At 22.8% G+C, this 72089-nt stretch overlaps 7 protein-coding genes and 1 long non-coding RNA gene across 11 annotated transcripts in view; 4 read left to right on the top strand and 4 right to left on the bottom strand.

Annotated features, from left to right (window-relative positions):
* The window catches only part of twin (CCR4-NOT transcription complex subunit 6-like twin), a 465857-nt gene extending 454254 nt beyond the window's left edge, over window positions 1–11603 (top strand). For all 4 annotated transcript variants that reach the window (XM_011497751.1, XM_011497743.1, XM_011497759.1 and 1 more), the window contains exons 4-10: window positions 5480–5548; window positions 7401–7713; window positions 7952–8103; window positions 9837–10067; window positions 10249–10426; window positions 10654–10793; window positions 11084–11603. In XM_011497751.1, the coding sequence (XP_011496053.1) occupies window positions 5480–5548; window positions 7401–7713; window positions 7952–8103; window positions 9837–10067; window positions 10249–10426; window positions 10654–10793; window positions 11084–11160 (1160 nt within the window). In that variant the 3' untranslated portion in view covers window positions 11161–11603. The remainder of the gene's footprint in view (window positions 1–5479; window positions 5549–7400; window positions 7714–7951; window positions 8104–9836; window positions 10068–10248; window positions 10427–10653; window positions 10794–11083) is intronic.
* On the top strand, window positions 2958–3848 carry LOC105360695 (uncharacterized). Its single transcript, XR_912814.1, has 2 exons — window positions 2958–3080; window positions 3600–3848. It is a non-coding gene; the product is annotated as an uncharacterized LOC105360695 (long non-coding RNA).
* A 19191-nt stretch (window positions 11604–30794) lies between the features above and the next one.
* LOC105360787 (tubulin epsilon chain) lies at window positions 30795–33787 on the top strand. The gene is made up of 9 exons (XM_011497791.1): window positions 30795–31004; window positions 31135–31370; window positions 31578–31693; window positions 31769–31957; window positions 32454–32708; window positions 32790–32936; window positions 32998–33147; window positions 33353–33527; window positions 33618–33787. The coding sequence occupies exons 1-9, from the start codon at window positions 30980–30982 to the stop codon at window positions 33762–33764; spliced, it is 1440 nt and encodes a 479-aa protein (XP_011496093.1). The 5' UTR covers window positions 30795–30979; the 3' UTR covers window positions 33765–33787.
* An 824-nt stretch (window positions 33788–34611) lies between these two features.
* On the bottom strand, window positions 34612–36423 carry Vps60 (vacuolar protein sorting 60). The gene is made up of 4 exons (XM_011497802.1): window positions 36187–36423; window positions 35442–35759; window positions 34889–35116; window positions 34612–34736 (listed from the first exon to the last, which is right to left on the bottom strand). The coding sequence occupies exons 1-4, from the start codon at window positions 36253–36255 to the stop codon at window positions 34686–34688; spliced, it is 666 nt and encodes a 221-aa protein (XP_011496104.1). The 5' UTR covers window positions 36256–36423; the 3' UTR covers window positions 34612–34685.
* Window positions 36424–38229: 1806 nt separating this feature from the next.
* On the bottom strand, window positions 38230–40659 carry LOC105365318 (doublesex and mab-3 related transcription factor 1). The gene is made up of 4 exons (XM_011503457.1): window positions 40600–40659; window positions 39614–40048; window positions 38317–38490; window positions 38230–38234 (listed from the first exon to the last, which is right to left on the bottom strand). The coding sequence occupies exons 1-4, from the start codon at window positions 40643–40645 to the stop codon at window positions 38230–38232; spliced, it is 660 nt and encodes a 219-aa protein (XP_011501759.1). The 5' UTR covers window positions 40646–40659.
* A 15855-nt stretch (window positions 40660–56514) lies between these two features.
* Window positions 56515–62603, bottom strand: DNAlig4 (DNA ligase 4). The gene is made up of 10 exons (XM_011503468.1): window positions 62388–62603; window positions 61885–62208; window positions 61235–61544; window positions 60462–60591; window positions 59807–60064; window positions 59017–59205; window positions 58193–58510; window positions 57249–57491; window positions 56591–56932; window positions 56515–56520 (listed from the first exon to the last, which is right to left on the bottom strand). The coding sequence occupies exons 1-10, from the start codon at window positions 62599–62601 to the stop codon at window positions 56515–56517; spliced, it is 2334 nt and encodes a 777-aa protein (XP_011501770.1). The 5' UTR covers window positions 62602–62603.
* Window positions 62604–63873: 1270 nt separating this feature from the next.
* Window positions 63874–66881, bottom strand: LOC105360809 (general transcription factor 3C polypeptide 3). Its single transcript, XM_011497812.1, has 4 exons — window positions 66419–66881; window positions 66149–66352; window positions 64275–66079; window positions 63874–64154 (listed from the first exon to the last, which is right to left on the bottom strand). The coding sequence occupies exons 1-4, from the start codon at window positions 66838–66840 to the stop codon at window positions 63874–63876; spliced, it is 2712 nt and encodes a 903-aa protein (XP_011496114.1). The 5' UTR covers window positions 66841–66881.
* Window positions 66882–68972: 2091 nt separating this feature from the next.
* LOC105360818 (serine/threonine-protein phosphatase 6 regulatory ankyrin repeat subunit A-like) lies at window positions 68973–70519 on the top strand (the record flags this gene model as incomplete). Its single annotated transcript, XM_011497822.1, has 1 exon — window positions 68973–70519. A coding segment is annotated over exon 1 (1518 nt), but the record flags the coding sequence as incomplete, so codon positions are not given.
* Window positions 70520–72089: the final 1570 nt, after the last annotated feature.

Genomic DNA, 72089 nt, shown 5'->3' on the forward strand with positions numbered 1-72089 from the left:
TACTAATTTAGTATTCAATTTTTTTTTAATTTAAAAGTGTAAAAATAATTAGAAAATGTATTAATATTTATTAAAATAATTGAAAAATATAAAACTTTAAAAATAATTATAAATTGACTATACAATTTATAATTATGTATGTCTACGATTAGTATATAACTCTTTAACATAAAATATTAATTTTTTATTCGGAAACTTTTTTTTTTTTTTTGTACAAACTTAAATGTCTATATCACTATATGTTCCGCATAATATATTTATTAATATTAAAATAAATTTAATTATCAAGTATCCTCAATATTTATTATTAGTGCAAAAAGTGCTTGCAACAGTCATATAGTAATGTATCGTACAAGGAATTGAAACAAAAATTCCGAAAAGTTATTCGAACTTAAATATCACAGTAACTTATGTTCCAGTTTAAATTAATGAAACTGCTTATCTAATACTAATTAGTCAACGGTGTATGGTAATTTGTGTGCAAGATATCTTTAAATGAATTGAGACTTTTTATTATTCCTTAGCACAATGTGCAACTTTACACAGCAATTACAATATAAACTTATAAAAAAATAAGGTGTTTTTTTTCTTCAAGCGTATAAAAAGGAAAGAAAACTTTGTAACAGATTAAATAATAAATAAATAATTTTATTATAACTTATTATATCTTATTGCTGCACTTTTAGCTTCAAAAAGCTTTCAAGTCCGTTTTGAGAACTTAGCTTTGTCACACAGTCTATTTCTATACGTGTTTCCAATCCTTATAAGATCTTTCAATAATACATGGTTCACAGGTAGCCTTTCATTCATATATTCACTCGATAAATTTTAAAAACTTGCATTACACGCACGTAATACTTAATAAAAATGTAAAAGACGCAACAATACGTATTTAATGCTCTTTCCTTCATTGAATTTCTAAATATTTAGTCTAAAGACATATAATTTATATTGAATAATAATCTAATCAGTGTATTAATAATAATTATAAAACTTCAATAATGGTGTATGGGTTCAAGTATGATTGTTTAAAATATAAATAAAAGGATTTTTGGAATATAATTTTTCCCAAATTTTATTAAATTTTTGTTTTAGGTAGTTTTGTGCACTAAAAATTTTCGAAATAAATATTTAAAATTATTATAACAACTCAAATAAAATGTAAATACTGTGCTTTTATCAAATTTACATTTTTCGTCTACGAAGAAAAATTAATACGACAGTTAGTCATGCGAGAACCTTGTGAGGTTTGAAATTCCCGTTGTACCATGCATGCATTTACTTTATGGTTAAACGTTACTATCAAATTCCGCATTCATTTATGGTCGGAATTAGCATTCACGATGAACAAACTCACTGTGTAGGTACAACGGCGACAATAAGCCTTTGTATGCGTTCACAGCTACCTATATTGTCTCCTTCTAGAGTATATTCCACTCTTATAACTCGGATGTAATTTCAAATTCGAGACTTATTGTACAAAATACCAAAGCACCTGCCAATAAATATAATGTAACAAAACAAATTTTTACTGTTATAAGAATTAAATTTCATTGAGTTTCAAAATTTATATTTTTGAACAAATAAGTAATATGAAATTAAGTAATTTTAGCTTTTTATAATAAAGTCTTTGCGGTTGAAATCGCGTAAAAGATAATTTAATAAATATTATAATACAAGTTTCATAATTTATATAATCTAAAACGTTCATTTTTAAAATTTGAATTTACTTTTACGCATTTTATCCCCTTTTTAACCAATGTAATAATAAATTTTTAATAAAAATTCAACTAATTATACATTCGTCAATAAAATAGTAAATTTTCTATAAATGATATACATTATAAATAAATAACAATGGATTATACGATTGTCAAAACTTTTCATCAATTGTCATCTTAATAACCTTTATTTTTTCATCGTCGTAATCAATTCTGTAAAAGTTTTTACAACATCGATATTATTTTTATTCTATTTTATTTTATTTTATTGTTTAAATTAATACACGATATGATTATAAAAGAATAAAAGATTGAATATATTAACTTTATGCAGGACCTAGTTTTAATAACTCAATTAGAAAATCGTTAGTCTAATATTATTTTTCTTGGTATTCAAATGAATGAAAGAATATTTATATATTTTTAATTTATTACTATTAAGAACTAGTTAATTTTTCATAATAATATTCCATTTATTATACAATTTATCATACATTTCCTCATGTAGTTAAAAAATTAAATGTATTAAACAATGTTCTTTTATTATTAATAGTGAAAAACATATGATAATAAACTTTTAATTAGCTTAAGATATGAAAAAAGAAGTTTTAAGTTATGGAACTCTTGATACAATTAATCTTAATTATTTCTTTTATTATATCCGTATTATACTTTATACAGTATTTATAAAATAACTTTATTTTATATCTTTTTTTACTAATTTACTTAAGAGTTTCAAAAATAAAATAAAAGAATAAAAAAAGTAGTTCTAATTTAGAAATATTTAAATTATATTTATTTGACATAAACCTTCAGAAATTAGTACTGTAACAATTCTATACGATCAATTTTGATATAAAATATAATTTTCATGAAATATATTTTATAAATTATGTCCAACTTGTAAGTTGATGTTTGAATGTTGATAATACATTTTTATATGAAATGCTATAAACAGTAAAATTTAATTTATTGTAAAGAGTATAAAAGCATACATATTATTTATTCAGTTAACACAATATAATTAATGGGAAGTGGAGTAAATGTTCAATTTAAAAAGTGTTATCAGATACATTTACAAAAAAAATGATAAACATAGCAGTACAATAAAGTTTGCTCGACTGCTACAAGATTTTATATTTGAGGAAAGAATAATTACACGAGCGTTTGGTTTACGTAAAATAGTATAATTTAAATTAATAATAAATCCTATCAAGATAATGAGGGTATAAAAAGGAGAATCTCGAATTGTAATTGATTAAGAATCAAGAACTCGTTGAATTCATCATGCTTAATTACAGTTTGATCTTTTGTGTAATCTTCGGATTCATCGCTTTAGTTTATTCACAAGAAATTGTTGTACGTATATGAATTTGTTACAACCAATGGCTCTATATTATACGTTAATTTGTCATTTTTATAAATATTTAATATGCAATATTGTATTGCTTTGAAAATTGCTACTCTCAAACAATATATAAAAGTATGTCGTCTGTCAGTTTACAATTGCTAATTCATTTATAAGAATAAAATAGTTGATAATAAAACATATTTTTACAATAAAATGCTTAAACATTCAATGAATTTCGAAGTTCTATTTTATATTTATTATTACATTTTTACTCGTAAGATTTTTGTAACTATTGTATAGATTAATTTCAATTATTTTATAGATTCTTAAGTGTCTGTAATAAGGAAACGAGTGGTAACACATCAGTACCACATATATTTAGAATTTTAACACAAATTTGGATTTCGTCAAAAATTGATCGTTTATTTAAATTATTAACCAGTATTATCAGTTATTAATAGTTTAAACTCTTAATTTAACATAATTCGGGTAAAAATTCTGGTATAATTTATTTTTACAATCTCTAGATTCATGATCCAGTATGTATAGTTAAGGCTCACGCAAAATGTGATAAAAGACCACCTGACCCGGTTTTTAACGCCTGTATGGTATGCCATCTATAATTGAAGTAGTATTTTCAAGTTTCATATATGCTACCGAATTTAAATGTATATTATTATTTTCAGTCCAAATACTATTCAGACCACAAATGTCAATGAGCAAAAATGATTAAATTATTATCACTGAAATTAAAAAAAAAAAATTATTGATTTTAATATTGCAGTTATGTATAAACACATGAAATAAAATTATTTGTAATAAAATTTGAAATACGTATTTTTAAATTTAAACCTTCCTTAATTTAATTTACCTGTATGTTTTTATATAATTATGTTTTAATAGAGTATATTTTTTTAAGTAATAATTTTTATTTTAAACTTATTTGCATGATATATTTTTTTCTGGTATTCCATCTGCTGTATATGAAATAAAGTATATTTTGTTATAAAAATATTTATTTATATGTATATAACAAAATAAATATTAATAAATGTTTAGGATAATTAAAAGTCATTTTTTTAAATTAATTTAATGTCAATGTGATGAATTATTTTTCATAATAATTAACTTTTTTATATATTATGTTTATATACACAAAAATAAATTATTACATAATTTTAAGAACATCTTAAAACGCATTTATACATACGGCTATAGCTATACATATGCTGCATGATTTAGATAAAAATTAATACATAAATATATTATTGTAAACAAAATGAAAAAGTCTGAAGACTTTAATGAACAAATTATGACAAGTGTAAAACTTTGAATTGTACTTATAAGTTCTGTATTGGTTTAAACAAAAAATATATGTACAATTATAAATTAATGTGCCGATATTATTTTAGCTTTATAAGCCTTTAACAGAATTCTTCTTTAATAATGAACAATTTAAAATGTTAATAATTTTAATAATAGATATTTTACATATTTTAAGAAAATTGTAATATCTCTCTCTAAAAAAAATTTGTATAAAATTTTAAAAGTATATGTATTTTTATTTATATTTATTTATATTTATATATTTTATATTTATGTATAAATAGATTTATTGACATGGAAATAATTGTAACAAGACCATACGAATGAGTAGGCAGACATTCATGTTGTTAGAAATTATATTTCACAAAAGCCTCCGTGTCATGTATAAATTATATTCATAATTCATAATATACAAAATTATAATACAGCATTTTTATAATAAATTTTAAGAGCAAAGCAGATTAATCTAAAAGTATTGTAAAGTTATACAAAATAAAATCAACAATATTGTATAAAGTATTGAATCTATCTTGATTTGAAATCCTATTATTGGTTACAATTTAAATTCTGATCCAAAAATCGTATAATAAAATAGACTCTTAGCACTCTGCTTGGAAATTGCCAAGTTTGTCGAAGATATAACTTTTACATATTATTACAAATACGTTTAAAAGATAATTTTGGTTGGTTTAGGTGTAGGCAACATACGTTTAATACCGATCATAAATTAGATTTCAATATGTTTAATTAAATTTACAGCATATTTATTACTGTTATTGTAATTTTTTAAATATATAATTAATTAATACAACTATTTATAAATTAGTATATTATAATTATTAAACTATAATATACTAATTTAAATTTTATACCATAGAATATTATTGAATTTGACTCTTATAAAAATATGTGTGCACACTTGCATGTATACATGCAATGATATATAATTGATATTGAGTAAACTGAATTTGCATTACGCAATATGAATTTCTACACAATAACTCAGCTACATAATTAAAGTTTTTCATTCTATAGAATAACATTTAATATTTATGTAATTAATTTTGAATTATTATTTTAGTAACGGCAAATCATCCACCGCAAAGACCGTGGATTCCATTAACTAGGCCAAACAGATCGAGACCAACATGTAAGTAAAATATGAAAATAAAAATTTTTTGTGCTTAATTAAAAAATATATTTCTTAGCAAAAGCATTACATAACGAATACCGCCTTAAATATCAATATTTCATTGAAAACTTTCATATTTAAACATATGTAGATTCATATACACATTTGCATCTTTTTTTCCCTGCCCCTATAATATTGAATCTATCGTATATAAATTTGTATTTCTTATTATTGGCTACCAACCACTTTTATTAGAGAAAAGTAATCATACCAGTAATTTAAAAATAATAAATTTGTATCTTTTTCATTTCCTAATACTTGCATTTTATAAATTCTTCTATAATGAAGATGCTTTATTATTTTTTAATGAGAAGAAAGATTTCACAAATACACAATACTTACTATCAATTAAAATATCAATTAAAAGGTATATCTTTTATAATGCTAATTCCAAAGAATGTTTAAACAAGGAGAGCTTATATCAAATTATTGGTCGAAATCAAATTTTAAATTCCTACTGCAAGAAAATTTAAATCAATGAAACGTACATTTCTTATTATGGATTTTTCGAATTTTTGTTCAAATAGAAATATATAATTTACAATCTCTGAAATATTTTATGAACTATATAATCTAATAATTATTCCAAAATGTCTATAGCAATCTCTAAATATGTATTATGTTGTGTATAAAATGTATGAGCATCTATTACATTAGGCTAATTCTCTTTAGGTCCTCCTTAGTTTTTAAGGTACATGAATATCTACTTCTACTCTTATTTCTATCTACTTCTTGTACTTTTACTTTTAATTAAAACTCGTTACAATTACGAACAAATATAAAAACGATAAATGATAAATATATCAATAAATTAATATGTTTAAAATAATGTTAAATTGCACTTTCGACCTAATAATTTATATTTAGAATATGATAATACCAAATTGTATCCTTCAATCTAAGCTTAGGTCAATAAATGTTTTAAAATGAGTAGATTATTTTGAGGTAAGATGAGGGTAGTGTGCGGAACTGATAGATTTAATACAAAAATCACTATTCTATTTTCTATATTTTCAAAAAAGTTTTTCTCAATATTAAGAAATTATATATAAATTTCTTTTAGAATAATATTCAATTCTTTAAATAGACAATTAAAGCAAATTAAAGAAAATTAATCAAATTTTGAAAAATTTTTTAAAACTTTTTTTAATTATAATTTTTAATTATTTAAATTGAAAATATACAATCGCTACAAATTCTTTCTACATATCTCTCGTTCTAAATAATTATCATACTATGTATTAAAATACATACGATGTATTATATTATTTTTTAATCTGACATCGGTAATAAATCTAATCTTTCTATTTTTCTATATTTTTTTGTGAAAGATAATGTTTGATTGAATATTATTAATTGTAGTGAAATAACATTTGTACTATTCTATATTGATAACATTATTATTTATAACATCAACATTAAACATACTTAATGATGATCGAAAACTTATAAAACAAATTTCAGACTATAATAATAAGTTCTAAAAAAAAATTTAGAATTGTACTTTGCATAATAATTCATATATAATGATATTTGCTTTACATAAACGATTGATTTTATATCAAATTAGAAGACAGAATACATTTGAATTTTTATAGAATATTTTATTATTTCTTGTAAGTGTTGTGATAACATGTTTGGATTATTATTATATTTTAGATTGTGTTATTCCGTTTCAAAGTATTTTGTTATTGAATCAATTAAATTGTCCGATGATATATATATATATATATATATATATATATAGTGTGATAATTTATTATATCTTAAGATATATTACAAATGCATGTTTAATTTTTCTGATTAACAGGTATATTTACTGTGATGTGTTATAATGTGCTGAGTGACAAATACGCGACAAGACAGATGTATGGCTATTGCCCAAGTTGGGCCCTAGAGTGGGAATATCGTAAAAAGGGCATACTTGATGAAATCAGGCATTACGCGGCAGACATAATCAGTCTGCAAGAGGTTGAGACGGACCAATTTTACAATTTCTTCCTTCCAGAGCTCAAAATGGATGGTTATGATGGTATATTTTCACCAAAATCGCGAGCTAAAACAATGGCTGAAAATGATCGAAAATACGTTGATGGTTGTGCTATATTCTACAGAACTGCTAAGTGAGTTTATTTTCATTAAGTTTAAAATTAAATTACTAATGTTACTCGTTGAATTACAGTGTTAAGGTCTATCTAAATATTTTGCATTAATTGAAACTCATTAGAATTTTCTATTCATTATTTCATCTATTATATAAATATTATATATTTTATCAATTATATTCTAACTATTATAGCAATACATTCGTACATGAATAAATTTTAACATTATACGGTGCATAAATCGCTTGTTACACAGATTCACATTGATAAAGGAACACCTAGTAGAATTTAATCAACTGGCAATGGCAAATGCGGAGGGCTCCGATAACATGCTAAACAGAGTCATGCCGAAGGATAACATCGGGCTCGCAGCCTTACTTAGGACAAAGGAAGCAGCCTGGGACAATGGTACAATCATGAAATAGTAGTAACTGATTTTATAGCTTCTAAAATTTATCATATAATCCCGTTGTTTGCTGGATTTTCGTTTAAAATTATTTTTAATCAAATGAAAAACAATATCGGTCACTTGAATATGCTTTCTTAAAAAATATTCATGATCAAGCAATCTTGATTGGTCAATGCAAATACATTTTTATACGAACAGAGAATGACGTAAATTAAATAATTTACAATATAATTCAAATTGAAGTACTTTATTTTTATGCACTGAATCTTTTGAGTTTTATAAATATCACAATTATAATTATTAATATGTAAAAACTTATAGCATATTTATAAATTAAAATATAAAACAAAATAATACTGGATAATTTTGGAACATTGACCTTATATCATATTCGAAAGCTTATTAATATTATTAAATTAATTTACCCGAGTCACGAATTGTACAGATGAATAAAGAAAATTCTAATTTTAAAGTTAGATTTTGAAATTAAGTTTCTAAATTATAAAAATTTGGTATAAACGTACGACTTAATATATTAAATGATTATAGAAGTTTCATTTTCTTAACTCCTATAATTTGAAGTTTATAATTTGACAAAAAATCACCGACCGAAGTGTCATATTAAAATGTATTTATTACTTAACCTTTTATGATAATCATAAGCTTATACAATTTTTAAATATTTACTAATCATTTCTTTAGAATAATATTATGTGCATATCGCTAATTATTTAAATTAAAAATATGCTTAAAAAATTTTTATCCAAACATTTATGAAAAAATACTAAGAAAGATTAAAATAGTTTAACATACCTATTAAATTATTTTGTAAGAAAAAAATTAGGGAATGTAAATGAATATTGAATTTTTTAGATTAAGCTCCTACTTTTATAAATATTAACAAAAAAAACTGGAATAATTTGCAAAAATGGTAAAAGTGAATATAATAATAAATAACAAATATATTAAAATAATAAGAAAGTAAATATTTTATTCAATGCGCCAAAATATTTGAAAACTAGAATAAAAAATCATGGCTAATGAAATAAAAGATATTATAGGAACATTACATTGTTGAAAAAATATGTAATCCGAGAAAGATTTGAATAGTTTTTATAGGAATTTAGCTTTGGTTAATCGTTATCAATCATTATGCGAGTTAGATTGTCATTTTGTCTAGTGTTCCGAAATTTTTACTACCCGATATCTTGCAAATATTTTAAATATATTATACATTGTAATTGAATGTATGCAGTAATTTTATTGTATTAAAATATGGAACTCGCATACTTTACTTATTTAGATGCAAGTTCTTGGCATAATTTATGTTGGTAAACTTAGTAATGTAAGGAAGAATGTATGTAGGAACAGTAAATATAGTGTAAACAAATATGCCAAAATGATGAAAAGAAAAAAAATATAAAAGGTGACGTAATAATACTAGAAATGTGACGAGCTATGGAATGAGATATTAAATAAATACTTTCGAAGTTTGTTTCAAAAGTTAAATGAAATTTATTTAGATGTTTGTATTTAATCTAACTCAACTAAAGTAACATTTAATAATTAAATTTATTAATATCATTCTATTGAGTTTATAAATATTACAATGAGAATATATATAATATATGTATATATATATAATGTGTATAATATGTATAATGTGAAATAAATATATAAAAGTGAACGATAGCAAGTTCCTAAAAAAAAATACAAATTTTTTCGATAAAAGGATTGCCTTCGGATCCAGTTCAAGTACAACAACCAATTTTTGTTTGCACGGCACATCTACATTGGGATCCTGAATTCTGCGATGTGAAATTAATTCAAACAATGATGCTAAGCAATGAACTAAAATCTATTCTAGATCAAGTTGGCCAGTCATTTAGGCCCGGACACAAGTCCGACTCTTCCAATGTACAATTACTACTTTGTGGCGACTTCAATTCTTTGCCTGATTCTGGTAACTTTTATACTAATATTGCACTTTCTATTGTATTGTAAAGTTCGAAATATAGATTTTTATGCTTTAAACATACATGCTAAACAAAATACTATTGTCATTTTATTTTTATATTTTTATTATTCATTTACGACTATGACATACTTTATAGAAGAAAACGATAATAATGTTTTTTAAACAGGCGTGATTGAATTTTTAACTTCGGGAAGAGTAGCAGCAGATCATCGTGATTTTAAAGATTTAGCTTACAAATCATCCTTACAAAAGATTTCCGGTTGTGATAAAGCCAATGAATTTACTCATTCTTTTAAACTTGCATCAGCCTACAGCGAAGACATCATGCCATATACCAACTATACGTAAGTTATTTAACTTTATTTTTTGTTTACTATTCTCTATTTAAATATGTTACAAAGCTTTGAATATCGATAATATAAATATTTCAGCTTGTACAAAATTGAAAACCGTATGAATTCATATGTTTAATCTACAATTGCCAAATATCTTAGTAGATTAATTGATATTATTTCACTATATTTTATTATTTAATGTATTTAAATACATAAGATATTATTTTGGTTTTCAGATTTGAATTCAAAGGTATAATAGACTACATTTTTTATTCTAAACAAAGCATGGTACCTTTGGGATTATTAGGCCCGCTGAGTGCAGATTGGTTTAGAGAGCATAAAGTTGTTGGCTGTCCCCATCCTCATGTACCATCTGGTAAATTATAAGAATTACTTCTCGTTTGTATAATCATTTGCATGTTTCAATAATAAAAATTTAAAGTCCACAACTATTCATTATAAGTTTATTTATACTGAAATTAATATTCAATTCATATCATTTATATATAAAGCATTTAGATTTAGAATAAAAAATAAAAAATAAAAATTTTGTTAATGTCATAATAATGCATAGATATAGCTTGTATGTATAAATTGAATAAAGGTAAACTTTTATATCTATTATATATGCATAATATATACTTACATAATATTTATTATTTACAGACCACTTTCCATTGTTGGTAGAGTTAGAGATGACACCGACTGTAGGTACAAGCAACGGCTTAATTCCTCGTAGGTAGCAGCTGTTGCGACCTAGGCCCAAATAATACGAAATAATGATTAATGCGACAACACCAGAATCGAAAGGAATAATTTTTAATGATCGGAAGCGTTTAAACTGTCAGAAAGGGTAATAATGTGAATGACCTTGATTATAATGCGAAACTAATGGTAGGGAAATGAACGAAATAAAGTGGAAAGCAGCATAAAAAATAGTTAATTATGTACACAAATCTGCAGCGGGCGCCATCATTATACGGCCGAAACCAAGAAAATATAAAGAAGCAAAAACAGCGGGAAAGACACGAAATACTACACAAGAATATTATAATGACGTCGCTCTTTCTTTTTACATTCTTAGATTATAGCAATATTACTATTCGTATTTGACTGTACACGGATAAAAATTTATATAAATACATTAGGTGTAAACGATAAATGTAAGAAAAATAATGACAAGCATGAAATACGCGATTGAGCGAGCGAGCGCGCGCATATATATAAAGAGAGAGAGAGAGAGAGAGAGAGAGCGAGTGTGAATGTAGGGTGGAAAAAGAGTGGAGAAAAAATTTGAGTATGGGAGGAAAAGGTGAAAGAAAGTAGCATAAATATATAAACATACGTAGTCGCAATCATACACGCGTGTAAGCCCATAAACAAAAAGTCGGAAAAACTGACGAATGCATCTTCAAAAACTCTTTCAATTACGAAGATAATGCTAAATAATCGCGATGAAAAATACATAGAAGACTATGCAAAACAAATTATCTTAGAAAAGAAAACTATCCAGCCGTGCGAGTCTCTTAGAATAAGAAGTTCAGAACAGTAATGAAAAAGAGTTAAGAATTATGCGTCGTAACGCTCTGCTTAACCCATGTATAGTATATTGCATTTTAGTGAGAGAAAACAAAAGCGATGTAAAGTAAGTAGAGAAAAAACTAAACCAGAGATCTCTGTACATTCTTAATGCAACTTGAAAATAAATGCTTTTTTCTCTCGGAAATAAAAAGAAGAGGAGTATTAAAAGCATCTGTATTGTTACATCCAAAATAATAATTGTAGATAAACAGCTATTTTCCTACGAGTTCAATGATGGAGATGAATTAATAAATAATACTGAAAAAAAATTTTACTGAGTGAAAGAGAAACATGAGTACAGCCGACGGATGGAGAGAGAAAGTGTGCAAGAGAGAGAGAGAGAGAGAGAGAGAGAGAGATTCCGAAACATATGTGATATATTAACGCATCTAATGAGTCAGATGCGTAGTATTGTGAAGTCCTCTTTTCTTCTGTCTATCGGCAGGACCTGTGGATCAAAAAAAAAAAAAAAAATCTTACGAGAAAAGAAAAAATGCGTTGAAAGTAGCAACGTAATACAAAATCATACGAAATATCATAAAGACACACCGAAACAAAAATAATTAAAATAAGCGTTTACCACAAAAGCTCTAATTATAAAACTTAAAAGAAACAAGTATCCTAAAGAAAGAAAGTCCTCGAAACTAATTAGCAAAATTTGTGGATTTTTTTATAAGAACGCTGCCATCCAGTCGAGGTTAAAACATGTAAACAAAGCATAAATAAAAATGAAGTGCAAATTGTATTTTTCAAGGATAAATAAAAATTAAAAATATTAATAATACATCATATTAATGATACATGTTACACTGGGCTGTGCTAAGTGATTGGAGTTAACTTAAACAATTTCAATGCAAGTACAAATCTGTTCTTATTGGCCACGTATATATCGTATAAACAATAATGTTCTGCATAAGACGTTAGATGATATTGTAGAAAAACTATAACTTATAAGTACTGTTATTATATTGTCTAAATAATGTATCGATTTTAAATACGTCATAGAACCTCTTCGATACTTCTACCCGGCGTTCTGCAAAATTTTTCAGATAAATCAATATTCTATTTCGACATATTCCATTTATATTATTGTATACATGTACACCAATTCGCAACTTCAACCATCATATTTTATCCCATGCACGTTTTTAGATTTCGCATTTCTTTTCCCGGTATTTTAAACATTTAGTTGTCCGAAGTGCAATCACTACTTTAGAGAAAGTACTTGTAAAATAGTTGGAGATATTTCTAAAAGTCTTTAGAAACGAATTGAAAAAGTTTTTGCAATAGGGAAAAAGTATTTTAAGCTTGCTTCTATAATAGAATATTTAATTACACAATTTGAGACTTTTAGATATGTATTTATGTACAATAAAATAAGATTTAACTTATGTATATATTACTTTTTCCAGGTCTATAGTTTATTATATATATTTTTATTCTCTATACATTTTTATACCATTTTAAGTCTTTATAATGAAAATCTATTATTAGTGAGTAGTTTATAAATTACAAATATTCATTAATTTTTGCGTAATCGATAATAATTGATTTTCTCATTTGATTTTTTCATAAAATTTTTTCTAACTACAAAATTGCTATTTGTAATACTCCGACTATTTCTTTTATACTTTCTTAAGTAAGAAAATACATCACTATAGTATTTTGATTGAATAATTTGTAAGCATTTTCTCAAGAATTACTGAAAACCTGTAATGTAGAATTAGCACAACATTAATCTGTCATACTGTAAAAGTTACAATATATCAATGTAAATTGTAATTATTTACCTTACATTAAATTATGTTCAATTTTATACAAAATTAAAAATATAAAAGTTTGTATCCATTTGATTTTCTGACGAAACAAATTCATACACTATTTTACATTCTTTTATTTTTTTAATTTCAATTGGTTTAGATAATACTAAGATTTTTCGAAGGAAATAAACATCAATTTGATTTTTAAGACCCGATGCTTACAAAATATAAATATACATACACATTCATTGGCATGTCCCGATATATTTTTTTATCGAGTTTGAACGATTACAGTGTATGTAAAATTAATTGCCATGACATCCATTGCATACATTCTCCAATACTTTGTATGGATTTTTATACGTCTACAATACATATTTATATTCGCGCAAGTATACGCACGCACATACAGGTAACGACACGAAAATTAACAAATTTTTGCCATTTTGTCTTTTAAAAGACAAAAATTAAATTGATGAAAGTTATATTATGTGACAACTAATTAGTAAGATTCAATTCAATCACATAGGAAAAATTAAATATAGTAATATAGTATTTAAATAGAATTCGTTCAAATATAAATATCAAATTGTAATCGTAGCATCAATCAGTAAATATTTATCAATTAATTCTATATTTTTTAATCATGTTTCGTAATTATTGATGTAAGTAGATGACATTAGAATAAATTAAAATTAAAATTTTAAGTATATAAGCATCTAGTAAGCTAATGTTTAATTTTACATTTGTTAATTGCAATAAAAAATAATGACAGATTATTATTTATTCGATAATATTAAAAAAGCATCATTGTCACTATTTGTGGAACTTAATTATTTTGTTACATAATATTGATTTTCACAATCCACTTTTTTAAAGGCATCTCATTTTTTTCGTGCTCTTACTAGAAAACGCTTTATTCCTCTCCTTATTCCAAAATTTCGAACTGGACAACACAAGAAGAAAAAAAAGAGACAGACTGACTTTAATTCTTAGTATTTATTTCCATTTAATGTTTATATAAATAAAAATGATAACAAATGTAATAAAGAATTGAAGACTTTTGTACTGCTTGAAATATTTCTCTCATTCACTACTTACTGTCTTATTCTTAACTCATTATTTGTAGCTGTCGTACCATTCTAGAAATTAGAAAATAAATAGTAATTGAATACATAAGCGCAAAATCATAATTCTGATAGTAAGAAAAGAATTTCAAGTTAGCAACGAAAATAAAATAATTCACATATATCGTAATTGAGGTCGAACGAACAATTTTAAAGCAGTAATAGGATATTGAAATGTATCGGAGCTTTCATTGCTTATTGATATTATTAAGTCTATTTTGCAAACGTTTGGATCGGAAAAAGTTCAAAGAATATATGGAAAATATATTTATGAATAAAAATATGAGTGATGACAAACAGAAAGAGAGTGTGCGTGTAAGAGAGAGAGAGAGAGAGAGAGAGAGAGAGAGAGAGAAAGAGAGAATGAATAAAAGAATATGCACAGAAACAACAGCTATAAATAAGTGATGATAATTATTTATTTAAGAAAAACAAAATAGAAGCAGCATAATTATATTATGTAGTAAAAATAATCACCATTGAGTAATACACGATTAGCCATTTGAGAAAAAAGAGTATACTTACTATACGTACGTCCTGTCGCTCTACATCGATGATACACGTTTTCCTTGTGTCGATCCAATTGCTAAATAAATCATTATAATGTGTTCGCAACAACGTCACAGGGCCTAAAAGAGTTATATTTTTATTTTCTTTTTTGAAAAATGTACATCTATATGTATAGACCAAGTATATCGATTTAGAATTCCAAGATTTATGGGCTTATTCAAATGAAAAATATGGTATTTTCTTTATTGCAATGCCGTTGTTTTGTATAAACTCGAAATAACACATTAGAAGTATTATATCGTAATTGAAAATTTTTTCCTTATTTTATTTAGAATTCAAGTTTTTGTAAATTGAAATCAAATGTTCGATTTAGGTTGAATTGCATTGAATGTAATATTAAATTGAATGAATGAGCTTTAATTTTTTCCACCTCATTATTTTATAAAACTAACGTATTTATCATCTTTTGTATGAATTCGTGTAAGTACATCGATTAAAAGATTTAAATATGTTTAAATACGATTTCATTTGCAAGTCGTTGGTCTATAACCATATTTACGATTGCGTTATTTTTAAGAATTTTTAAGAATATATATATATATATACATACATACATATATATATATTTTTTTTATTTTAACATTTTTTGTATCGACAATAACAGTATTTGAATGCAATAGTTGAATTTGAGGTACTAACTTGAATTGATATATCTTCATTCGTGAACAAATAAATATTTGTGATAGAGCTGGATTACTTATTCAATTGATAATTCACTGGATACATGATAATAGAAGTATAGGAACAATTTTTTTTTAATGCTGTGCATGAATGTCAATATTACTCATAAATCCTAAACATCATAAACTTTACTATGTACATTAATCAAACTTTTAATGAATAATTACAATATTTTATTCTACCTATATAAATGAAATTTAATGTAATATAAAATTATACATAACTATCAGATCAAAACTTGAAAACCATGTAGCGGTTAAGTAAAGTAACAGCGCAATTTTACAAATAATAATATTCTTTAATAATTTATTTGATAAGCTGATCAATAATTATTCTAGACACTTGTATAATTAATTAAAAGAATTGTCAAAGTAAATGTTTCACCGATAAAATATTTAATGTTTGAAAATCTAATATTATTTAATTTCTGTTATAATACGTAAATAATTAAACCAATTCTTATAATGTATAAAATATTATTTATTTTCTAACACTGTCAAATATAAATCAGAAGTTTTCAAATCTTTTATTTGTAATTTATTTACTTAATCGGCAATAATCGACTTGGATGCCTTAAGAAATTAAATAATTGTAAATTTATCAAACACTTTAATCATTAGACTGTTATAGCTACAAGCTAATAATTTCATTTATCGGCTTAAACAAATTAATCAGTACTGATAATTAGTGAAGAAAAATTAAATATTATTTATTCAACAATGAAATATTAACATCGACTCGAGGGCATCGCTGTGCCTACCGAATTTATAGAGTGACTGGCGACTACGTTGTAAACATAAATTGAATTTTTTATTGCTGCACATAATTCATATTGTAATATATAATGTTGATGGACAAAAAAAAACAGAATAGAATAATTATTACTTTTACTGAAATCAGAATTCGAATGCGCATAATACTAATTGTTTTAATTATAGATGAAAAAAATAAAGAGAGCTTAATTCGTGCAGTCCCTTTGTTTTGTTCGTATTAGGGAAGGCTAAAGTGAATTTCATACTTAAATTTTTAATTAAAATCAGTTCTTTTTACAAATATTTGTGTGTTCATAATTTTTAAATTTCTTTAAATATTTTATTAAATAGATTTCATAAAAGTTTTTATAATTTATAATAACATCATCGATTACGAATTAAATTGAATGTTTAGTGATAAATATTGACCTCGTTCATTGTATTAATCATTTTTTTTTATTATAAAAATACCAATATCAGGCATATCTTCAAATAATATATTATTAATCAATTAATGTCAAATTAATTTTTATTCATATAAAAACTAGCTTTAAAAATAACTTAAAGTATTATTTGTAAACTACGTAATATTTTTAAAAATATTAGATTAAGAAAAAACTTTTGAAAAATTGTAAAATGACTACTTGAAATTTTAAATAAAATGAAAAATTTGCATTTGCATATATATTGAATATATATGTATGTACTCAATAACTGTATACAATTTTTTTTGTTAAATACTCTGAGAGGCCTGTTATTGATTTTTATTTAATAATACAAATTTAAAAATATTTAGTTCAACGCATCTAAGCTAATTCACTAAAGTTTACTCTGATATCACGTTTGGGTATGATTTTAACTCAGCAGACACATTGTATTACTGACCGACTTTACTCTTAGACATAATTCCATTAATATCTAATGTAAACAAGTTCACACGGATCTCTGTGTTTATTACGATTATATAATTTTTTCTTCGTCGATACGTAACTCTAATAATATAAGCAAAGGTAGTAATACAACATTTTTCGAATTATTTGCTACATGAGTGAACGTGATCAAGAAATATAATATATTTAGTTTAGATTTTTAGTACTGATTATTTGATAAGAGATCTTTGATCATTCTTACGATTTAATTGTAATACAAAGATTTTTTAGCGAACATAATTCTATATACGTCTCAAGTGATGTATATATGTGTAATTAGTACCTTTTCTATAATTTTGAATAACGATGTGCATAAAAGGATGAAGGTAATGATAAAATAATTATTGTAATGTAACTACTACGTAACCCGAACTCCCAGGCTTAAAATATAATCCTTAGAGATGAGAGAATGCGAGAGAAAAGCATAAGCATATAAATTAAAGGAAATGAAATCTAAGCGATACAGTCTGCACAGTGCCACGTACGTTTTATCAAATTTAATGAGAAATTATTGAAAGAATTCAAGTTTAACTGAAATTTATATCGATTTTCAATAATAATTTAATACGTAAGCTGAAAAGTAATTTTGAATAGACTGAAAACATATATTTATCAAATTACACATTTAAATACTTGTTTCTCGTTTTATTGCCATTTTAAATTATTACATATTATAAATGCATTGCAAGAGATCCTGGCTTATTTTCAATGATTCTACCTGACGGTCAATCAATCACATTTTATTATATAATTAGTTCTAATGATATAAACTGTTAATAACTGTTTTACAGATACAGCTTCTATAATTTTGAATTTATTCATCGAAACAATTAATGTTGTTACTTTGCTTTGATCGTTCATATTTCCATTTAATAAGAGAATTGTCATTAATCACTTATAAGGAAATTATTATGATTTGAAGTACGGTATTCGTTATGCTTGAATTCGTTAGAAGTTCCTCGAGCTTAGGAATGAGCTCGCTGTATTCATAACTAAGATTTTTATCATTAGTAAATGCATGATACTAATGAAGGAGGAAAGGGTTATTCACTGTAAAAATGTACACAAATTGACAAATTATAAACGTGGCACCCAGGTTGCGACAGTCTCCGAGTTCTATTTCTATGAATCTAGGGGTATAAGTATTGTACTATAATAAGTATAAACTGCGTTTAAAATGCAAACAGCACATTTAGTCTATACTTTTGTAAATGGAAAGGATAAAAAATCATGGTAAAAATTAAAGTCAAATTGAGAATCGAATTAGCTATAATTATTTTTCATTCAGATATTATGTTTAATTAAGCGAATGGCCATTGAAAAATCGTACTAAAGTCCAATTTACTCGAAATTTTAATAATTAAAATTTCAGTGTTATAGGTGTATCATGTATGTGATATACTATTTACTATTATTTATAAATAAAAGCATTTTTTCGTACTCTTATGTCTGCCATGCTTATATCGGCAATTTAAGATTGTGACAAATGACTTATGATTTCAAATTCTCTTTAAAAACATACAATGAATTAACCGAGTTGAATGGGACGAAAGAATGAAAATTCAAGTGTCAATCAAATAGAGCGAACATGCTGTTAAAATTAACGTTATTTCTGTGAAAACTAGTTTGAGCATTCGATCATTCTATAATTGATACCAGACAAAATCAAAAAGCTTTGAGAATCAGTGCTTGAAAATATTTTAATAATGACTTTAAACTGTAAAGCTTTTTGAGTTATCTATGCCTTTTCCAAGTTTACCATAAATGTTTACCTCGGAGAAAATGTGTTATCAATAACTAATCATTGCAGCTTCAATATGGCCCATAGATTTTCAAGCAGAAATCGTAATTAATGAATCCAGTTTTTACTATTTCTTGTAAAATAATTTACAAATTAAGCCTTTTAAAAAATTCAAACCACTCGAATTTTGTCACGTTATAAATTTACTAATTACAATATTAATAAATCTAATAAAAAGAAAAAAATATTAAAAATTTGATTTAATATGAATTAAATTATATAGTGATACAGTATTATATATAATAAAAAATTGTGATTATAATAATACAATAATTTATATTTTACTTCAAGCATTTTATAGAAAACATTAGAATATGGAAATATAAAATATCGAATTATTACACAAAATCAAATTATTTAAAAGATAATTTTGTTTATATTTACTATACATATTATATACTAAACAAATATTTTATTAAAATTGGTTGATTTTACTTCATGATTTAAATAATAGTATTATAAGACGGATTTAAAATATTTTAAAATAATGTAATAAATGTATTGTAAGAATTTAAAGTTTTAAATTTAAAGTAAAGAATTGAAAATTGTATAATGATTATTAATAAAATACTAATATTAATTTTTATTTTTATTTTATTAAAGAATTTAATGAATCATCATCATTGGTTTCAATATTTGTATAAGCAAAAAAGTGGTTAAAATCACATTGCATATAGACCAAATACTTTTTCATTATTTAAAATGTGGCAATGTAAAATAAATTGAATAATAATCGTGCTTGAAAATCAATGTGAATTGAAGCTTTAAAGAAAACAGAGTAATATGGAAAAATAAGAACGTTAACTAAAAATTAATTTTAATTGTGAGAATGAAATCTTGTAAAAAGTTGTCTGTTTTTTAAATATATTTTTAACTTTACATCTATCCTCGTAAAGAAGCTATATTTTAAATCAGTAATCTTATGAAAATTAATTTTGTTTATTGAAATAAGTATATATTGGTTGAAGTATATTACTGAATAAATTATACATTTTTAAATTTATATTGTATAGATGTCTTTGTCAACGAATACAATTTTGTTTATTTGTACCGAAAATATCCTTTTCAATTTTGACGATATAAAATTAAATGTTTTTATTTTTAATACTGTAATTAGTTAAAAATACATATTTTTTTAAGTATGTTTAAAATAAGAATTTAAATTTAAATCCATACAAACTGAAAACGTCCACAATATTAATACGTGCGACTCATTTTTGTAATATAGAGTTGTAAAAAACAAAAAAGAAATGATACTTTTTAGAGGTAATCCCATTCATACAATTAATTATATCAATGGAAACTCTGTTTTCTTATAAAATTATGTGCGGCAAGTTATAATAACCCGATTGTTTTTGTATAAGTATGAGTTAAATTAAGATAAAAAAATTTTAATAGTTATTAATTAGAAAAAACATACAAAATTTCATCAGTGTATCATTACAAAGAAGTAACACGAATTCCGAATCTTTTGAATTAGTCTTTTACCGTCTTACATTGTAAAACCAAATAATTTAATTTTACTCTATTTCTTGGACAAATATAATAATTGTATATGGGCTGCGTTTGAACCACGATTGAATGTAACAATTTATAAAATAATTACAAAATAAATGAAAAAAGTATAAAAAATTTACTAATATAAAACTTTTTTTATGTAGATAGAAACATTTTTTCATTTTATATAAGTATAATAGAATCCTTATTAAATATCTATATTATATTTGTATACATTAAATTAGTTTATTCCATAAATAGAAAATAATATATAATTTTTTATTTTGCTTCGACATATAAGACTATATCTTTTATTAGCTATCTTATCAAATAACGATTTACACTCTGTTATAGCCACCTTTCTTGTTTATATCTTTTGTTTCTTCTCGCATGTATATATCCTATTTCATATAAAAGTCTCATAAAATTCACTTCTTTTATTTTCTACTTTTTTCTGAAATTATGAAATTCTTTGCATATAACAATGCCAATAACAACAGTAACAACAACAATAATAATGAAGATGGTGATAAAGAAAAATATTAAAAAACTTAAATATGCTTTCTACATTTGAAAAGAAAAAAGTTAGTTCTAAGAAAATCTAGCCATATTTGTATCTCTAAATAGCTAATGTATTTTCTAGAATTTGACGAAAATGATGGCCAATTATTAATAATTAAAATTTTCAACTTATTAAAACTATTATTTATTTATAATAAAAATATCATTAATTAAACAATCATTAAATTGAAAAAATTCCTATGATATGTAATTATAATAAAATTTGGTTATATCTTAATTAATTATTTAACTATTTCTATTTAAATACTGCTTTTATAATTGTAAATCAATGTAAATTTACTTAGTATATTGATACAAATGAATTTTTCATTGAACAAACCAACTGGAATAATTTTTGTTTAGAGAAGATTAATATATATAATTTTTTTAGATACAATATGAATTCCAATATATGTATACTACATAAAATTCGAATTATAAGAATTACAAAATTTTGTAACTCTACAAGATGGCATACAAAAGCAAAGTTAATATACTCCAAAGTATTGTATAGTAAAAGAATATAAATCTATAAAGAAATCTAAACATTAAACGTTACCTTTTACATGTTTTAAAAGAACTAAAAAAATTAATAATCAATTTTATTATTTCTATTTATTTCTATCTTTAAGACATTATGTTTGATTAGTTAGAATATATTAAAAATTTAAATTAATTATTAATATTTCTTAATTTAAGTTGCATTCGCATATAACAATAATTTATTAATTTTTATCTATATTATTTTCATTAATATCCTTACTATTCTTACATTAATATAATTATTTTCCAAATAAATACTCAAATATCTTTTTACAAATACAAAAATATAATACTAAAATTAATAATTAATTTATTATATTTATGGTAATTTATATAAAAATTGTATAAATATCTGTAATTATATGTTTTTCTAGTTCAAAATTGTTATCTTCAAAATGTAAATTCATTCATTTGAGAATTAGTAATAAAACGAAGATAAATTATTGTACTTTTTTTAAAACTTAATATATCTATATATTTTAATAAAAATTTAAAAGGAACGTTGTGCCATTGTATATATATAAATCAGATAATGCTATTTATTACAGTTTATTTATATTAATCATTGGTATTATAATAAATAATCATGAAAAAGTGAACAAAAATGGAACAGGCATCACACACAAGATTTTTTTAACTTATTCTTTCTATTCGAAGCGTCGAAATTTCATAATTTAAGTACAATTTTATTATAGATTTTGGTTTAAAATTATTTTCAATAATATGAAAAATAATGTTTATTTACATATTTGTATTCAAATTAATTTCCAAGTAACTTTTAATCATAGAAAAAATTATTTAAAGGAAAGTTACAAATCACAATGAGTAATAGTTCCAATTTACATTTAATAAATCTTTTTCCTAATTTAATGTAACTATGGCATTAAATTAATTCGAAAAATAAACTCTGGTATTAATTACAATATTTTGTTATTTCAATAAAAACAAATTCATTTTAGTTTCAAAAACTTATATTATTCTCATAAATATTTGATTATCTCTATAATCCATATGTTTATTTCTAAAATCTATATTTTTTTACCTACTTTAAGAATTTTTTTAACACTTTTTTTCTTACACAAATCATGCTTGGTATTATATAAAGCATTTAATATAATTTTATTATATTTTTAGTATTTATAGCTGTGTTTCAATACTTGTTGACACTTCATTATCATTAATGAAATATTTATCATTGATATTTAGAACAATTTAAAGCAATTTAATTTTCTTCTACATTTAAAAAAAATGTTTTATGATTTGATAAATTATAAATATTGAAGATATCATTATTCATACTCTAATTATTAATTCCTATAATTTTTAAAAGTAGTAATATTATTATTTAAAAAATAAATAATGCATGTGATATTCTGCATATGTAGATATTAAGTTTTTGATAGCATTTTTCTTACACTTGTAAAACGAAATCGTATTTATTGTATGATAAATAAGAATTTAATCCAGCTATTCTTATGATCTCATGTAAATTTAAAAAAATACTAAATATGTATCTGTATAGTCAAACAGGTGACAATGAATTAAACCAAGAAAGCGTATTATCGATTCTTTTCTTAATATATTAAAAAAATATTATGTTATTTAAATAATAATGATAAACTATAAAAATAACGTACATCTATATATAAATACTAACCATAATTTAGTTTTATCAAATAAAACTTATACTATAATACTTATACTATAATGAATATCCACGTTTTAAATATATTATTTCGATTTTCATTAATTTTTCTGTTTTATTTTACTTTTACTCAATAATTACTTTTTGACATTGTCTCAAATATTCTACTTACATATTTGAATTCTCTAACAAATTTTCGTTAATAATTTATGATTAATTGATAAATATAATGTTATTAATTTATTATAATTTTTTTGTATTTCAAAAATTGTTAATTCTGAGTAAATTCTATTAAAATGTTTAATTTATGAAATGTATGAAGTTATATTCTAAGAATAAAATTTTCTCAACTACTATAAGGTTTACATAAAATCCTACATTTACAAAAGAAAAATTAAATGATCATATTATTTAATGAAGAGAATAAAAGTTAAATTAATAATAAAACCTATTAAGATAATGAGGGTATAAAAAGGTGTATAAAAAGTATAAAAAAGTATAAAAGTATATATAATATAAAATATAAAATATAAAATATAAAATATAAAATATAAAATAAATATAAATATAAAATAAAATGAATATAAAATAAATATAAAAGTATATATAATATAAAATATAAAAAAGTATAAAAAGTATAAAAAATTGTAATTGATTAAGAATCAAGAACTCGTTGAATTCAGCATGCTTAATTACAGTTTGATCTTTTGTGAAATCTTCGGATTCATGGCTTTAGTCTATTTAGATATAAAAATTGTTGCGCATATATGAATTTATTATAACTATTAGTTATGTATTATACGTTAATTCGTCAATTCAATATACAATATACAATGTCATATTACTTTGAAAATTGTTACACTCAAGCAATACGGAAAAATATGTCGTGTGACACTTTGCCATTGCTAATGCAGTTATAATAATAAAAGAGTTGGTAATAAAATAAAATTGTTCTTCCAATAAAATGCTTAAACATTTAGAAATTTTCATTTATTTTATTTTATAAATTCTGATGTCAATCATTGTTAATATCATGCATTTTAAATATTTTTAAGCGATTATGATTAAAATATAACGAAAGGCATAAGTACATTAAGTAATCAATTTTGTTGCAAATTTATTTTTCCTTATAAATTGATTGCTTACTTTCATATATTTAAATTACTGAAATTTTCACAGTTATTTATATTTTCAAATTCTTGAAGTATCATTATTAGCAAAAAATTCATTTGTGTAATTAATTTTTAGAATCTATATATTTATGATAAAAATTGTGTAAAGAAAGCTCAACAAGCGTGTGCTAAAATAAAATATCAATTGGAATATTCCGCTTGTGTGGTACGTTATATAAATTTACTATTCGATTATCACTTTGCATGTTTTATACATAATTCATATTATTATTTTCAGGCCAAATACTATGCAGATCACAATTGTCATTAAGCAAAAATTATGCAATGTTTATTCTTAACGATTTTTTCAAAATTATGAATTTTTATATTGGCTTTTATGTATAAATATAATTACTTCTAATAAAATTTAAAGGAAATATTTATTTTTAAAATATAATTTCCTTAATAAAAAATTTACTTTTATTTTCTTACATTTCAAATGCTTATTTTTATGATTATTAAATTTTAACAAACTTAATCTTTGTTAAATTAAACAATTAGAAATATCATAAAATAACGTCATTTATTGAATTGATACTATACAATTATTTTTATAATAAAATATTTAGCCGGATGTGCAAACGACGTCTATACAAAATTATTTGTATAATATAATATACTATAGTATAATATGTGTATGTGTAAATATATAAATATATATATATATATATAATTTGTTAATTCGCATTAATATTACTTTATATTATTTTTAAATGCAGTCAAATAATTATTCTAATAAAATACGTGACGATAGATTAAAATACAATAAAGCTTTCGACATTAAAAGCGGATCTTTTATTTATAGGAAGAATGAATAATTATATCAGTGTTTGGCATAATCAAAATAATATAATTTAAATGAATAATAAAACTTATCACGATAATGCAAGTATATAAAAGAGTACCTCGAATTATGAATTAAGAATTCATTAAGCATTAATAACTCGTTACAATCATGCTTAGTTACAGTTGGATCTTTTGTGTAATCTTCGGATTCATCGCTTTAGTTTATTCACAAGAAATTGTTGTACGTATATGAATTTACCAATAATATATAACCAATGATCATATATTACACATAAATTTGTCAATTTTATAAATATTCAATATACAATGTGATATTACATTGAAAAAATATAATATCAAACAAAAAGCTGACGTAAGTCTTACTAGTTAATTTTTAACATTTAATTGCATTTGTAATAATTAATTGGCTGATTAAATAATAGTTTCTTACAATGGAATATTAGCAAATTTAATGAAATAGAAAAGTTATATTTTTCATTTATTACGATATTTTTAGGGATAGTATATAACTATTGTAGGAGTTAATTTGAATTATTTTAAATATAATACGTGCCTATAATAATGAAACCATTGATTCCGAATAACTACGTTACCTTAGTATTTTGGCTCAAGTTTCATTTTCTTTAAAAATTTATTATATTCTTCTGTATATTAAAATTACTAACACAAATTCTCAATTATTAATAGTTTAACATCTCAAGCGGAGCATGATTGGTATTAAAATTAATCTACAAAATTAATGTTTTCAATTTTTAGATTCATGATCAAAAATGTATAAAGAACGCCCGAAACGCATGTGTTCAGATAAAAACTCAACCTGAAAATGCTAACTGTGTAGTAAGTCATATAAAATTACTATCTGATCTTCACTTTGCATGTTTTATACATAATTCATATTATTATTTTCAGGCCAAATACTATGCAGATCACAATTGTCATTAAGCAAAAATTATGCAATGTTTATTCTTAACGATTTTTTCAAAATTATGAATTTTTATATTGGCTTTTATGTATAAATATAATTACTTCTAATAAAATTTAAAGGAAATATTTATTTTTAAAATATAATTTCCTTAATAAAAAAATTTACTTTTCTTTTCTTACATTTCAAATGCTTATTTTAATGATTATTAAATTTTATGTATTAAGAAGATACAATGATTTTATAAATAATAAAATACAGTGTAATAAATTCTTCGGATAATTGAAAATAATTTTATTTGACTTGATATAGTATGATTTTCAAAATATACTTTGATATATTAAGAGACTCTTCGTATGAACCTTATCACAACCACCTACAGTTTATATTTGATCATATTTAAAACAACATCCTTAAGAGACCAAATGCAAAGTATAGTACATCATATAATTTAACGTATTTATAATTATCGGTCAAACTTAATCTTTGTTAAATTAAACAATTGAGAAATATCATAAAATAACGTCATTTATTGAATTGATACTATACAATTATTTTTATAATAAAATATTTAGCCGGATGTGTAAACGACGTCTATACAAAATTATTTGTATAATATAATATACTATAGTATAATATGTGTATGTGTAAATATATAAATATATATATATATATAATTTGTTAATTCGCATTAATATTACTTTATATCAGGCTCGTGCAAATGTAATAAATTTGTTCATTTGCATTAATATTACTTTATATTATTTTTAAATGCAGTCAAATAATTATTCTAATAAAATACGTGACGATAGATTAAAATACAATAAAGCTTTCGACATTAAAAGCGGATCTTTTATTTATAGGAAGAATGAATAATTATATCAGTGTTTGGCATAATCAAAATAATATAATTTAAATGAATAATAAAACTTATCACGATAATGCAAGTATATAAAGGAATACCTCGAATTATGAGTTAACAATTTATTAAAAATTAATAACTCGTTATACTCATCATGTTTAGTTACAGTTTGACTCTTTTCGTGATCCTTGGATTCATTGCTTTTGTCTATTCAGAAAAAAAAATTATGGTAAATATATTAATTTAATATAAACATTAAGTATATATTGTACATTATTTTATCAAATTTTTATATCACCATATACCTTCGTTTAAAATTAAATTAAAATTCTTTACTATGAATCTTTATGTAAAGATTATATCTTTATTTTAAAAGTATGTATTTATGTGCATTTAAAAGTGCACGTTAGTACATATGTATATTTTATTATTTTATGATTATATAAAACAAATATAATATAATAATACCAATTCCAAATTTATATATAATGCAAAAAACAAATTATGGAATATTTGTGCAATACAAACCATTTTCAATACATTCAATTAGTATAAAAAAATAGTTTTGTATTCGAAAAATTTTAATATATGATAATTTAAAAATTCATATAAAGAAATTTATTAATTTTGTTTGATATTCTTTAATATATTACATTTTTAATGATCAGTGACAGAATTTTATGCAGAATTTTATATAGCTTGTTTATAAATTTATAAATTTAGATTATATTTTTGTTTGGGCTCGTTTTTTGTATGAGTTTTACATGTTTATGTATGAAGATATCAAATTTCTACACGTAATTTGTTTTTAAACATTAATTTCAAAATCAGTAAACATGTGACCATAACTTTTTGAAAGCAAATCGTATCGTCAGTGATTCAAATTAGGAAGAAATATTTTTTTTTACACTTTCTAGATTAACAATCCGGCATGTGTAAAAAAAGCTAGGGAATATTGCAATGGCATTACACCTGAAACTAAATTTGCGAAATGTATGGTATGTTATATCCGCTATATTCAAATTTTTATAGTTTGTGTATATATAATATAAAATCTCGAATTATTATTATTATTATTATTATTATTATTATTATTATTATTTCAGAATAATTACTTCATAGCTCATAAATGTTGAAGATAATTGATGAAGATTTAACGAATTATGTTAACTTTTAATCAAAATTTCAAAAAATGTATCTTACTAAAAGCATTATGTAATGAATACTATTCTTAATAAAATTTGTCGATTTTATTAAAGTCAAATTATATCTTCAATTCATATTTGATGGTAATTCTACGCGATTTAATGTTTTTTACTATAGTTTTTAATGCTATTAACGAAGTTTTTGTAAAAATTGATGAGACTAATGAGATAAAAATTTAAAATTTCTATAAATTAAAAAACTAATATAAACATAAAAATTTATCGAAATTAATAAGAAAATGCAAGAATGACTTAAATGTTTAATGCTTGAATTAAATTTTTACTAAAATATATTAGACAATGCTGATCAATACTGAAATTGAACAAACTTACAATTTCGATTATCAAATGAAATATATACACAGTTTAATCCCCTTTATTTTTAATGTAAAACTACTGGTAAGTAACTAAATGTTCTTGATGAAAATTTCATTTTATTTTGAACTTAATTCACTTAATTTTTCAACTCAACTTAACTTTTTAATTTATACCTATGCAATTTAGTAACGTACTTAAGACGAATATTACTAATGACCAAAATGCATAGTTTGAAATATGTTAATAATTTTCATAATATATCAAAAACATCCTTGTAATGTACTCGTAAATATTTAAGTTCCTAAGTATTCTAGATATTGAAACATCATTATTGGTCTACAATCTTGCATCTCCTATTTTTCGTAATCTATCAATAAATAATAAAACAGTAAAATCAATAAAACTAAAATTTATAATTATGAAATCATAATTATGATTATGAATTATGAATTATGAGAATTTTCTTGATTTTTTTTTGCATAAGCTGTCAAAAACAAATTAAAAATATTACAATGATAACTCTAACTCGTATACTCTAAGTATCAATAAAGTAAATATTAATCTATAAATATAATTAAAATAAATAATATCACGTAAATGCTATCTTTTATTTAAAATATACTTTTGACATTAAAGTTATGTACTTTACATATAAATTCAGGAGATATATTTTTTATTTTATAACATAGATTTTGAAAAGAATAATATTTTAGCATTTCAGATAAATTAGAATCTATGTCAAATTTTTATATAATTTTAAATTAATTTAACAATTATTCAATAATTATTAATAAAAATCTACATTTTTAACTGTAAATAAATTTAAAATTCACTTAGTCCTTGATGTAAAAATAAAACTATATGAAAATTTTGTATTAAAATAAAAGCAAAGAGAATAAATACATTTACGTATAGGTACTCTTATTAGAAATGTGTGTATATTCTTATTTTGAAATATATACATTTTTACATGAAATAAAATGATAAAATTTGTATTAAAGTTATAACCCTTTATTTCATTTTTAGGTATTTGGTTAATTAAATATTACTACATATATCATTAATTTAATAAATATAAAATAAATGTCAGATAAAGAAAAATATGTAATTATTTTATCATCACACATAAAATTATATATTACGATACTATTAGACAATTAAAATCTGAATTTAAAAACTGAAATGTATGTGCATTTATCATTTAATAACCTAACATTACCACAAATTATTTCGGTTAAACTTTTGTTTAAAATTAAAAATTCTTTTTTTTAAATATACTGCACAATTTCAAGATAACATAAAATACTAAATTTTCTTAAAATGAATATTTATAAAAATATTTTTATTATATTGACTGTATACTGAATATAATAATAAATTATTATTTTCTTTTAAAAATTTTCATTAGTCGAATGTCAATATTAAAAAAAATTACTTTTATTTTTTTTTTATATTGTAAATATTTAAATAAAAAGTCTGTTTTATAAAAAATCTTTGCATCATAAATCATAACTTTTATACTTAAAGTAAATAATTTTCAAATTTCAAAACAGTTTGACATGAAGTTAGCTGAAATGAATATAGCATAAAAACAAATTCGATTACACATTATATATCTTTCAGCAATAGAAGATAGAAATATTTGATAAGCCGGAAGTGTCCACGTTTTCAGACTCCTTCGAATATTTCGAATATTTCAGAATCCTTCGAATCGATATTATGCTGAGTCACAATTCTGAAAATTCCTCTTGTGCTAATTACATCTTCCAAGATTATTTGGAAAAACCTGTGATAGAGAATATTTTAAATAAATTTACTATGTGAGTAAAATGAGTCAGTTCATCACCGTACAAGGTATATAAAAATATAAAAACTTCTATAGTAAAGAAGTTTCAACTATGCTAAACATTTGTTTAGATTAATCATTAGAATAGTTCTATAAAGAGTGTCTGTACTTTAAATATTTGATGTTTTTACATTTTAGTTGGACAATGTGGAAATCAAATTGGTTCAGCCTTTTGGCCATTGACATTGCATGAGTATGGAGTACAAACGACAAGTGGAGGTGTTAACCTTCTTAAAATGTACAAAAATTATAGTAAAAATAGTAAAGAACTTTCCGATGCTTTCAGTAGCTTCTTTTATGTGCCGGATAGTCAGCAGCATAGCTTTGCATTTAAAAATGTGTCAGACTTGGAACAAGCCAAAGTTAAAGCCAGAGTATGTTACATAAAGTTATATATTTTAAATATATAAACAAAACTTATGATTTATGATTAATGTTTTTTATTATTTTTAATTTACTAAGTTTATCAATTTTAACATTTACAATAGTTTCTAGAGAATCCCTATTACTATAACTTTTCATATAATATTAAATAATTATTAGACTATTACATTATATTTTTAAATTCAATTAAATTACAGGCAGTATTAGTAGACATGGAAGATAGTGTTGTAAGTCGATTTTCTCAAGGTCCACTAAGCAATTTATTTGACCGAACTTGTACTATAACAAATTATCCAGGATCAGGAAATAATTGGTTTCTAAATTCTTATATATTTTTTTGAAAATAAAATTGTCTTCTTCCTGAACTATTAACACTTAGCTGTTTTAGGGCAGTTGGTTACTATACTCATGGCTTAGAATATTATAATAGACTGGAAGAGACTATAAGACTGATGGTAGAGAAGTGTGATTGTCTTCATGGTTTTCTATTGATGCATTCAGTAGGAGGAGGCACTGGTTCTGGTTTGGGAACTGCAACTTTAAAATTATTGGATGATGCGTATCCTCATGTCGACAGGTAAACAAATATAATAAAATCTTACATTTGTATATGTAAATACTCTGATTATCTATTATAATTTTTTGAGAATATGACTTATAATACAATTAGTATTTTTAATTTTACACAATCACTTATGGTGTTTACATAAAATAGGATTTATAATACATATATATAAAAATATTAAGACGATTATTCAATATATTGACAATATTTAATAAAACCAGTAAGATAATTTACAAAATTATTTTGAAATATACAATAATTTAAACGATTATTTAATTGATTGCATCGGCATGTATTAATTTATTGTAAAAATTATAATAATGATAATTGTTTATTATTAAATTAAGTTGTATATTATTATCAAATAATAAAAAAATATAAAATTACATAATCTGAAGTCTAAACTTTATTTTATTACATTTCATGAATAATTAATATTACAAATAAGATTATTTATATTTAATAAAATAAAATAAAAATTTTAATATTTCCTAAATTATTTTCCTAGATTTGTTTCTAGTGTATATCCTGCAAGTACTCAAGATGTTATCACAGCACCTTACAATGTTTTATTAGCTACTCGAGAATTAATTGAACATGCTACTTGTGTATTTCCTTCGGAGAATCGAGCCCTTCAAGATATGTGTAACATGTATAGAAATGGTAAAAGAGAAAATGCTGATCAGGCAAAATATAATGCTTCGTGCTTGCCATTTCAAGATATGAATAGTATTATAGTGAACATGCTTATGCACTTAACAAGGTTAAAAATACAAAAATACATTTGCGAATTTTTAACCTAATAATTTACTTAATCATAAAATACGTAAAATTTTATTTACAGTGGCTCTAGATTTTCAGGAAGTTTAAATACAGATATGAATGAGTTAGCGACAAATCTTGTGGCATACCCCAATTTGCATTATATTTTTAGTAGTATAAGTCCAGTAGCTCTTACTGCACCATACATAATAACTACAAATAACAAAAAGTAAAACTCTTAGAAAAAATTAATGAAAATGCATAATTTAATAATAATATACTTTGTTTAGATATTATGATGAATTATTTACAAATGCATGGTCCAGAAATAATCAATTAATAAAAGTTGATCCACTACAATCAAGGTCACTTATTATTGGAGCAGCACATATATATAGAGGTGATGCTTCATTAACCGATATACGAAGGAATATAGAAAGGTATCAATGTTTTAGTCTTATATCTATTCTCTTTTGATTAAAAATAATGTTTACTGTATTATTTAATTTAGTATTAAATTTTATTAGTTATTTTTTTAAATATAACAATAAATTAATTTTTATATATTGAAATAAAATTAATATATAAATTGTTTTTATTAATATAGATATAATAGATTTTTTTATTAATAAAATTATTTTGTAGATTTCAATCTAAAGCAAAGTTTACAGCATGGAGCAAAGAAGCTATGAAAGTAGGCTTATGTTCAGTTCCACCTGTTGGTCATCCAGCTTCATTATTGTGTTTGATGAATTCTACTGCCATATCCTATTTGTTCAAAGATATTATTCATCAGTTTGATAAATTATACAAAAAGAAGGTAGATTGATATAATGAATAGATTATATAAGATATTTTAATCCATGTAAATTTATTATGGTATTTATTGATTGTATAATTTTAATTGTAGGCTCATATTCATCATTATTTGCAAGTCGATCAATTTGAAAATGAAGATTTTATTGGAAGCAGAGAAAAAATCCTTAGTGTATTTGATCAATACATTAGGATTGAAAGGCAAACACCAATTAACATTTCTAGACTAGAATTGAATTAAATCTTGGTTAAATTAAAATTCAGTATTTATACTTCCAAAAAATGATTTTATAAATAAAATGTTATTTATGAATGTAGATATATGAATATAATCACTTTTAAGAATAAATTGTAATATACATTTATAATTTTTCATAAATCAAAAAATTAAATTAAAAAACAGTGCCTGTAGTCAATAACAATCCTTTATTTCTTTTCATATATTAGGTGATAAACACAAAAGTATCATTTTTTATTAAATAATTAACAACCATTTTTGAAATATAATTTTATTAGCATATGTTAAAATACAATAAAATAAAATATATTAAAATGTTAATTTGTATAAGAAAAATAAATATAATTTACAGTATCTAAGATATACAAAGATGTGATAGAATTTAAAATATTTTCTGTATCACATAGAACAAGCTTGTCTGGTGTAGATGGATTTGCAAATATGTCAAAATTTAATATCAAAGCGAAAAAAAGGTTAATTTAACTTTCAAGAATATATATACTTTATATAATTATGCTAATACTATAGTAATAGATTTAACAAAAAAGTAAAGATTTCATTAAAACATAATGTTCAACCAAAATAAAAATATGAAACATACATGAGTATTTTAGAAAATATTTTAATATTTTGTTATAAATTAAATATTGTTTCTTAATTAGACATAAATTATTATATAAATTGAATTATATTATTAAATGAAAACCATTTTTCTAAACAAATATACAATGTACCCTATTTAAAAAACAATCTCATAAATTGTGCTAAACGTAAACGTTTAATTTTCTGTGTTTTCGTTTAATCAAGTATATTGTTATTCAAGATAACTTGCTTATTCCCATGGAACTTCAAAGTATCATTGGATTTACCAAGAACAGTGTCTTTAATTAAAATAAAGCAGAAGTATATAAACAGTTGATTACTTTAACTGGCAGGTATTTGAGGTAAACCAAATTCATCTACTAAAACTCCATCCTAAAAATATTCAAATTTTTAATATAAATATATGGATAATAATGTGACATGATATTTATAAAGCATGAACTGTGAAATATCCAATATATAAAACATGTCGTTATTGATTTGTAAGAATAAAATTTAAATTTATAAAAAATCTGGAAATTTACTCTATTTGTAATGGAAGCTGCCCCAGGTTCCTTGTCAGGTGCACTAGGAGCTTTAATAGCATCATCTAAGTATGAAGTATCGGTGTCTAATGCTAAATCATCACCCAGAGCATCCAGTTCTGCAGCTAATTCATCATCATCGATATCTGGCATTCCATAGGATCGACCCATTGCTTCTTGAACTTCATCAGCTTGCTCTAACATATCAGCAAGATCATCTTGTAGATCCTAATTTAATTAATAAATTTTATTTAAAGCTTCTTTAACAGACAACAAACAATTTTATTAAAAATTTAATATTAAATTTACTGTTCTCCTTTCCAATAAAATAAAATAATAACAAATAGTTATTAATTTTTACATTATAATAATTTTTGTCAAAAATATATTTTACTATGAAATGATTGATTGAGATTAAAAGCTATTTAATATAATGAAACTGAAACATTCAAATAAGCCCAAAACATTAAATGCTATATCTTATCTAAATCTAAAATAGTTTTTTTTTAATGAATATTTTATCTTGCAAAAGTAGTATAATAATTTTTTATACCTCTATATTATCTATATTAATATTTTTGAATTCTTTTTGCATTTGTTTAACGCCATCCTTCATTGCAACAACTGTAGCTTGTGTATCTTTTAATGTTTGAGTTGTATAATTTGCTTGTTCCATATTAAATGCCTGCTGACGTAAATTGTCAACTTGTGATTCATACATTTTCCTCTGTTTAAGAACTCTAAGAGCTTTAGCTTTAACTGCATTCTTGGCTGCTCCATCACGCATTTTAGCCATTTGATCTTTAAACTTTTTCAATTCAGCATCAAGTCGGGCAATTTTTTTTTCTGCAGAATCTGCCCTACTATCAACCTATAAACATAGTTAAATTACTTCAAACTACATATTTATATCATTATATTTAATTAAAAATTAAAATAATTTCAATTCTGATCTTTATTTAAAAAATTCATTATAAAAAAGTATATAAAAAATATAAAATTGCTGAAAATTTTTATCGTACTATATATATTTATTAAGAAATAAAAATTAAAATGACTTTTATTGATAAAGGAATAAAGATATTTTAAAGAAAATTTCTTTATTTAATAAACTAATTTAAAATTAAAAATAAACTAATATAATCAATGATTAAAATCAATTAAGAAAAAATTACGATAGAATTAGAAAAAAATATAATTAAAAAATTCTTCGAGCACAAATAAAAAAATAAACATTAATTCAATTCCAGTAACCTATAACCTAAAAGAACATAGTATTCTACGAAAATGATTCTCACCCCAGCGATACAATCATTTAAACTTGGTGGAGGTTCCTTTGGTTTTGCACGACCAAATAATCGATTCATTTTTGTAAAATATTGTCAATTTAAAGAATAATTAAAAGAAAATTTCACAAATACGAACGTCACGGGTATAAGGCAGTTACTTTTTCTTTTTGGCTTTTCTACTGCAAAAGCAAAATGTCAAAATATTTCTTGTGAATACTAAACTCTTCATCTACGCATGTGCCATACTTCGGCCATTTTGTTTTTGCGCATTTAATATTCAAATAGTATAATAATGGGCGATTGTTCTGTTTACTTATGCTTGCGTCTGGTAGCGATTTCAAATGTTTTCCAATAATATTTTAAATATTCAAAATAATATAATATATAATTTTAAAAATATTTCATTAAAATATATTGATTTTCACAACATACTAACTTATAATATGAATTATTATATTTGAAATTTATAAAATTATAAATAAATAATATAGTAACTAAAATTCGACTTCGTCTATAAAAGATAAATACAGATTAAGCAATATATAGTATGTAAAATGAATAAAAAATGTATACATGTGAATATGAAATAAATATATTTTTTCTATCTACTAATATATGTAATCACTTATTAATTAAATTTATATTTTATAAAGATAGATATTTTCTGTTCTTATTCATATGTGATTAAATAAATAATAACCACAGCTGTTTATATTATAAATCTAACATCTAAATGATAATTTATAAGTAAAGAAACTTTTATAATTTTATTTATTCTTAAAATAAAATAGACTCTTAAAAAAAAATTAATTTTTAAATTTTCAAGAATTGCTGTCTAATAGTTAAAATTTTGCATTAATTGTACGTTAAACTGTACGTAAACTACAAACTGTACAAACTACTCTACGTAAACTGTACGTTTTCATAGATTTAGATACTACATTAGGTGTATAAATTAATAAATTTAACGCTAAGATTTACATTACCTGTTTTCAGTGTCATGCATAAAAATGAATTTAAGGAATTTATTGGGTAAAGACATATTTCTTTTATTAATATGTCTGTTCAATTCGCAGGATTATTTTTGAAATAAAAAATATCTTAGGAGATTTTAAAAATATTGTATAATTAAATGGTCTTAAATAATTATCAAGAAATCTAATAATTTATTTTGATTGTTAGAATAATCAATTATCAATAGTTGTTTGAAATAAACTGATCAATTTATATAATTTTTTATTAATACTAAAAATTTTGTTTATTATCATCGCTAAATATATTACAATTCATAATTGCTTTCTACATCCAATCTATTAATAATAAAACAATAATAAAATTTTGAATTCTATAAATAAAATTTAATAATAAATTTTAAAGCACTGTCTACAGAAATATTAATTAATTATAAATTAAACGCATATATAAAAGAATTTAATAATATAGGATAAAATACTTTTGCCATTACAATCACATATTTTACACGAACCTTTTTCAAAATATTAATTATTGCAACCTAGAAATTTCTGTAAACTAATTCTTTCATTAGAAAAAGTTTTTAAGAGGTAGTCAATTATTAAACAATATAATAAATGTATAACAAAAAAAGTTTCAATGTTTCTAGTTCTAGTTAATCACTTATTATTTATTACTTATAATAAATTATAGTATCATAAAATTTAAGAATTCAATATTATTTATATTAACTTCAATGTTTTATATTAAAGTACTATGTAGGTTAATATAATAAGAATTTTAGTACCATTTTCAAAATTTTTTTTTTTTTTTTTTTTTTTGGAACATTTGTTAATATGCAGTTAAAATTGATTTTGCAGTATCTTAAAATGAGTACAAAATATGCAAATACAATAATCGATTGATGAATACTTTTATTTTTCATTTTGTCTTTTCGAAAATTTTAATTAAATTCGTTGATAAAGAAAGATAAATTTGGAACATATCAACACATGAATTAATACTAAATTTTTATGAAATTTTTACTAGATCAATTAATAATCACATGATTTAATCGTCATTTCCTTCCAATAATAGATTCTACGCTAAAAGAAATTTTCAATTTTTTATTCACTCGTGCATCGCCATTATTCTTATGCAATGATTCGTAAGGATATTTGAAATCACATGTGCCGTCATTTAAATGTGATGTTATACTTGGTGTATTTGCTATACATGAAAACAAAGGTATTTGTGGATACGTTGAACATGTATTATGAAATTTAATTAACGATTTGCTCTGTTTATTATTCTGATCAGTCTCTGTCATTATAATTGATCTTGAGACATAGTCTGGATGATCTGAAACAAATCCAAAATCTAACTTTAATCTATTAAATCTATTAATAATTATCTAATATATTATAATTGTAATAATAAATATATTTGTTCTTCTGTTCATATAGAATGAAAAGTCAAAAGATTTGGAAGTCAAATTTGGAAATAAAAAGAAATCCTTTGAATGGAATAGTAATAAATAATTGTAGAAATAATAATCATATGATAAAATCATAAGATTTTAAGATGAAATAATCATATTCGTAATAAAATAATGTTCCTTAATAACTTCATAGATATTAAGCATCAAACCATTATAAATATTTTAAAAATATTAGTAATCGCAACGATATTAATAATTTAAAAATATTAATTTGTAATATCCTAAAGCTCAATGATTATCCAATTATTACACAATTATAATATTTATTGAATTTAGCTCGATTTATAGAAAAATATTATAGAAATATATTGTATCACTAAACTGCTTATATTATAAACAAGAGATTCAAGTGTATGAATATAGTTATTGTATAAATTGATTATAATTTATTTGTGTGTGAAAATTCATAAACAATTATATTTAAAAAATAAAATAAAATTTTTGTAGAATTAAAATAACGTCATAAATTTCGATGATATATTTCAAAATAAATAGTAATATATATTTTTCTTCTATATGTGGTACTTAGTTTTATATAATTCAAAAAGACAACGCATGTTATCTTCACACATTAAATACAAGTAATATTTATAGAAATATATTTCTGATGACATTAATATTTTATTACTATATTTATGTAACATGTATAATTATAGTAATTATAATAGATAGATATGCTCATTTATAACAAAATGTTACATAAATTATAAAATATCAACACTTTAATAAATTATTTAAAAAGGTCCAAATAAATCTAATCTAACATTTAAGATAATGTTATTATGTTATTTAAAAAAATATGGGTTTCAAGTATAATTCAATTACAAACGATAATTTCATTTTATAAAATAAACATTATACACCAATTCACAATAGACTCATACTCTTAAGCAATTAAAAAATTATATAATTGTGCAGGTAATGTCTTGCAATCGACAATGTAATGATTAGTATTTGTAAAAGAAATCCGTGAACCTGTCATACCAGGAAGATTATTCAAGATACGAATGTCTTGGTTGACGTTTTTCTGTCCAGGATGCCGATCCAGCTGTACCCTATGGCGCTCAAAATTCCGAAGTCTGCGTTGATAAGCTGCTATTGCCCTCTGTCGATTCTGGACATGATTATACTTTCCAGTGTCGTTCATAATAGTTGTCCCTAGGGATACCCTGGCTCCTTCCAGGTTGTCTCGTGCCTGTTGCTGTCGACGCAACGCCACTTGAGCTGCCATCACTCGTTGCCTCTCGACCACCAGCAGACAACAAGGACAGTGACAGTTCTTCCACGTGCATAGCCGTTTGTGGCCCTTTAATTCCGATACGACTCCATGGTTACGACACCTGGCGCACTTTGGGCTACGCGTGCGACATGGTGGAGAGACAATGACTTCTTCTACCAAGTCGGACGATAATCCTTTGTCTACCAACACATAATTCAATTCAATAATTTGCTAGAACCGATGGAAAAAATCGTGCATTCGTTTTATTTCAAATTGTTTTGTATTCTGATAATTAATATTATGATTATTCATTCGCATATATGATAGGGAGTTAGCTGTATAAATAATTTCTCGAATAAGACTTTATAATATAAAATTAATTAAGTCGAGAAATGTATAGATTTGTATTAAATGATTACATTAAAAAAAAATACTATGTCTGAACAAATATAATTTTTATATAAAACATTTTTTTGTTTAAAACAAATAATTGTATTTCATCATAACATTAAAAAAATAAAGAAAGAAGGAAAGAAAGAAAGAATGAAAATTGATATAAAAATAATAAACTAATAAGTTCATAGGATTTAATATTTACGAGAAATTTCTTTAATTATCTTTCATAAGATTTTATTCCCATTAAAATAATTTCTGCATTTCACTGAATCATAATCTTCATCTTAACGGTAATTAAACATTTAGTAGAAAATTTCCTTATTTTACACTTAATAAAATGATGATAACGACTGACCTCCAATTTGAAAATTTGATGTACCAGCATCGCCATGACTTTTCATTGTAATACACTTGTAAATCTTTATCGTAAATAATAAATTGTAAATACTCATATAGGCCCCGACGCTAAGCGTTACAGCAGCCAAAATCGACTGCTGGTGGGCTTTGTAAAAGCACAAAACCGATCTGGCATTTTAATCCCTGACACGCCCATCTAATTTGTAGCCGTCGACAGTAATGGTTTTATTGGTGCTTTATGTTAAGCACCCACAGCTAAGCCACGCCTACGTCCGACCAATCCAGAAAGGGATAGTCCGACAATTACCAGATATGAAACGCAGTGGTCTGGCATTTTAATGTCTATGTCTACGATCGCCATTTTATCGAAAGGTGTGAGTATCGAAATTGTATTGAAAATGGTGATGGAATAGTATGAAGGTTTTCTTATTATCGTTTGGACCGTTCAATTACAATTTCTAATACAAATATTGTTTAAATAAATGGTGTGTAGTTTTTTTTTATCAAAGAAATTTTTCTGTCAATCATATCAATCACTCTTTAAGAAAAAAAATAAAAAATTTGTATCTTTATCAAATTTAGACTTTTACAACAAGGATAAAATAATCCATTATTGGATATATGAAAGTTCAAGTTGCAATTATACATTTGCTCAAAATTTTATTCTCAATTCTAGTTTTATTTAGATAAAATTAATTTATCAGAAACATTTCAAAATATACTTGAAGCATCATGCGAAAGTAGAAATAGTAATAGAATTGTTATCATATAACTATATAGAAAATATTATAAATTATTATCTTATTCATAGTATTCAATATTTTGAATTCGATTACGATATTTACCAAAATAATATTAAAGTAATTTGATAAATTGTAAATTACACAGTAAATACACGTTTAAGCTACAATCATATTAAAAATATCATTATGAATAGACTTATTTTATAAAAGTTGTACAATACATGTAGTATCAAATTAAATAAATGATTAAACAAATTAGAATTAAATAATTTCACTAAGTATAACACGAATGCAATACAAATATGTCTTCGATCATACGTACTTATTAATACAAACGACTAGGTTATTAAAAAAAAGTTCTTTATTTATTTTTGTATTTGTTATTTTTTTGTATTAGTGTAATTTTGTATTAGTTCTTTATTTATTTGCTACCGTATTGAGAGGCAAACAATATTTTAAAATGATATATATTTTCTATAATTTACAACCTTTTTTAACCACTGTAATTTATTTGTCAATTATTTCGTAAAATGTAAACATTCACATATTTTGTTTTCATTTTATATTATTTTGACAACAATATTTTTATTTGCATTAATTATTGCAACTTCTTATTCGCATATTATATTTAGGAACTGATACTTTCGGTTCACAACGATTGATACTAAAAAATATTAAAGATAAAAGAAGACTGATGCTACTTTACTGTCAAATATTGATTTATTAAAATTAATAGTAGGTTGTAATAATTTGCAATTTATTGAATAATATTTATACATATTTATTCCATAGAAGTTTATTGCAAGCATATATATATATATTTTTTAATTTAAATGACGTTAAATAATTTCATAAAATAAAGTAATAAAAAATTTAATAATGATACATTTTCATTGAAAAAATTGTTGAATAATTTTCATAGATTTGGTTCAGATACAATATGTCTTAACGAAACAAAATTGTATATTAATTAATATATTTATTTATATATTAGTAAAACATAATCTAATTATAAATGATTTAGATTTTTACATATTAAACATGATAAAGAATGATATCATCTTTCTCTTTTTTTCTTGAAATATACAAGCATGATGTGTATCGGAAAAATTTAGTTTTTAATTTAATTTATAAAATCATCATTATCTATAAGCATTTAATAGAAATCAGAAAATTTGGTTCTTACATATACTTTCTTTCACACACACACACACACACTCTCTTAAATAACATCGAATTTGTATATTTACTTATTTGATTTTTGTTTCTATGATTTCAGTTCGTTTTTTGTTTTTTAAGCACTCATTAATCTATAATATGATATTATATAATAATATAATATCAAATAATATAATATAATATAAAATAATACAATATAATAATCATAAAATATAAGGTATGTTTGAATTGCATTATGAAGTTAATTATATTATAGATATTTAACAAAATTTAAATTAGTCATCTTAAATTTATTGTGTCACTGTGTTAATAATAATTTAGTTATTGTTAATTAAATTATTTTCCTAAATTAAATTTTCGATTTCCTAAATTTTCGAAAATTATAAAATGTGTCGTTAATAATGTTATTTAAAAAATGTAATGAACCTCGAATGTTAAGAGTTTTATATTTTATTTTATATATTTAAATAAATTTAGATTATAAAAATATTCGTTAAATTAATAATTCATTTTTAGCATGTTTTAATTAATATAATATTAATTAATATAAATAAATCAATATAAATAAATTAATATGATTTTTTAACTTATTCCAATGATGGCCTTTCAAAATAGAAGCATTGAAATTATTTGATGGAGTATTGAATATACAGTATTGAATGTTTCATTATATTTGTAAAAATAAAACAATCAAGCAATTGTATTAGTATAAAATAATAGTAATAATGTGATATTCACATTTTTAATTTAAATTTAAATATAAATATTTAAAATATATTTAAAATAAGGTAAAATTTTAAGTATTGAATTTCGTTTTAATTATTAATTACAGAAATCAAACTAGTTTTAATGAAAATGACTAATTTTCATATATAATATTAATTTCTATTTATTTCTAATGCTCAATATAATATTTAAAAATAAACTATAAAAATAAAATAATTTTATTATTAAATCTATAAATCTTATTTTACAATAATGCAAATAATTTATAGTTTCATTGTATATAGGCTTTTTGGCATACGTATATATGAGTTCATATTTTTGTAATGATAAATATAAATTTGTAGTAAGTTATAAAGTATATCTTAGAAGTTGCCGCAACTAAAGAAATTCGAAGGAAACGAGAAAAAGTGTCATTTTTCCGGAAGAAGAAAAGAAAACAATATCATCTATATGTTATGCATATCGCAGATAACTCATGCAGGATACGGATTTACATTATTTACTTCTTTCCAGAAAAGAAATACTATTTTTAAAGAAAATCCTGTATTTATTATTACCAAAATAATTTTATGATTTGTCTCTTATTATAATTAATTACTCTCTGGCTTATTTCATATGTTACTGGACGTATATCCCTTATGCTCTATGTATAAAAATCCTGTTAATTTTATATATCACGATATATAAATATTCATATTATGTTTAAATAAAATATTTTTTAATGAATTGTTTTATTTAAATTAATTAAAAATAAGATTAATAGTCTTATCTTTAAGTTCACATTCTTTAATTACAAAAGCATTATTTAACCATTTTATAAATCATTGTAGAAAAAAAAACTTTGAAAAATCAGAATAAAAATTTCATAATAATAATACAATTTTTATATTTAAAATGTATTTATACAATATTAAATATTGGCTTATAAATAAATTAAATATTGTATGTACTGATTATAAATGCTATAATAAGATGGGTATTACCAATAATATTATAATAAGTAGATATAATATTTTAATATATTATTATAAATTTCAATATATGATTTGATATATTGAATCCAATAATTTCGATATATTAATCGAATTAAAATTTATTTGATAAATGTAAAGAATAAATGAGAAGATAAACATTAAAAAAAATCTTTTTTGTAATAATGGCATATTTATGATGAAATACTTATTAAATCGATAATTTAAATAATACGTTAATAGTTATAATAATTTGTTATAGGTTAAAGTAATAAATTTTTATAGTTTATGAAAAAACTATTTTTATATTATAGTATTATTTTAGCATTTTAGGTACTTTAGACATAAATTTTCAAAATACTTTTTATTTATTATTAAAATTAGAATAATTATTGCACATTATTATCAATAATGAAACTTTAAGGAATCTATTTTACTCAATTTTTTAAAACAATACTGATTTTTACATATTAAAAAAAAATTAAATTAATCACGCAGTATTAATTACGTCGTATTAGTGATTCTTTCTAAATGTAAAATATTAACTAAAATTCTAAATATAAAATTCAATTTCTGTAAAATATAATTTTCTTACTTTTGTATCACAGGATTATGTTAATGTGAAATAGTATAACTACTATATTGGTGTATAATAATATATTAATAGTTTGAAATAAATATATTAATATAATATACTTATAAGTATTTTAATTCAAATTTTTCTTGGATAGTACATTTATTTTAAATTTAATTGTAGGGTTTGTACGTTTAATGTTATATTATTTATTAATATTATTTACTTTATAGAATATTTTATGAAAAATCAAAAGTACATAAATGAATATCTATGCCTAAGTAATTAACTAGTCAGGGGTAATTATGCGAGAAGTTAAGATTAAAAAAATACAAGTACGGATAACTCGTAACTTTTAATTTAGTTGTTGTTTTACCAAGATGTTTAAAACCCATTTGGCATATAGCCGAATGTTATCAAGGCGTAGTTAATATTAGGCTGAAGTTGAGGATCTGTTTTTATAGCACATGAGACTGCAGATGCACGGATGTGTATGCGCACTGAAACTGTATGAATGTTTTTATAAAGTTGTCGCTCTTCCACGCGCATCCCTTCATTACTGTAAAATCGTTTCGTTTCTTTAAGTCAAACAAAATGCATTCGCGCATGTCTTGTACAGATCAGTAACAGTGTTCTTTACTATTATTTTAGGTCAGACACAAAGAACATAGGTTTATGTATACAATTGTCAGCACTTCAATTCTGAACCTTTTAATTCTTGGCAGTTAATACCAATCGCTATGTTAAATAAAATGACAATACCATTTTTAAATCTAATTTAATAGAACAAAATATGCAAATATAACTAAATCTGTAAATCAAGTGTATGTTACAAAAAAATATCTCATTTTACATTTTTTCATGTACAAGTCCACCTGCACACAAACTCTCAGACAGTTAACAAGCGTTTCTATCTTGTATATCTTGTAGCATATGTTAAGAACTCGATTGGCAACTTCATTAAAACTACAATCTTACACTTTTTCTAAACAAAAATATAAGATTAGATTATTTCTTTAATTATATTATGTATAATCTTAATAAAAAGTATAAACAAGTATAAACTATTTTATGCCATTTATCTAACGAAACTCTTAATCGATTAATTGAAAGTACGACTATTTTATGTTCAATAGGAATAAAATTCATTTAATTTATTTAATGTATTATTATTCATTCAATGGATGTGATTGTGAAATCAAAATTTATATACAATACTTAAAAATTGTTTCCCTCCTATTTTCTGTTTCGTATTTTTGTTATAAAATTAGATAAAATTCTAATAAAATTAATAGCACAAACTCATTATTAATAAACTATATCAACATTTATAATTATCGACATAAATAATTTATTAACTATTTATATCTTTATGCTTAAAATATTTATAATACGTGTATTATTAGCATCTCCTCAATAAGAAATATTGACAAATACATGTAATAAATACATCTTATGCTAGAGCAACTACATTTATTATGTAAAATTATAAATAACAATTTTCGGGTATTATTTTTTTCATTGATTTTTCATCAAAGTAATAGGTTTTGACGAAATTTCATTTAATAGTCGTAGTTTATATTCTGTTATGCTACAGTGCAACTTCATGTAGTAAGAAACACTATTATTTTAATTCTTGGAAAATATTGTTTTTTTAACATATGGAGAATATGTCTTGTTTGACTCACCCTCGATTAAAAAAAAAATCTTTCACTCGCTGCTTCGTTTCGCTCACTGAGATCAAAGATTTTAAATATAGTCTTTGTAATACGTGATACTTTTCAATGGCAAGTAAAAAATACGAAGAAAAATGAGAAATTTCGTAGCAGTTGCAATATAGGAAATCGAATGGGAGAATGTTAATGAATGAAAAACAAGAAATGCATGAATGATTTTTTTACTTTGACATGACTTTGCATGTGAAGCATGTTGCGGTTTGATCCGATCGAAATTGATGCGATATATATTGTTATTTTTAGTCGTTTAATATTCAAAACCATTTGAGTTTATTTGCTTGTAATATTATATTATAAAAATGTTTTTGTCCGTCGTACATTACTTTGAAATAATATTTTAACTGTAATAAATTAAATTTATATTCATAAGGACTATCTTTATTTTAAAATAATGTTTTATTGTAATTTCTAGTATTGAGGGAGAATATTGGGTAAATCTAAGGTTATGCCAATATCGACAAAATTATTGCTACAAATAATACTTTACCTGATCATCTGCTAACATTGAAATGCCACATTGTACAGAACACTTTGGATGGTATATTGGAAAATTTCTTATCGGATTCACGGGCATGTTATTTCTTTATTTTGGATATTTTAAAAAAACGTATGGTTATATTTTCTTCAGAACTTTAAACTACACACGTAAGTGGTAATTAAAAGATGAAAAATTCTATTTAGTTTTATTTTTAGGAATGTAAAAGGCAAAAACCCTACAAATGATAAAAATTTAATTAAACAAGCAAAAAAGTGAGTAATGTTGGCCGTACGAGCATTAATTAGATATGCGCCTTAACAACATATAATTGTACACAATTTATATTAAGACTAAGAAGCATATAAAAATTTACTGGCCTTAATCAGGATCTTAATATTTTATTTAACTACCTGTACTATATATCATTCGTGATTATTCAAGTTTCTTCAAGCTACAATAAAATGTCGTTTTTCAGTTTTTATATAAATTGTTTACAAAACATAATTTATTTGGAATAAAAAAATTATTATATTATTGTTGTAAATATGAATTTTTTATTAGCCTAATTTACAAATTGCTTTATATAAAAATTATGTTTATATTATTCTCTTCTGTAAAAAAAAAATTTTAAAAAAATATATATAGAAAAATTAATTCGATATCATGCAAATTAATGTAAAATGTACTCAAATATATTATTGAAAATTTTTAACAAAGATTAATAAAGTGACCTGCTTTTGCATCGTATGGCCAACAATTATTTTTATCATAAAAATTGTTTATGTAAATCTAATGATTTAGTATTAAATATTGTCCAGCAAAGAAAAAAATATTATTAGATAAAGGTAATTTATATATTTATCTTACTTATTCAATATTTCAATTATTCCAATTATTCCAATGCATTAAGATAATGTTTTTTTTTAACTTGTATAGAGTGTAGTGTAACAAGCAAGACAAACGTGGAACTATCAAAGACCGAACGTAAGTTAATTAATTTTCCTTTTTTTGCAATATTGATTCAACATTATTGCAACAATTTATATCATGTTATACAAATGTTTTGTTTACACTCAAACCTCATATATTTTACGTCAAAATTGGAGTCAGAAATTTAATATAAAAATATTTGCTGTCTATTAAAAGATAGAATAATATATCCAAAATCGATACAGTTTTTACATTACTAAATAATTATAATATTGAACATTATTTTTGTAAATAACTTACTAATAAAATGATATATAAATAAGTTAATAAAAATCAAAAATTGGCTTTGTAATGTTGAATCGTGATTGCGTGTACGACAAGTAAAATACATTTATTTGAGAAATGAAAATCTACTCGTTGTTTAATATAGAATTTATATATTTTGAAAAATATATCTTAAAATTTGATTTCTGAAAATTTATGATTTTTGAATTTAATTTACATTATATTTGTAATTTATATAATTATAATAATTAGCTTTATTTTATTATAGCAGCTAGAAAAATGTATATTTTAAAAATCTGTAGAATATATAAATGTAAATAAGAGATAAACTTCTCTCAGATCTTTTACAATTTTTACTCAAACATTGTGATATTGCTTTTATTTATGCATCTTTTATAGTTTATTTGAATTTTTTATACTATTGAATTACAGCTTTAGAAACGTGTCAAACTACAGAGGATCAAAGTACAAGAATTTTATCAAAATCAATCTCTACATATACAAATTTTGGTTGCTATCATGTGGACGGAATTATTGGAAGTAACCGTAAAGACATTAAACCAGTCAGTGAATAAAAGCATAATCATTAATTATTTGTTTTTAGTAATATGAGAAGAAAATTAATCTATTTTATACTTTTTAATAATATAATTGTTTATTAAGATGCATTTGTTTATTTTTCAAACGATTTTTATTTAGAGTAATTTTCATTTAGTGTACAATAAAAATAAATTGTAAATAATTTTAATTACACTTTTTATTATTTTACTCAGCAATTTAAGAAACAAGAAATTAATCAAGTCAAATTTGATGTCCAGGATAGACGAGATGATTATCATCCATATTATAAAATACGACACACGTGTAGAGTGAAACCCCATATGAATTCATACGCTATATTCACAGAACGAACGAAGAAAGCCTATCAAAAATACAGAAAGTCCTCGAAATTGGATTCTTGCTGCGGAGTGTTAAAAAACTGTGATAGGGCTGTCATTTCCAATTATGATACCATAAAATCGAATTCTTTGGAAGGTGACCGTTTCGAGTCGATTGAAGAAATGGAAATGAAGTTTTGTGAGACTCTTTTGAATCTCGATAAGCTGAGTAAACGATTCGTCCAATCGACGACAAAGCTTCTGGATACTACCAAAACTTCAAAGACAGTTCGTATCTATATTTTACATTTAGGAAATCGTTTCTTTTCAATCGAAGCACCTTATTATACACAAAAATTTATGAACTATAATATTATTATTTCAAATATTCGTTTCTTCAATAGAAAACAATGTTATCTCTAATATATATAAGTATTTAATTATCAATGTATTTGAATTGAAGAATTGATTTCTGTGTGATTTTGTATGCTCGGAAACAGGTGAAAAACAGATTTCGTTGAAAATGCAATATTAAGATTTTATAAAAGTTGATACATAAATCTATGGCATTATTAATGAAATCACTATTTTAAATTAGCTGAAAATATTTTTGTGCAAAAAATGGGTAGAATTTGCATAGTAAATATAAATACATAATAATTAGTAAATAAAAATTACATAGGTGAAATAGCCAAATGCACGTTGTTTTGTAAGTTTAAATGTAACAAAATATTTTAATAAAGCAACAATTTCAATTTATAAAAAAATTATCTAAATTTATTCTGGAATATATATATATATATATATATATATATATATATATATGACATTAAGATATTAGTGTATTTATATTTTAAATAATTAAAAAATATATTAAATGAATAATATTTAAAATATAGTATGAAAATTGAAGTCGAATGACATGATTTTATAAATTAATTTTTGTTTTAATTTTTTATGATATCTTTGACCAGGATATTATTTCATCACTGATAAATATCGTTGTAAAATTAAAAAAATGAATAGAATATTAAATCAATACATATTATTAATTTTTACTGTCACTACATAGTTGAACGTAAAAATTTAATAATATATAATAATAAAGAATATTTATATAGGATAATAATTGTGAAGGAATATATAATTATAATTAATTTTAAATATCTGAAATTTGTAAATGTCAGTATTTTATAAAATATGTAAATCAAAATTAAATTTTTTTAGTCATCAATGGAATGTTGCTCTCTTTGTTCGAAAAAATTAAATTTTGTCAGTCATACTCCATCAAAAAATATACAAGTTTTGTCAGGAAGGTGCGTTCCTCATTTTATTGATAGAATAATGTATTGTCCTTCAAGAAATCACGGAGAAAAGAAAAAATTAAACAGTACACAAGTAATTCATTATTATAAAAAACGTATCAATTAAATCAGTAATGATAAAATCACAAAGGCATTGGCCTAATTACTTATCAAAAAGTACGATTAGAATATGATTATAAATTTTTAAAAATATTATTTAAATGCATATAAAAAATTTTAAATAATATGTACTCCTTTTTAATGCGAAAGCAGTCGAGATGAAACATTAAAACAAAGTTCGTATATTATAAAACTTTTAAAAAATTAAATTTTATTGATATGACTTTTTGACATGTTTTTTAGTTGTCTTATTTAATAATAAAGATATAATTAAGCTTCATTAAAAATATAGCAAAATATTTTAGTTTCTTGCTGTTTTATTTTTATAATTAAATGAAAAGTATGAAATCGGGAAATTTCGATATTTTCACTTTAAATATCCATTATTACATTGTTTACATTGAAACGTATTCGATTGCACAGTTCTTGTGGTAATGACATTTAGATTCATTCATTCGATATGTATTTCAAATTGCAAAATTATATTTTTGTGATCTTTACTAACGTCATGAATTAGACATTAATTTCTTAATAAAACCTGGTTGTAAAAAATCTAGCTTTAGTAAATGAGTGGCACCAGTATGGTATCATAAATTAAAACTAAAATTTATGAGACTGCCACATTTTTTTTATTAATTTTTTAATTTAAACAAGTTATCTATTAATATTTTAATTAAATTTTTAATATAAACATTTATTATGATTATAATTTCTGTTAATTTATTTGTTGAACAGGTTCAAAATAATATTGATAAGTGCAACAGGAGAATATGGAAAAGTCAATGTGCTTGTACCAAGATGAAAGACATATTATCTGAAAAAGTATTAATAACTCCAGTTATTTCGAGTAAAAATAATCTATTACATAAAATAATTTTTATTTAATTTGAAAATGTAGGAAACTAATTTTTAAAAAATTTATTTCAAACGATTTAAAAATTCAATGTTTTAAAGTTTAAAATCTTAAATTATCAAAAAATTATTAATAATTATAATTTAGATAATAGTTAGAATACATCATTTCTTTTTTATTTTTATTAATAAAGTTAAATTTTAAGTTAAAGTATTTCAATTTAAAGTTTTTGAAAAAAAATTTAGTTATATAATAGGGTAATATTAATATTAAATATAGAAGTTCTACTTTAATTAATTTTAATTATTTCAATAACACTTAATATTAAGTAAAAAATACAAATAGAAAATATTTTTGAATAAGGTAATGATTTTATAATAATAATATTTAAATATTAAAATATTTGCCGATCTAAAAATTAAATATATGTGTTTATAAAATGAAATTTCAAATTAAAATTACATTCAAGTTTATAAAGATTTATAATTAATTATTAGTTAAATTTGTTTAAAAATATAGTTTACTTCTTTTTGAGATAAAATAGCTGATAAGCAGTTACACAATATATTCAATAGTAACGAAACAAAAACCAAACAAAAAAAACGGAACAAAAAAAATGAAAATTGCATTAGATAATTTTTCAAAATCCTTAAGATTTAAAAATGAATTCCGATGAGTCAAATAACTGGGAATTAATTTTTATTTAATAAAAAGTTAGTAATTAGTTATTATTATTATTAATTAGTCGTTCATAGTAATTTTTAAGTTTGCATAGTTACTTGTATTGTTTATATACAGTTGTACTTTCTTATTACTCAATTTATTTCAGATAAATTTGTCATGAAATAAAATTATAATCTATTTAAATTTTTTATTAATAAATCATCAAATTATACATGAATGTAATTTGCAAGTAAATATAAATTTGAAATGGGATATATATATATTATTGAAATGAGTTTAATAAATATGTTTACAACATTTTGAGATGCAATATATAATGTATAAACTAAAGATATTATTGATAATTTTACATAAATGAGACAGAGAGCGAGAAAGAGAGAGAGAGAGAGTATAACAATAAGTATAACAAGAAGATAAGTGAAAAGTCAAAATAAACAAAAGAGCAAAAGAATGGGGAGTTCGCACGTAAATAGATAATATTTATGTAGCTTATGTCCAGAAAAATACAAAAATAAGAAAAACTGTTTTGCCAATATAGGCTTAAATTTTCACGAAGTGTAATGTAAAAAAATGAACGAGAAATATTATTAGAAACAATAGCTTAGATTGGAGAAATATTGTTAGAAACAATCATGTCTGTCTTTAATATTGTAACATTAAAAATGATCGTTTCCGTAATAGATACTACACAGGCTAAGTTTCATTTTTTCTGTAACAATAATTGAATAGCGATTTTTCCCAATAGCTCGCATAATAAACTTCAACCATCACTTTGCACCGGAGTGGGTGCCCGCCGAGTCCGACTAACCGCCAGATTGGCCAAAGCCATAATAATCGCGCCTTATAGCTTGACGCGCACAGCGCATATCGAGATAAAGAGAGTCATTCTAGACGTCTTTTTTACAGAGATCAAGCTACATGCGGAGCCGCGACGTCTTTCGTCGGTTGTGCGCAGCCAGCGGGAAGCCGCTCGCGTGAGAGATCAAGATACATAAGGAGCCGCGAGAAGCGTTGACGAGGTGAGAGTCACGTCGTTAAATTATTATCGCTTGGGAGAGGACGGTCAGGAGGCGAAAACTCCAAAACTCAATTAATACGCGTCCAGGCGGCGGCTTGACGGGTCTATAAGTGGAAACCGCCCTGAGAATGACATTCTATGTATAAGTACGCGTATGCGCGTGCATGGACGTTCTAACGAGGCAATGTGCGGTTGCGAGCCAGCCAAGTTGTTCCTTTCAAATTGGATAAATAAAATAGAAGAGGCGCTTCTTGGATTTCATGTGTTGTGTCGTTTTAAATAAGACCGTAAGGAGTTTTAAAGCCTACTGTTTATTAGAAATATAAATTCAATTTTGTCGTTTGACATCCCGTGCTTTCGTTCTACCATTGTTTGAAATTCTAATGGCATTTACGTTTTCGTCGATAATTTTTGTTTGATTTATAAATTTCGTTATCTAATACGAAAACGACCTGTGCTTTTCAAAAAAAGAAAAAAAATGAAAGTCAGTTAATGTATTAATCCAAGTTTTAATAATTAAAATAACAATGAAAAATTCTTAGTTATAATGAGCCGGAATTATCTTTTGTTATCCATCAATGGTTTCACTTAGCATTAAATTTATATTATAGTGATAAATAATACAAATAAAATTGAGAAAAATTTAAAAGCAACATTAATTAAATAAATTTATGCAACAAATTTTAATTTTTGAATGTGTTAATAGAAAAAAACTTATTTTAAAATTTTATCACGCATTATATAACGGGAAATGCATTACGTTCCAATGCATACAGAAAAAAATAACTATTTAATCACAATTTAATACTTTCAGAAACTAAGCATGTATACTTCAATTTAATGATGTCAGAATTATATTTCGTGTTTTTTTGGATTTTAGTTATATATAAGACAAAATATAAAGAGCATCATTTGCTCACATTAATATTTGTAAATATACATGTAAAATTTTAAATTAAATATTAACATTAATAAATGTGAATAAAATAAATGTAATTTCCGAGAAAACTACTTTTTCAATTTGTGTTGCATTTATAATCAAAGTATTCTTTTAATTCAAGATTAATGAATCTGTGTGCTAAATTATATATAAATAGAATGATATATGTTGTCAAATAAAATGAAAATAAAAATAAATAATTATGTATGTATAATATATTATGTTTTATATTAATAAATACAACATTAATAAATTATGTGTATATCCATATGAAAATAGGATAGATTTAATCAATAAATACATTTTCGAAGTTAATTATTAATTAGTTTTATTAACGATAATTTCTGGAATAAAGAACTATAGTAAAATAATGAAATGTTTATAAATTTTCTATTACATTTACTAATATTCTTTCTTATATGTTTTAACGAGCTATTAATTATTATAAAAAAAAGTTACGTATATTACTATTTAATTATCTATGACATAATATGACATAATATCTATGACATAGTAATGCACACAGTAGCATGTATAATTTACTATCTACGAGTTTACTATAAAATTTACGAATTTACTATAAAATACTATCTACGAGTATGTTTGACAAATATCTGACATCTTTTAAAGATAATTCAATCTTATAATAAGAACAAGTTTACTATAAAAATACGAATTTACTATAAAATACTATCTACGAGTATGTTTGACAAATATCTGACATCTTTTAAAGATAATTCAATCTTATAATAAGAACATAAATAATTATTATAATAAATAAAATGAACAAATACGCATAATATTAATTTCTTTTTTTTTAATTGAAATTAATATGAATTTAGAATATGAAGCATAATGAAAGCTCAACAAATTCTTTATTTATATTTTTGCCAAGATTTATGAATTCAATAGTTACATCAATTAAAATACATCACATGAAGGTAAGCTTCAGAGGCTAATAATAAATTTTTTTTTTTTCATTAATTTATTCGATTTTTTTATGAAATTCTTAGTTTAAAATTATCATAATTTAATATTTATCGTAATTGTTATTAAAATTGTATTCAACTTCATAGTAATATAATTTATTTATTTTAAATTAATAATTATTTTTTATAAATAAACATATTTGTATGTTAAGTTAATTGGTTATAAAAAATAATGTTATGATCGATACGTAATCCAGCAAAAAATTGATAAATTTAATATTCTACTGTTAAAGTGTATTTTCTTACAATTTATCATTTTTACGTTTTTTTGTCAAGCACCTTATCTATGAAAAACAAATAATTCTAAATTTGTTACAGGTTCTATTTCATCATCATTTGAAAAAAATGTATGATATATTAATTTGTCTGTTTATAAAATTTAATATTTTTAATTATAGTTAAATAGTTTAATTTCGTTAAAATTGCAATTAATTTTTAACGAAGGATTATATTAATATATAACGAAGAATTGGAACATAATTTTTAAATTTATCACCCGTGATGAAGAAATATTATTTGCGTTTAATAATGTTTTATTTTTATTGTCCATATTTAGTGTTTTATTTTTTATTTGTATTTTGTAATAATATATCTTTCACAGGAAGTTTTTACACGATATATATTATAATATCAATCTTTTTTTTACATATGCTTTCAAACGACTACAATAATATATTCATAAAAGCCTGTTAAATGAGCAAATTGGCTGGCTGTCAGTACAACGCAATGCTCCTGGCTTTAAAGTGTCTTTCTCTCTTTTTGGCTCTTGGAAAACCAAAATACGAGAGTCAAAGTGACCCGATCTATTTCTAAAGTTACAGTTACTACCAACGAGAACATGTCACTCAGAGTTGATTATTTTTTCCGTTTCGATTACACTTAGAGGCTTTTTGACGTTTTCAAAGGAAAGCTAAGCTGTGACAATCTTTTTAAATATAAAAACGTATATTTACCTTACGCGTAACTTTGATTATGTGAAACAGTGAAATGATTATAATAAAATAGTGAAATAAATAAAAAATTTTTACTAAAAAAAAAATACTGAAGTTTCGACTGAAGTAATGATTATCTTGTTTTTCAAATATAAAAAATGTTTTCCATAGTAAATAACATTATAATTTTTTTTCTAACAATAATCCCATATTAGCAAAATACACATATGCCTCTATTTATAGAATTGTTATATTTAATATAATGTATTGTTATATATAATATAATGTATTGTGCGGATAAGATCTTAATTAAATACATATTTTTTTATTGCTTTATTTATAAATTATTATTTTTATTGCAGTATTACTTATTTAAATACATATATTTAAATATAAAACCAGTTAATTTTTCATATTTCTCTACATCTTATCGAAGTAATTTTAGAAGTTCACATTTACAAAAAATCAGATTTTTTATATTACAAGAAAATACATTTTATTTTTTCAGTTGCTAAATTGTTATATTTATAACAAAAATTAATCTTAAATTATCGAATGTACAATTTATAATATTTACGACTATAACAAAAGTACAATTAATAGAATAAATAAATACTATAAAGAAATATCACAAAGTATAATGTTTTACCGAACACAGTTCTCGATTTGTAAAACAATCGCAAATCCATTTTGTTCTTATAATTAAAATTGATTTTCGAGTATTATTATATATATTACTTAAATCACCTTTAATTTTTTGTAAAGCATCTACAGAAATATCATCAGCAACAAAAACATAATCAATGCTCGTATTTAATTTTTTTGATTCTCTTCCGCTCATAAACTTAAATGAAAATTTTTCGATATCATCTTTTTTGTAAAAATAACCAGTTATTCCTCGGAAAATTGAAAATGGCGACACTGAACCTTCAAACATTAATTCATCTAATTTCTTCATTTCTAATAAAGAAAGTTCGCTCTTGTCTTCAAGCTGAAAATTTGAATATATTTGTACTATGTGTATGGCGTGTTTCATTTATTCATATAATATATTTTAGAAATTAATTAAGTCAAATTTTAAAAAAGTAAGTAAAAATAAAAAATGCTTACATTAATTATATTTCATATTTACGTTATGATGTTATATATTAAAAATATATTATAAAAAAATAATAAGAAGAATAGCATGCATAGTACATTTATTACAGAAAATTGTAAAATATAAATAAAGAATAAAGTGTTTAATTTTTATATTTAATATTTTACTTTTTATTCAATCAATTACTGTAATAAGATAAAATATTAACCATTTCATCAATTTTTTCTATAGATTTCATGAGACATTTTTCATTGGTGTCTTCTATGTAACTATCAAAGTATTGATCATAGATATCTTCTAGCTTTCGTTTAGTTGCGGGACATGAAGCAAACAACTCCCAAGGATAAAATTCTTGTATTTTCGAAAGATTCTCTGATCTTGTTACTCTTTTTAACCAGATTGGCTTTGCTACGTCGTATTTATTGCTCAATATTATATTTTGTGCTTTCAGCTGAAAAAATTTATTGTAACAAACTTTATGGTAGCGTTTCCAAATGGGTATTAAAACGTATAAAAAAATAAACATATACGAGAATACGAACAATTAATATTTTCTTTTACAAAATCTAGAAGATTAATAATCTAGAATATTTCTTATAATCTGATTATAATAAATATGATTATCTACATTTACACATCAGCAAAAATTTGTTTAAATTAATGGTTCATTGGTTCAATGGTTCATAATAAGAAAAATAAATTTTGAGCTTTTTTTCTTACTTTGTTTGTAGTGACAAATGAAACATTTAATTATTTTAAATATAATTTTCTTTTAATACAAAGTACCTGTACAAAATTAATTATTGGTAATGAACACATAATCGAATACACATTCATTACTACTTTCTACTAAGACATAATTTAAATTAAATTAGATTTTAAAATATATCTCACTTTTGTAAAAGAATATAAAAATTTTAGTTTTAACTAATTATTATTCAACAATTATTTCTTGTATTAATTAGTTACAGATTACATATACTATTAAGTTATAATGATACTAATATGATATATTATTAGATAATGAAATTAAATTAAATAGTTAAAAATATTTTTCTTAATTATATAATCTTATTTAATAAGCTCGAAAAATCTTTAAATCAATGTAGATAGATGTAATTTCATAATTATTTTTTGTAATTATGGACTTACAGTTTCAGGATTTCCAACTAATATGCAGAACGTATCTATCCCGGGATTTTGTAGTACTTCTGCCATATGCCTTTTCAAAAGCACAGTTATATCATTCTTGCTCAGTTCGTCATCCCCATTGATTACGCAAAATTTTTTACCTTCGAATAAACGTGATATTGGGACTATATCTTCTTTTTTCGCATGAAAAAAAGGATCATAGACTTTTAATGAAGATACTAGAGACTTTCCAGTATTACACTTTTCATTATCTATCACATCATCTATATCAGCTGTTGTTACTTTTCTTTTTGTTAATTTTTGCACTACTTTTTTATCCTGTTTCAATATTAATTTTCGTACAGTGGAATTAGTTATAAAATTAATTATATCAAATAAATGTTCGAAGTAAGATAAAACTTATACAATTTATAATGTTAACGAAACTATTAAATTATTGACAATATTTAATTGAATAATAAAGTTAATGTCAATAATATAGATATTCTTATCTCATAGTTAGAATTTATCTTTAAACTACGTACAATCATTTTTAAAATTACAATAGTTCTACAATCTAGTTATTACGAATAACATATATTTTAATTTATTTTATTTTTTCATCAAATTTTAAATAATAATAAATAGAAATTATAACATAAAATAATATTTTATAGTTTAATTAATTAAAGATTTAAGTGACCGTCAATTTAATTATTTTAGTATTATTATTATTGAAATTAATAAAATTTTCAATTCCATATTATTCATATAAAAAATAAAGAATTAAAATTTATTAAATATATCAATTAAAAAAATTAATTATATACTAATATTGAAATTACCTTAATAAGAGTGCTAAATTCATTTAAAGAACAGGCATCAAACCAAGATTTGTCTAATCTAATTTTTAAAATTCTTGGAAATCGCATGCTGTAACCGAGAGGATAAACTTTTGTTTTGATAATTTCTGTTGCACGTAGTAGTACGATTAAAGATTCTCTTGGCGATATCCAAACATCCGGAAGTTGGGACTGAAATTAATTGGTTTTGAAAATTATATTTTTTTAATCAAATTTATATAATTTTATTTTATATAATTATATTATGTGATTTCAAATTTAAAAATACTTTTTAAACATTTTTTAAGACAAAGAAAAATATTTCGTACTACAATATATTACTGTTATAGATATCATTTTTCTATAGTAAAATATTTATGATTATCAATAGAAATAAAAGTGTAATTTTTTTTCATAACAATGATTTCTGAAAATTCAATGTTTATCTTAATTATGTTTTTTTAATGATTTTAAGTTAATATAATATTTCGTACTTCATTTAAATGTTGATGATTTTCAAATAATTTATATTTATTAATTTTTAAACTTAAGAATGAAAAAATTATCGATTTTTATAAAAAAAGATATTAACAATATTTTATAAAGCGTAAAAAATTTTTTCTTATAAATATACTGTATAATAACATTATTCATAAATTAAGTAATGTAAATGAAATTGAAATATAGAAATATTATGATACACTAATTTATATATCACTATAGTTATTAGAAAAAGATAAATTTTCTTACAATTTAACAAAAATTTAAAAATATTAAGTAAACTTGTTATTACAGTAGGGCCGACAATTCCAATTGGCTTTTTGTCCATCCAATGTGGCTTAAATTTCTTTTGAATTATCTTCAGATCAGCATCACTTAAACCAGACGCAACTTTGACGACGGCGAAAAATTTTGATGGTAACTTCGATTTGTTTATACATGAATTTGCCACCCCGACTAAAAAACTGCTTACTTGTCCACTGTGAACACCTTCACCATAATAACCTCCCAGAATAATTAGATCTAAGTCTTGGATGAGTTGATCAGAATACTAAAAATGATCAATTTTGTTGATAAATAATGAAGCATGAGAAAAATATTATGAATTTGTAATACACGTTTAACTATATTTATTGATTGACTTTTAAATTAGACTGACAGTTATTTTTAATATATTATATTAAAAAATAAATAATTAATTAATAAATAAATTGATTGTAAACTAATTACTTATTGCATTAATTAAATATATAATAGCATTCTGTAAGTAAAATATCGTTTTAATATAAGTGATTGAAATGACATAATTTTTTTTATTTATGTATAATTCTATATTATAATTTAAAGCAATATTAGTATTAAAATTGTATATTACAACAAATTTTCAAAAAACATCTTAAACCTCCATCCTGACATCTATTAACTTGGTTATTAATAATGTGTCATACTTCAGCTTTTATTTTAAAACATCCACTTTTTTCTCGAACATTCGGTTTATAAAGAGCATTACATTTTTTAATAACAATGCCTTCGTCGTTATTATCCAATGCAACATTAAATGCATCTACAATTTCGTTGCTAAAATAAAATATAATTATTAAATAGTTTTAATGGCAAAATAAAAATTGTTGATATTTCTTATATACAATAGTCGAATGTAATAAATATTTGGCCGTATGATATTTTGGAACATTAATCTATATTTTAGTTTTGTATTCATATTTTTTTTTTTAATTGTTCTTTTGACAAAATTTAAGTGAATAAAAAATATTTTTCAAATCTGTATTAAATTGATAAATATTTTAGAATCATTGTGTACGTATCTATTACTCATTAATATTAGTTTCTATCTATTTTATTATTATTATTTTAAAATTTAAATTATAATATTAAATCATATATTAAAAACACTTATTTATATTTTATTACCTATTATTTAAATGTTAATAAAAATGTATAAAGTATTTAAATAATAAATCAATTTTAAACCAAATTATATTTGTCATTAGACATAGAAAGGATATGAAAAATGATTTTAATTATATCCATTATGCATTACCTATTAATTTCTAATATAATAATAACAATTATCAAAAATTACTTTTTTATAATAGTAAAATTTATAAACATAAAATTAAGTGTATATATACATAAAATATTGTATACATAAAATATGTATTAGAAAATTTTGCGTGGTAAGATGTAATTAATGTTGGCTTACACATTGGAAACTGTTTTTGTTTTGCACATCATCAGGATACCTTCTTTCTCAGTGAAGGCAGACTTTAAATAATTTAAACGCTCTGAGTAAACTTTATTTATAAGATGCTCATCATTGTATATGAGAATATCATAGGCTACAAAGCATGGCTGATAATTACTTTTTTCTGTTAATTTTTTAACGTCATAACTATATCCTTTCGATCCGAAATTTTTATTTCTCTTGTGCCATCCCATTAGTTCACCATCGAGAATAATCGTATGAATATTTTTATTTAATAGCAGGGCTATATTAGAAGTTAAGAATCTTCCTGAAATATTTCATGATTTTAACTTTATTAATTATTTAAAAATATAAAACGTCGATTCAATATAATTAAAAAGTATAATTAATAAGTAATAATAAACGAATTCTTAAAACGCCGTAAAATTAATGAACATTGTTTATTGTAATGTTTGCGTTAGATTATATATGATTATAAATATTTAAAAATTATTATTTAACACCTTTATTTGGCTCATCTAAAAAATTATAATTTATTTCTAATGATCAATTCAATAAAGCGAAGGAACAATTATTTGTGAATATATATTTATTTGTTTAACATATATACTAAATTTCATACTCTTCAAATAATAAATTTTTCGTACCTGAATCGGGATATTCACCGTAACTACTATTATTTGTAATGTCGTAGCCTTGCCTTGAAAAATATTTATATTTTCCATTTTTCATATGCAATTGTGATCTTTCTCCATCGAATTTGATTTGCACGTATAATTGTTGACATTCAGTAAATAGTTGCCCAATCTGTTCTATTTTAAGTCGTTCCAACAGCATAGGCTTAATATGAGAAAAAATTTCTATTTGAATGGGAATATCTATTTCTTCAGAATGTAAAGTCGAATATCTATCGCAAACTCGCTGTAAATTAGATGTTACGTTGAAGAATTCTCCGGCATCCGGATGCATAGCTACATTTTTAATATAATTGCTTTTAAAATAGTATATTTTGATTAACAAATTGAAACAAATAGGCTTTAATTAAAAATAAATCTTTTTATCGAATCAACTTTAAGTAATAATTATATACAAGTTATGAAAGTTAGTGTAAGTTATTTTTAATATAGTTATTTAGTATAGTTTAATTTACCTTTAAACATTTTTTTTTGTGATAAATTTAATTTCAAATCTTTTAAAAGAATTCGCGTTAGCCATTTTAATTCTATCGCATTTATTTTACGTATAATGTGAATGAAAAGCTCATCTTTTTTATAGTTTAATTCATTGTATTTGGCAACATCATCAAGAAATATATTAATATCTTGAATTGTCAAGCAATCATCATTTTGAAGACGATTACGCATAAGCCAAAGCTCTCTTTCTGCAAAGTCATCATTTTTATTTGGTATATTTAATGGCTTTCTATAATATCAAATATATATGTATAAATTTTTAATTTAGATATGTATATATAAGTAATATTATTAAGAGATAAGATTAAATCGATTACGATCAAGTATACAAAAAACAATGCATATTGTTTATGTTGAAAGTATGTAATTAATGTTTTATTCCACAATTTTTTTCTATATGAAGGATATAAAATTAGTCTAAATTTATAATAATCTGTTCACATACATTTTTGAAGAATTTATTTATATAATATTAAATACCACATTAAATTATAATAATTTTTCAAATTATTTTATACTTCTTAGAAGAATTAAATTAAAAAATCTATTCATATTCTTACCTATAATTTATTAATTTCTCTGCATTACTACTTTTCTTTCCAAAGTAGAATATTCGTATATATAAATTACTCAAATTTTTTATTTTCAATCCATAGGGACCTCTTTCACGTTCTAAATTTGGCATTATTAGTCGAAATATTGGAAATAACGATGTATCCTAGAATATAATATTATCCAAGAGAATTATTAGATATAAATATTTTTTCCTGAATGCTTGTGAAGACATTGATTTTATATTACCGTGTTTGGCTTATCAGCTTTTATTTTATACGCAAGGATGTGACATTCTCGTAGAAATTGTTGTAGCGTTTGGAATTTTTGAGATCCTTTTGCTACATATATATTTTCAAATAAATTACAGAGTTGTCTAAATTTAATTTTAGAATCCAAAGTTACAGACATATTCTATAAAAACAAAAATAAATGATCTAAATAATGATATTTTGAAATTTTTAATATTTAAAAAATAAAGAATACAATATAAATATTAAATGTTTATTAAAGTAATAAATTAAGTGTTAAAATTATATTCTCATATTTATTACTTTATAATTTTTGTCATAAATCCTTAATAAATATGAAAATAAAATGTAATGTAATTAATCAAATTCTTTTTTCAATCTGGAATTTAAGTAGATAAAAACGATTACAAGTCATATATTTTCATTAAACATTCATAAAATAGACTAAACTAATTGTAATAGTAGTAGTCATATTAAAATAGGAATATAGAAACTTAAATGATTCTTCTATCAAGTGTAAGTATAATGAATTAAATAAAATTGGTAAATTATTTGACTTAGTTATAATATTTGTGGACAATAAGGCAAAGTAGTATAAAAAATTAATATTATAAATAAAAATTTTATTTTATTATTATTTTTAAATTGTTATATAATTTTCAAGGTACATTCTAGCTAATTGGTAATTTTCGGCCTGCATATATATCAAATGCAAATTGAAAGCTGCTTCCTTTTTTAAATCTAATAGATTTGCATTTTTTTCAATAAGTTCTGGAGCCAGGGATTCTAAAACTAATTTATAAAAGTGTATAGCACTGGGCAAAAGACCAAGTTGATGAAGAGTCCGGGCCATATTGTAGTTGGTTTCTTGTGATACTTGATCCCCTCTTAATTTAATATAAGTTTTCATAAATGCAATGGCTGAAAAATCAATTTTATAATCCAATTTAAGAAAATGGTTTTAATTTTTTATTTTATTATAATTAATATTTTATCATATATATTCTTTTAAATGCAATTTCAATCATAAAGTACACTTACCTTGGATAACTAATTGATTTTTCTTTGCTGAAAACTTCTGACATGCCATTTGTAAGAGTGTGACTGAAACAAGTAAAGCTAATAACGCACTTGGTTTAACTTTAAATAAAGAGATATAGTCATTTAATGCATATTTATAAGTTCCAGAAACAAGACAATTGTTCGCATGTAAAACATGTAGATATGAAAATGCATCTTCTTTTCCAAGCTGTCTCATCATGAATCTATTATGCCTTGAATCTTCAGCTCTTTGAATAATAATATTTAGTAAGTTCCAAGTTTTCGATTTTTTTCGACTCCTGACTAATTCTCGAACGACGTTAAAACCATCATAAGAATCATTATTACGTATGCATGATATCAAGCAGAGATACATTATATGAGAATTTTCATTTGAAAATTTTTTTGATGTAAGAGCAGTGAAGCAAATTCTTTGTAGTAAACCATATTTTTTAAGTTTACAAGCAAGTCGACACATTTGAAGCATCAGAATAAATTCCTGTTTATCTGTTGGTTCATTGTTTGTGGAAAAACTAGGCAAATTCTCATCTTGTATCGATTCACCGCGAGACAAACGATCTCTGTTTAAAATTTCCATTCTCTGTCGAACTCCACTTGTTCTGCTTAAAGCAGTTAATTCTAATTTAGATCTAAGTGTTACACAATGCCTTGAAAGTAACAACATTCCAGATTGAAAATACTCATTATATCTTTTGACTTTCAATAATAATTTTGTTCTTTCATAAATGACACCTGGATCAAGAACATCTAATTCTAAATCCTGCTTTAACACTTGTATTGCTTTATTGAATTGACCTTTTAATTTATATAATTTAGCTAATTCCATACGCGCACCTAAATGTTGGGGAGACAGTTTCCTTACTATTTCATACGATTTTATAGCTTTATTTAAGTCATGACATCCTACCCATGATTCGGCATGTCTTAACCATACTGCAGCTAAACTAAAATTTTCACTATTAACTAATGGTTCGAGTAAACTTAAAGCTCGTTTGAATTCTTTTTTACTCATAAATGCTTCTGCAACATCCAAAAATAAATCTCCCGATATCTCTGGATTTTCTAAAATCTGAAACTTTGGTATAAGGGTGTCGACTATTTCTATTTCATTTAATTCAATTAAAGAAATAATACATTTTGCCTTTAAGTCAACTGCAAGATCGTCTGGAATACTACAGAAGGTTATTTTATTGATTTTACTCTCTTTATCTTCTGCAGACTTAGGTGAATCTAAATCTGCATATTCTATCCATATTGTTGTATACTTTGTAAGTATATCTAAACATCGAATAAATTGTTTTGATACTATTAGAAGTTCAGTGATAACATTAACTTCTTCAAGAGTGACTAGTTGTGGACATTTTTTAAAAATATTCTCCATCCCGTCTAAAGCTATATCATATAAATTTTCATGCATGCAACGTTTTGCCAACAATTTAGCATATTTTAAAATATTTTGACCATCTTCTGGACCTAATTGATTAAGTAGTTTTGAATAGGCATGAATGAAGGCTTTTTTATCTCCACATTGTTCTTGAAGTCTTGCACGGGTTTCATATAATTCAATATTTTTTGGACATGCTTGAATGGCTTTGGAATAACAAGTGAGGGCTTGTCTTATATTTTCAGATTCCAATGATGAATTGGCTAAACGAACCCACTGTTCAGAATCTCTTGGACTAAGATGTGCTGCTATTAAAGCAAACTGTAAAGCTTTATCTGGCTGATCATTTTCATAAATCATTGACAATGTATGAAAAGGTTCTGGAGCATTCGGTACCTGTCTATTTAATACATAAATAGCTTATATAAAATATATTTTTAATAACTTATATCATTTTTCACTTTCGTACCTTATTATTTCCATACACATTTGTGTTGCTAATTCAACTTCACCTCTTGCATATCTCAAATTTGCTTCTCCCATGAGACCTTGTAGTGCAACTGGAAGAGTTTTTCTAGATCGTCTAGGGCGAGTTTTATTGAGTTTGTCAATTTTTCGATTATTAACTTGATTATCTGCTTCAGGTGATGCTATTACAATTTTACTGATGTTTCTATAATAAGCAACTTTTATAAAACTTCAGTTAAACTTTTAAATTAAATAATTTATTTACCCAGACTGATCTTCTGTTTCTATGTCAATATCTTGATCCATTCTTACAGTAAATTCAGAAAATGTTAATTCACCATTTAAAAACTGTTTAGTTAACAAATTTTCTTCTTCTGAAAAAAGTGTATTTTGTTCTTCTATATCAGATATCGTTTCATCTGGATTACTACAATCAAGATATTCTACAGAATTTAACGATAGTTGTTCAGGAATTTTATCAATTTTTATTGCTTCAGCTTCAACAAAACCACCCATGTCAAAATTCAGTTGATTGATAGATGATGCATCAAGTTCCTCAATCTCCACAGGAGCCAATATTGCTGTATTAGGTGCAAAAGGATCTTGCGACATAATTGAATTGATTTCAATATCATCTTTATTAGATTTGTATCCATCTTCTGAATTAGATATTGAATTATGTTTGTCCTCCATTTTGATAAACTTAAATAAATATTGTTGGATTCTTTATTGAACTGCACTGGATAAACACTTTTATTTATAATTCACTTTCACAATACACATAATGAATAAAAAAAATTCTATATGATTGTGTTATATCTTACACTTTAAAAAGTAAATTTATTAGCTTGTAATTTTTAAATTAAATATTTCATTTATAATAGAATTTTTAATAATAACAAGATACTTATTAATAATTAGTGCTTAATTTTAATCAGTAAATTTTTATCTTGCATGATGTAGATTTCATACTTCATCTATAAATTAATTTCTTTCATTTTTTCAATTATTTCTAGATATATATTTTTACATTAGTTTACTTACATTAAATTTCAATAATACAAACTGTTATTATATGAAAATTTTGTCTTATAAGCTATACATATTAAATATAATATTTTGAATGATACACAAAATTATAAAAAATAAAACAGGTTACTTTTAAAAGACAGGTTTTTTACCTTTTTAATTTTACATTTACCTTTTTATTTATTTAACTCATGAATCGAGAATTCTTTCAAAACGTAAATCTTCCAACCATTTTAATATGATTTAACTTTAATTTTAATTTATATGTAAGAATCTATCTATTTCCTTATATATAAGGTTATATTTTGTTTATGCTCCTTTTTATTATCTCAATCCTGCAATATTCAAGACAGTTTACATTTTATGACTGTCTGACATATAGTTGAATACTTGTATTTGGAAGAAAATAATTTTATAATTATTCATATATCATTCACTGACAATTTACTAAATTCGTTAATAAAATTATGAATCGAAATTCGAACCCTCAATTATAAATTGTATCAAGATAAATTAAAATAAAATTTAGAATTAATATTAAAAATGATTTATATTAGTAACTAAGTATTTTAGCAACTCGAGTAATTAAAAAAATTAACTAATTTAACAATTATTTACTTATAAAATGTAAATTAAACTATTGTTAATATAGTATTGCGGATGTGTGATTTATTAATTTCTAATAACACAATATTTACCACATAATTTATGTAGAAGTTAACTTTCTTAAAAAGCAGCAATATTTATTGAGTAAAAATTTAATAACTTAAGATCTGTCATAATTAATTTTTTTTAAAATTCAATTTCATTAAATAAAATATTTTCGTATAAAATTTACTTGAATGTATTTATGTAAGAAAGAAAGCAAAATTATAATTTTTGTTATTTATAATGCGTAGAGAGATACCAATTATAAGAGTTTGTATTCAAGAGTTTGTTTTATTTTTTTATTAAATATAGTTAATTTATATAAACTAAATCTTTGTATTTTGGCTTTATCTAGTTCACATATATGCAGTGCAGAAGATATAGAATTATTTTTTTCGTCCTAAAAGTGACCGTATGCTTGAAAAATAAATAAAATTTCGAAAATCGAATTTAGAAGAAGTAAGAAACAAATCAATTGGTTTAAATCCTTGATTTAATGATTATTTTCATTATGTAATATATATTTATGATCACTGTCCATAATCTTTTTTTTATTGTCGTCTGTGGAAACTGGAACGATGGAATATTATGTACACAAATGTATTTCGAACGAACTTGCAATGATGAATTAAATTATTCGGTGAAATATTGTATAAATTATAAAATTTTTTTATTTACATAATTTTGAGAATTAATATTTATTCTTGGATTAGGTGACAAGTAAGTATAGTAGTTATTTTAGTGTAATATAATTTACGTGTTTTCATCAAATAATTTTCAGTTAAATTATAGTGGAAAAGTGGATGTATTTAAATACATTTGATAATGAATAATTTTTTCAAGTTTTAACTAAATAAATTCGAATAAATATATCCTTAATAGTACAATTCGCCATTGTTTCAGTAAATAGTTTTTTAAAATAAGTATGTAACACTAATTCACTAGTACAGTTGATTTTTTAATTTTCTATGTACAGAATTTTTTTTTATTATAGTATACAATGATTATCTTATATATTTAAAAAAAAATGTTAACAGTTTTTTATGTGAACTAATGAAATAAGATTGAACATTATGATTAATTAAAATATATTTAATGTATTTTGATTATACCTTATATTTACAAATATAAAATGCAGTGTAATTTTTTAATTTTTAATTTCATAGCATTATTAAATATGGATCAAGAAGATCATAGAATAGATCCAAAAGCAATTCCATTGTTATTTTCACTTAGCAAAATTGATATCAATCAGAAAACTAAAGATGGCGAAACTATGTTACATATTGCAATCAAAATGAGTGATATAGAAGTGGCGAATGTTCTGTTAAATGCTGGTGCAAATATTAATATAAAAGATAATGAAGGCAATACACCTCTTTCTTCTGCATTAGATTCTAGATCTGTAGAAATGGTTGACTTATTATTGAAATATAGTCCAGATTTTGACCTTGACATTATACGTGATAAATTTTATACAAGTTTACTTAGTTTTTCAATTGAAGATGAAATAATTGTTAAATCTATGGTTAACCATGGTTTTAGAGTAAAAAAAACTGATATTACCAATACAACGATGCTATGGATTTCTTTATTACATGGTCTTGAAGAAACTACAATCGACTTAGTAAGATATCATAAAATCTTTCTTATTAATGTTAAAATTTGGTATCGATCATTTTTATTACACAAGCAGCCATTTACTAAAAAGCAAGCAGAAATGATACGAATTATTAAACAAATAATGGATCTATTTATAGAATCAGAAGAAACTGATATTTCAGTTAATCATAATTTTAATCTGTTTAATCTACTATTATCAGAGCATGATATGGAATTAATGAATATTAATGTCATCAGTATGGGAGAAAGTTTTGATAATAATGAAGAATCAGATATAGTAGCTCTTACAACAGATGTTTTATTAGCATGTTATGATGGTGAGGACCCAGTGTGCGATGATAAGGGAAGAACAGGACTGCATTATGCTGCCAAAGTAGGTAATGTTGCAGTCATTCAAGCATTGCTAGATTTGCATTTAGATATTAATGCAGTAGACAATAATGGCAAAACACCTCTTAATTATATTTACGACAGAATAAATGAGTTTTCTGATTTTGATAATAACGACGAAGTTTTTAATAATGAAAAATATTGTGATGTAGATTTTAACTGTTGGTTTACTTTACTTGATTTAAAAATAGGAGCTGTATTACTTCTAAAACATGCCTCAAAATTAATAACAGCAAATTATTACATTACAAAAGAAAATTTAGAAATATTTCAATCACTTTTGATAATATTAAGTAGTGATACAGTAACTGCACAATATTATTTATCAATTTATATTTTTATTGAAAGGTGTGAAAACGAAATTAAACAAATGATGAATGAAAAATTAGTCGACATATCATACTATGACTTTTTAACTAAAAATTATAATCAAATTACATTATATACAAAAAGAAGAGGAGTAATCGAAGCTTTAAGTACAAGTAATGATGTTCTTAAAAAATTCAAAATATATGGTCCAATGTTACAGTACAGATTTTACAAAAGTTATATTAGAAGAGGTCTTGTTGAAAATGCTGAAATTATATTATTCGGAATTATGAAATGGCTGCAACTTTCATTAGTAGTAGTACGTGAAATATTGAGTAATTTAAACAACGATGAATTAATGTTAATTGTATTAAATGAATAGTAAACTTGTATATATATTATATTTATGAAAATAGTGATTTTCTGTAAATAATTGTAATGATGTATTTTTTTTAATGTCTAAAATATTTATTCATCATGAATTTTATTATGATCTCATAAAAATTTATATGCCTTTTTATATATCTATGTTAATAAATTTATTATTTTGTTTTATATAAAAAAAAATTTAAATTACACAAAATTAAAAAGATATTTTATATAAATAACATATTTTATTATTTGTATGTAAAGCATTAAATAGAAATATAGACTTACTAGTATAAAATCTTTAAATTCTTTAAAAATATATTTAAATTATTCTATTAGTAAGAAATTGATCTGAGTTTTATTAAAAAATTATAATATAAAAATATCTTGTAAAATTTCTTATAAAAATCTGATTTTTCCTAATAAAATATTTAATTACATTAAATAATTTTTATCAACTAATGTTGATTATTCGCTAAAATTCAATTATATGTTTAGCTTTTATTAAACCAAAGGTTAACTATTAAGAAAAAATCAAGCTATTATATGATTTATCAAGAATGTGGTCTTTGGAATGTTAGATAATTCATTAAAATAGAAATATTTTAATACATTTTTTTTAAAGTTTTTTTCTATCATATCAAACATCTTAAAAAATTAATTGCAATTTTGATCTTTCGAATTTTCTTCCAATTTATATCCTGTTAATAGGAAGCTTTAATTCCTTGAAAGTACGTTGTTTTGATATAATGTAGCTATCGATAAAAAGTTTGATCATTTATACTCATTAATTATAACATGATAAAAAATTAAATCAATATGTTTTAACAAAAATTTTCTAGCCACTATAAAAATACAATATGAAAATGCATATTTGCATTATTCGTTGTATATTTATATTTTTCTATATTTAGGCTTTATGAAAAAATATAATATTATGTTTCCTATTAATAAACATTTCATTACTCATAATATATTGATTAAATTAAATATTTGCAGTACTGTGAAATATGTATTAAAAAATATATTATTACGTTATGTGTTTAAGTAAAAGAAATTATAGATCTGAAATTTTTTATAAAAATATGAATATATATTTTTGTATTAAAAAATGTAATAAAACAATTTTTTAAATTAAATTATTATCTTTATATGCTTAAATATCTTATCAATAAATAAAAAATCATTCTTTACACAAGCATTTATAATAATATTTATAATTTCTGTACTTATCAAATGATTAAGTCTCTGATTTATATTGGAAACTGTTATTTATCACTAACGTTTGCACTTCATTTTATTATATTATATGTATATTTTTTAATACATAAATTTTCTACAAATACTCATTTTTTATTAATTGTTTTTTTTCTTTAGTTTTTGGAATATTAAAATTCAGTATTATATAAATAAAATTATGTAATTTCATTGTACAGACATATTTTATATCTCGTAAATAATTTGTATTATTTTATAAAATGTATTATTTGATAATAAATATTTCAATATGAAAAAATGATTTACTATTTTTATTTTTTAGTTTTGTAAAATTCTTAAAAATTTATATTTACAAA

The sequence above is a fragment of the Ceratosolen solmsi genome, unplaced genomic scaffold (genome assembly GCF_000503995.2).
Source record: "Ceratosolen solmsi marchali unplaced genomic scaffold, CerSol_1.0 scaffold10, whole genome shotgun sequence".
Classification (NCBI taxonomy): domain Eukaryota; kingdom Metazoa; phylum Arthropoda; class Insecta; order Hymenoptera; family Agaonidae; genus Ceratosolen; species Ceratosolen solmsi.

What these genes read in the sequence shown, in the direction of transcription:
- LOC105360809 (XM_011497812.1), bottom strand. Translation starts at nt 66,840, where the DNA reads ATGGAGGACAAACATAATTCAATATCTAATTCAGAAGATGGATACAAA. An exon ending in GACATAGAAACAGAAGATCA is followed by an intron (nt 66,353 to 66,418) that starts GTCTGGGTAAAT and finishes TGCTTATTATAG; the next exon opens with AAACATCAGTAAAATTGTAA. An exon ending in ATGTGTATGGAAATAATAAG is followed by an intron (nt 66,080 to 66,148) that starts GTACGAAAGTGA and finishes TGTATTAAATAG; the next exon opens with ACAGGTACCGAATGCTCCAG.
- LOC105360787 (XM_011497791.1), top strand. Translation starts at nt 30,980, where the DNA reads ATGAGTCAGTTCATCACCGTACAAG. An exon ending in TCAGTTCATCACCGTACAAG is followed by an intron (nt 31,005 to 31,134) that starts GTATATAAAAAT and finishes TTTACATTTTAG; the next exon opens with TTGGACAATGTGGAAATCAA. An exon ending in ATAACTACAAATAACAAAAA is followed by an intron (nt 32,937 to 32,997) that starts GTAAAACTCTTA and finishes TACTTTGTTTAG; the next exon opens with ATATTATGATGAATTATTTA.
- Vps60 (XM_011497802.1), bottom strand. Translation starts at nt 36,255, where the DNA reads ATGAATCGATTATTTGGTCGTGCAAAACCAAAGGAACCTCCACCAAGT. An exon ending in TTAATATAGATAATATAGAG is followed by an intron (nt 35,117 to 35,441) that starts GTATAAAAAATT and finishes TAATTAAATTAG; the next exon opens with GATCTACAAGATGATCTTGC. An exon ending in CAGCTTCCATTACAAATAGA is followed by an intron (nt 34,737 to 34,888) that starts GTAAATTTCCAG and finishes GAATATTTTTAG; the next exon opens with GATGGAGTTTTAGTAGATGA.
- LOC105365318 (XM_011503457.1), bottom strand. Translation starts at nt 40,645, where the DNA reads ATGAAAAGTCATGGCGATGCTGGTACATCAAATTTTCAAATTGGAG. An exon ending in ATCAAATTTTCAAATTGGAG is followed by an intron (nt 40,049 to 40,599) that starts GTCAGTCGTTAT and finishes ATGTGTTGGTAG; the next exon opens with ACAAAGGATTATCGTCCGAC. An exon ending in TATCTTGAATAATCTTCCTG is followed by an intron (nt 38,491 to 39,613) that starts GTATGACAGGTT and finishes GATTTGTTTCAG; the next exon opens with ATCATCCAGACTATGTCTCA.
- DNAlig4 (XM_011503468.1), bottom strand. Translation starts at nt 62,601, where the DNA reads ATGCGTAATCGTCTTCAAAATGATGATTGCTTGACAATTCAAGATATT. An exon ending in CGGTGAATATCCCGATTCAG is followed by an intron (nt 61,545 to 61,884) that starts GTACGAAAAATT and finishes GAAATATTTCAG; the next exon opens with GAAGATTCTTAACTTCTAAT. An exon ending in AATTTAGCACTCTTATTAAG is followed by an intron (nt 58,511 to 59,016) that starts GTAATTTCAATA and finishes ATATTGAAACAG; the next exon opens with GATAAAAAAGTAGTGCAAAA.